The sequence below is a fragment of the Telmatherina bonti genome, assembly GCF_933228915.1.
Source record: "Telmatherina bonti genome assembly, chromosome: 10".
Taxonomy (NCBI): Eukaryota; Metazoa; Chordata; class Actinopteri; order Atheriniformes; family Telmatherinidae; genus Telmatherina; species Telmatherina bonti.
In genome coordinates this window covers 22,821,109-22,893,197 of record NC_136628.1, presented here as the reverse complement: position 1 = coordinate 22,893,197, position 72,089 = coordinate 22,821,109, and the positions used below count along the sequence as shown (strand labels likewise).

Here is a 72,089-nt window from a genome sequence, read left to right as displayed (position 1 = left end):
TCTGGCCTGTTTGGTATGTGTTCGCAGGACAGATTTGCAGTGATGACAACCAGATGGAAGATGTCTGTGTCAAATATCTGTGAGGAGTGTAAATGTTAAAAAAAAAAATGTGCCTCTTATGAGAGCACGAGGCACAATTAAAACTGAAGTGTATGCACTGTTTTGTGAGGAGCTAAAACGTGTTACTAAAAATAACGTGATCTGTCCCTTCCTTCATATCTGTAATTCATTACATCTTAAGATTTTGTGCTCATCTGTGCAAAATAGCCCCTAAAATAATGTAAATTTTTAATACCAATAGAAAACAATGTTCTTTTATCGCATGCTATTCCTAGATCTAAGGGGCAAACCATGAAAAATTCATTTTAAAATTACTAATTGAGGATAAAATGCAGCCTTAGCAGGACCAATTTTCACACTGAAATTTTATTAATAATTTTGCACTCAAATGGACTTAATAGGACAGAGTTTGATTAAGATACATGCGATTAAATTAGATTGGGTATTTTTTATGAGTTACATTATTAAAATTAGCTTAACTGAGTTATCTTTAGAATAATATAAATATACAATCTTGCAGTTAAATCCAATTGCACAGCAATCACTATATCATCACTGGTGAGCAAAAAGAGTGCCAGAGTCCCAAAAAATCAGACACAAAAAGAACATCCAAACTATCAGAGAGGCCTTTGCTGCCTAGCTGCTTCTAACTTCCTGCTCTCCTGAGTTTGAGCCATCTTATTAGATCAAATGCAAGTTTCACAGATTGCAGGACACTAACCATTTTTTTGTGCCACACAGTGGTGACATTTTAGAGTCCAGTTATCCTTCACAATGTCCAAGAAGCTCGGTTGTGAAAAATCAGGGTTTAAAGTCAATTCCTCTCTGGAACACTTAGTTTTGCATCTTGTATTGCAGTGTTTCTAAGTCCTGTTCTTCAGGCTTCACTGCCCCACATGTCTTAGAGGTAACTCTACTTTAACACACCTGAATGAAATGAATGTGTCGTTGACAGGATGCAAAGATCTTGATCAGGAAGTTCATTCATCCGAATTAGGTGTGTTGAAATACAAATGCATTTAAAATAAGCAAGGCGGTATATTTAGAAATTTGGTAATAATATTACAAATGTTTTAAAACTGAAAGCTGAAATGGATTTGCACTGTATAACATTGAACAAGAAATGCTTCTATGAGTTATTCGTAAGTTTGGTGCAAAAAATCCTCCCACGCATAGACAATTTTTAAACTCATATTTAAATCGTATAAGTTTTTTTTTTAAAGTTCCTGACCTTGCCAGGTTTGCAAGATCATGCATGGATTGCTGTGGGTGTGTATAGCAGGCTGAATAGATTTTATTTGTAGCATCTGCCAAGTCCATTACACCCAGACAGATTGCTTAGTTTGACACTGTGTTGTTCAACACAGGAAAATCCAAAAGAGTTAAGAGGGTGTTGAGTTGTCTTTTTTAGCTCCTCAGATAAGTCTTATGGCACTTCTTGGGATTTGTTTGTGTTCATCATTAACATTTTAACACATTCGGCTTATTCCCTCTAATTGCCCTGTGAAAACTCGGTGAAGACAGAAAGAAGCAGTAGCAAACCCTGTTGGCCGAAATAAGACTGGCCAAAAAGGAAGAGTTGAAAATAGTGAAAGAAACATGTTTGACTTTTGGGATTTAAATAAGTCAGATGAGGTGCCTTAAAATAGAAATCCCTTCTTACAATCCTCAAAAATCAACTTTTTACTTCAAACTGTGACATGAATAATTGCGAGGCTCTTCAGACCAACAGAATTAAAATAGTTATGTGGCTTACTGCAATGGTAACTCCAAACGTGGCACATGCACTGGCTCCAAAGACCAATTATTCCGCACTAACAAAACAGACCATCACCATATTCAGTAGAGAGAACATTAGAGGGCTAATGCAGCTCTCAGATGGTCATGTTTTTAATGAGAAACTAAAAGATAAAACAAAAAGGACACTCATTGCACAAAACGATGACTGTTAGAATTGCTGATGTAGCAGCACAGCCGTGCTTCAAAGCACAAAGTAGCAGAGGATGGATTTATTCCGCAACCAGATGGGGTTTGGAAGCTGATGCGTTTTGATAATACATCAGTCAAGCAATGGGCACAGCAAGCTGGAGTCCAAGATTAAATCTGAACACAAACTCCAATGATTATTTTGCTTAATTCTGTGTGTGAATTCAATGAGCATAATATCTGAGTATCACTTCAAATGTCAGGTACAGATTTGTTGACGTACACGTCTTTCACCATTATTAAATGTCTGAAATAGACCGGCATTTTAAATGCGATCTCTTCTTCTCACAGTTGTACTGCTGATGGTGCGAAGCTTCCAGTAATAATTTATTTGCACAAGCAGCTCATTCTAGACTAAACGCTTGCCTTTGATCATTTGGAGAAAGTGTAACAGATCAAGAAATGAGCACTTAGAACATGTTGGGTTTTTTATGTGTCATTTCCATCAAGCAATCTCCTAAAATAAAGGGACTGAATCTCCCCACAATCGCTCACATTTCAACATGCCATATATACTTACTATGTAATGAAAATACTTTTTACTTCATTTCTGTGGGGGAATAAAGAGAAAGAAAGACAGAAAGTCTAAAAAGAAAAACAAAAAAAGCCTAAAAGGGAGACATATTAAGTGAAAAGTTGAGTCAAGCCAGACAGAACAGAGAAAGACAGCTGGCTGGTGACAAACAGAGACAGACAGATATGCTGGCCGTCTTGAAAGAATCATGATCCGTCCAATTTATGCTCTGGTTAAAAATGTATCACTCTGCAATGATGTCTCATCACAGAAGATTTGTCAGTGTGAAAATCCTCAAGGGTGACTTTTTTTTTCTTTCTTTCTTTTTAAAATGATCAAAGATAAATCCTTATAATCATAGTGCATCCTTATAATAATCAGTCCTCCTCCCCGAAAGTAGATTACAGTTGAGTAGAGTTCACATAGAAACTAACACTGAAAACTCGGGGGTATTTCATCTGAGCTGTCAGAACAGTTATGTGTGAAACTTTGGTTTATTTTCATTCGCTTTTATACTCAAACATAAGCATTGGTTCAAGATTCCTGCAAGCAGGAGCAGCACTCTTAGCAGACTGTAGTGTCCATGGATATTTCAGTTGCTATCCACATGACAAGGCGGGGTCTGACCTGAGGTCACTCCACCCGTAGCTGCCTAATGACTGCTTCATTTGAACAGTAATTAAACCATAGAAAGCTGACTAGCCCACCACGAAGCCCACATAGCACAGATAGAGATGTAAAAAAGAAAAAAAAAAAAAAAAAGCACAACTCGCAACTCAATAGATATTATATGGCTGACTAATTGTGAGTCTGAAAATGTGATAATAAGGTTTCTGAAGATGTTTTTGCAGCACACGCACCTTCGGTATCACTTCACAAACCTACTCAATCCCTTAAACACTGACTTTAATTAGCTGACAGCTTCATAGAAGGTAACTGTAAGTGGATAGATATTCAACTAAATGGTTGTTTTTTGTGCCTGAAAACTCATTTTAAGCTTCTGTGATTGCCTCTTTGTGTTTTCATGGCAGCTTTGAGGTGATTCAGGTATAAGACTGACGAACCAATTGGGCTTTTAAAGTCTTTTTTTCAGGCTTAGTATTTATATTACTGATGGGTCATTTGGGTTTTCAGATGACACTGGGCCGTTCAGCACTTAATGTCAGCTCTATCAGCATGAGTAATTGTTTGAATTCAAAAGGGGTTTTAAAATGATTTTACATGTAATTAGGGAGTAAATGCAACGCACAGAGATAAGGCGTGCATTAAACAATAGCAGCTATCATCAGAAAACCAATACTGGTGGTAAGGGAGGGTGGGAACAAGCAGTAAAAGGAAATGGTGCATGTCAAGGAGCCCAGTTATACCAGTAAGGTCAAGCCCAGCATTAAAGATATTCACTTGCTGCCTGTAAGGCCAGTCAACACGGTGCACATGTGCCATGGAAGACCAGCAGTTTGCAGCATAAAAAACACAACACCAGCTAATTTCACTGTTTATTTACGCTCCACTCTCATTTTAAGCTGCGTTACAATAAAACCAGCAGCTGAACTGGAGCGTGTTTAAATAAGAACCTGCAGACTCTTTGTTCCTGACGGTATGCAGCTGAGACACAAATGATAGGTAGCAGGCAGTTTATGCATAATCTTCTTCTCTTAAATGACATAAAAAGACCATCTGTAAAATGGGATTACAAGTGTCCTACTTTGGACCTTTATTACAAACTTTTAATGTTATTTGTGTTTCTTGATTTTTGTAGAATTATTGCATTCCAGCTACCGAGATGAAATGCTCATGTTGGTGTACGTGCTGTTTTCTACAATGTCTCTGAAAAATATTTGAATGTGTGTTACATTTAGAGGGAATGCGAGTGTGCAAAGCCAGACAGCAACAGAGACCGCACACAGGTTATTTCCAATGTTTCTTATTAGTGCCACCCAAAGGCTAGCTTGAGAAGCAGCTTTGACCTTTCTGGGAGCTTGGTTGGTTGCTGTAGAGGGAGGCTGAAAAGGAGAGAAGTTGGTCAACCAAAAGAAACAGCAGGATTCTGTCAAGTGTTATCAAAATCAGGAAACCTGAGCAGACTGTTGAAGGGAACTTGCACTGAACCTTAAAAGGATTTTAACATTTTGCAGAGGGGGGATAGCCCCCCAATGCAACGGGTTTACTCACACCTTTTTTCTTTTTTTTTTTTTAATATCTCTTATTCATTGCTTGTTTTTCACCTGCAGGATCAAGGAAAGATTGGTGTTATCTTCAATGTAGGAACAGACGACATCACCATTGATGAGCCTGCTGTCATTGTAAATGATGGCAAGTACCATGTTGTGCGCTTCACACGCAGTGGTGGCAATGCCACTCTCCAGGTGGACAATCATCCTGTCATAGAGCGTTACCCACCAGGTAAGACTAATGAGACGAACTAGCTGATTTTCTGATGCATAGGCAGACAGCATGGACCATCTTAGCTTTCGAGGATTGCAAGGGTCCGTCCATTAGTAGCAAATCTCTTTAACAGTCGTGTGTTTGAATTCATTTAGTAAGTCCATGATTTATTCAATTACCACAGTACAGCTGAAGACGGTGTACTGTATAAAAATTTAATGAAGGGAAATGAGTACAATTTTCAAAAGTAAAGCTGCTTTTCCAAGTGTGTCTGGCAAGGAGAGAGTTTTCCTCAGCTGTAGTTGCATTTACAGCCAGTTTGGCAGAAAGGTGGTGAGAAAGCACATTTGTGGCCCAGTTGGAATTTCTTGACATTTCCAAAATGTGTAATGTCTCAATAATACTTTGGTTTATGTGTAATACGGCATATATTTATTCTTAATCTGAGAACCCATGGGCACAAATCAAAAGTCAATCCTGTCTGATTGAGACTGCAGAAGTTGCTGTTAAATCAGCCAACAAATTCTTGTTGACATTAACAGTTTCTGATCATGCTACGTCCGTTCACATTTGCCGTCACATCTGGGTCTTTGTTTTTTTAAGAAAATTACATTAGTTCAGTGCTGCTGAATATGGAGTATTGACAAGACCTTCATAAGCACAAATAACCGTAATCGGATAACTCACTATACACTTACTCAAAATGTACATGGATCTTAAAAACAGGAAATAAAAAGAAAAACGTACATAATATGATCATAACCAGCTGTGCTTTTACCTGCTCTGAACCAATTAACTCCAATTCAGAACAGGTGCACCAGCTGGCATTGCGAGAGGAACCATAGTCCCCTCTCTGCCTCTAGCTGGTGCTCAGTGCACAAACACACACCCCACCGTTGTACAAAAAAGTTGTATAATATAAACAGCCACGCGTGTACCTTAGCTTCCACTTAGTAATCAGTGATTTTGAAACCTACCAAATGGCAAATGATTGAAGTGTCAGGGAGCAATCTTAAATAAGGGCTCTATTTCTTGAAAGGGAGTGCACATTGTGAACGGCAAGGGACTATTACAGGTATAATAACAATCGCCATTTTTGACTTGAAATTTATATCAAACAGCATGAAGTAGTTATGATATAATATTGAAGAGCAATTATGCAGGCACACGTACAGCAGCTCTGACAAGGCTTGATGCATGTTCAGCTTCACGTATTTTAAAAGCTGTTTTAAATGAAATCTCAGTATAAAACCACAGTGACACTGTCAGGTGCTCTACACTTTTTTACATGTGGCTCTGCAGTGTAATCCTTTATATTCTGTCACGCATATCAGGTTGAGTTTTAACGGCTATTTATGGCATGTGTTGTAGATTATAGATTATATTATACAGCTATAGTTATCATGAATAATGTCAACAAGAATTTACTAGTTGTAAATGTGCAAAGCTTTGTTTGGTTGATGTTTGAAAGTGGTCAGTACAGGACTGAACATTCAGAAATATTTCATTCTAATATTGTACCTTTCTTGTGTTTGTTTTTACTTCATTCTCTGCTTTTTTTGTGTTTGCATGTGTTTGAGTAGAAAGCTGAAGTCTAATCTCACTTCTGTCATGTTAGCTCCGATTCCATGACTGAAAAGTGGATTTGGAGTCAGAGCCAACTTTTCACTCTTGAAAATTGAAGAAAAACACTTTTTCTCTCCATCAACTCGTTTGATTGTTTTTCTCAGATTGTAACTGTACTTCTTTGACTTGATGATATCTTAATAGAGTTACAGTAAAAACACTGCCTTTACAGAATGTTGTGCATTGCATCATACATACAGTGTGTGCAGTCATTGATCAGGTAAAAATTCTGACTTTATCATAATTTTAATTCATGTTTTCCAACCCAAAAACAAAATTTAGTGCTCACTTAGTTTAATCATTTTCTGGGATGATGTGGTCTAAAGTGATTTACACTTGGTATTAGTGTGTGCGAAGTTATTAGAAGCATAATTATCTCAGGGAACATGGTCCAAAAGAAGAGATTTAAGAGAGACTAAAACGTCAGAAGCTGAACGATGCCCTTCAGACAGATAGGAACGCTCAATAGAGATGTTTTAAAAAAAACTGAGGGTGGTACTTAACTTCAAGAGATTTGATTAAAATTAAACATGAAGCCACCAAATTCCAGAAACTCAGATTACCAGGGGTGTCAAGAGCAGCACAAACTGTCAAGTGCTCACATAAATGGTGAAGCTAAGAGGTGCTGAAATCCAACCAGCACTCAATAAGATTCACAGGGTGACATGAGACATCAGACCAAGAGATAGCCAAAGACTGATTTTTGAAGGATTTTACAGACAATTGAAATTAAAATAACTCTTAATGGAAAAATGGATGTACCTGCAGCGTGTCTTTCAGCCAAAGACCACAAATCAAGTTATAAAGTACCTGTTAGTTACTGAAAGATATTTTCCCTGCAGTGGTACAGGTAGAAGGCTGCAGCATCAGAGAGAGCCATTGTCTTTATGTAAGACCATGCTGCATCACGTGCATCTAAGTACTCCATATTTTAGCTGATGAATAATTAAAAGGGGCTTGCTTCCTTCCTATTCAGACTCGCATCCTGTTGAAGAGAGATGGGCACGCCTTAAACATGGCAGCACTGAACAGTGTTTGCTCCTGTGGCTGCTGCTTCAATTAATGTTTTGCAGAAATCGACTCCAAGGAGGGAAAGTTTATGCCAGTTATTTAAAAGAAAGGTTTTATTAGCTGCAGTTAAGTGACAGAAAATGGAAATTAACCAATTAAATTATGTTGAGAAGAAAACTGTGCCAAACTAGCGGTTCTGGAGGCCTAATTTTATTTTTATTCTGCTTTACATTATCAGATTTGTCCTTTGCAGAGACAATATTCACAGATTTTACTGTGATTTTCACAGTTAGAGCTGCATCATTCCTGAAAGATAATCATATTCATCCTGAAAATGTTTAGTTTTGTTTTAGGCAAGTCGGAAATGTTTTAAATATACAGATGTTAACAAAATCTCATATGTGTTTCCTTCACTAGACTCCAAATCTGTTCCAAACAACCTTGTGTCTGTAGAGATACACTCATTTATTTGTATGTCATTTTTAACCAGAAGTCTAATAGCAGATGCTGAATAACATTTTTTTGTATCTTAAAAGAGCTCTGTTTAATAGCCATTTTGTGTTGCTTCTCTGCTAAACTAAACAGATAAGAAATGTGTAAATAAAGAAGGAGGATAAAGTCTGCCAGTAATTTCATTTCTTAGTCTTTATAATTGCCTAATAACTTTGTATACTTACACATTCCTCTGAGAAGAACTCACATTTACTTTGTTCAACATTCCCGTTTGAGGTTAATAACGTTTTTTTGAATAGACTGAGAGCATTGTGTTTGTTCAACAGTTAGATTAATCCTGAGGATCATGATTTGCATAATAATTGTTCATGCAGTGTTGCTGTGTGGTTGAACTAAAATGGGGTGAGACTTCAGCTTTCTACAATCATTTAAGTCAGATCTGCTTCTGCAGTTTGCTGCCTCGAAAGATACAAGCTTTTTTTTCTTTTTTTTCCTTTTTTTTTTTACAAGCTGATTGTTTCTGTAGAAGCGACTGACTTTTCCTTCTAACCTGTATTAACCCCCTTTTTTTTACACAGTACTTTAAAATAATTTTGCTGTCATTGAGATTTACTGAATGCTTTGCTTAAATAAATAGCTAATTAAGACTAACTAGAGTAGCACATTATAAATAGCCTAAACATCACTCTAACTAGTTTTAACACTGTCACTTCTAATAACTAGATAACACTAAGTAAAGTTTCTTTTAACTCACAGCTTTGTAAAAAAATTGCTAACTTGTTAACCTTGTTAGCCCTCATAACATTGTTTGTAACCATGTGATCTTTCAGCTTGCAGACTTTAACCTTTAATCTGTCTCTCCAAATTCTTTGAAGGACACTATGATAATGAACGACTGGCTATTGCTAGGCAAAGAATCCCATACAGACTTGGTCGGGTAGTTGACGAGTGGCTACTCGATAAAGGTAAAAAATGAATTGATTAATTAATTAATCCTTGAAAGAACCACTAAATAACCTTTCCCCCCCATGAGAGGTGCAGTGCCAGAAGGCAAGGGTGACAAGGGTCAAGCTACCCCGATAATCATTTCCATTTGAATTGGAACGTCTACTGGCTGTGAATTTCGATGGCCATGGTCTAGCTTCTAATCTAGTGAAAAGTGAGTGTGAAAGCAGACTTGCATTTTTATTTTGTCATCCTTGCACCTTGTGGAGATGCTGCACCTTAAAGATTTTAAACCAAATTAACTAAAAGCACATAACCTTTGTCTAACCCCCTTTATCCTTCCTAACCTGTGTGTAAATAGATTCTCTGTAATTATTCAACATAATAATTAAAATGTTGTGTAACTATTTTAATAACACCAGTGAAACTAACTTGTGATATAAGTTGATTCAGTCTCATTCCAAATAACTGAACTTCTTAAACTCTAACTCTTTGATGTGACCTGAAATTGTGAGATTTGCCTCCTCTTTTTCCCTGTAACCCTCTATATCCTCATGTTGCACTGCAGCCATAATGTCTGCAACCTTTAGCTTGGTTAATTAGTTATCTCCTGAGTTGGGCCCGTCATTTTTGTCTCTGTCCTGTGATGTATAGTCACACTGCTTATCAGTGAAGCCACTGACAGTTTGTGCTGTTGGTTATCATCGCTCGTTTCAGCTGGCGAAAGAAGTGGGACAGAACAAAGCATGTTTTATTGGCCTAATGACAGACCAAGCAAGTAGGAGGAGTGTCATTTAGCTCTACACAGCATAGCAGAGGGACGATTTTAATAAGTCTCCATTAAAACTATAAGATACGCATCATCTTACCATCTATAGATAAATAAATTTCCTGGAACGCTATCTGGACGGATAGTTTGCTAATTCATTCAGCCATATTTCAAAATTACTTTTTAAAAAAAACATAAATAGAGAGCTAAATAGACTTTGAGCCTCTTGTTGCATGTGTAGTCAACGTAATAAACTTAATGCTAACTAATGTTCCCCCTCTAAAGCTAACATCTAAATCAGCTTTTAAACAAATGACTCCTAATGTGTGTAATCCCTCAAGCCTCTCTGGTTCAAATGAGCGTTTTCACGAAAAAAATCTCTCATTTTGACTTCTCCGTGTCTGCTCTGCTATCTTTTTTCCTTTTTTCGTCTTTTCTTTGTCTGTGTGTCTGTCTAAATTCAGGGAGACAGTTGACCATCTTTAACAGCCAAGCAGCCATTAAAATTGGCGGTAATGACAAGGGGCGACCTTTCCAGGGTCAGATTTCAGGGCTGTACTACAATGGTCTCCAGGTGCTCAAACTGGCAGCAGAAAATGATCCCAGTGTTCAGGTGGAAGGGAACTTGCGTCTGGTCGGAGACTCGCACTCCGTTTTGACCACTGACACAACTTCTGCCACACCGCTGGCTGTGTCTGATATGTCAACCACGATCATGGAAACCACCACCACGATGGCTACTACCACCACCCGCAGGCAGCGGTCACCCAGCTTGAGGGAGAGCATCTCAAAGGTGAGAGAGTTTAGAGGAAGATCGGAGAAGAACCAGGTCCTAATTTGCTGTGAGTTAATGGGTTTATATCGCAGATAAATGTTGTTATCTAATATTAGGGGCTCAGACATAATCTATAAGGCAGATACAGAGACAGAATGTAGTTTTATTTGTGTAGGAAGAAGGTTAGGGAAGGTGTGTGGGTGTGCACGTGAGATATTGTTTTTATTTTGTAAATCACTTTGCAATGCAACTCTACAAAAAGCGCTATAAATAAAACTTGATTGAATAGAGGTAAGTTTTCATATAAACACAGCGTTTACAAGCCTAAACATTTGTTATAATGATGGCAATATAATGCAATGACTTTGAAGCTATCCTTATTTGTTAAACTAATAAACATTATGTAGTTTATTTTGTGACACTTGTACATATTTAAAATCAGTGTGCTGCTATTTATCAGCTTATCTTTCAAATAAATTAGTCGCATCCTCAAAAGTACAAAATTATGATTGGTGCAAAACTAATTTTTTTTTTCTAATCACTGATATGTAGCATGCCAGAACAAATTCAGTCATTAGAAGAAGAAGGGTTAAAGTTTGTATAAATAAACATCATGTGTGCTGTGTTACAAGGCCTTCGCATCTTTTATTCTTACTCAGTTCTCTCATCATTCTCAGAAAAATCCGTTAGATTTATTTATTTACTACTCATGATTTATTAATTTGCACATTAAGCTTTAATGTAAATTCTTGTCCTTGCAAACAGAAGAACATCATTTGTAAAAGAAAATAAAAAGGAAAAACGTGAAAACAAGAAAAAGGGTTTGAGGATCCATTTAGTTCCAAAAGAAGACAAAACAAAAAACACACAACAAAGAAAGTGATGTGGAGGATATACATTTGGCTTCACGTTTTTTGTTGTTTTTATTTTCACTTGACATGGTCATCACACTTTATGAGCCCGGGTTCTTTCATCAACAGTAATCATAATAACACTAAAACATTTTGACCTTATTACTGTAAAAGCTGTGGTTCAGAGTAGGTTGTCTTTTTAAACATAAACACTGTTTTGGGGGAAGGGGAAATTTTTTTGTTTTTTTTTCATTTGTTTCTTTTTTCATTTGGTGATCAAGATATTGCTTTTATAGCCAGAGTCCAACGCCCTACATTAACATGTATAAAACATCAACTGTTGATATTTCTAATTGCAACATCTCCCGCCATTTTGGACTCCAAGACATTTTAATGACCAAATGTTTGATGTTAGACTCACCTCCTGATCCACATCCACAAATTTAGGTGAATGTGCTCCTCACTTCTCCCCCATGTTTAATCTGTCGAGGATGAACAGACAACGAAGGAAACATCAAATAATGCAATAATTCCATGTGATAAAGTTTGGGCCTACAAATTTTAGCAAAAATTAATGATAATAATGATAGACAGTCAGACAAACAGACAAACAGGCAGACAGAAAGATCTTTATTCATCCCCAAAGGGAAATTCTAATTGTTTGTAACTCTCAGCTTTATTATATTGATGCCCCAGTGCAGTTATTTTGCACATAAAAGCAGATTTTTATAACACATTTGATACATATCTTTATGCATTCAGCAACTATAATATTAAATCCAGATGATGAGCATCAATATTTCAGATTAGCCGCTTTAAATTTCAAAAACTGAATTCTGGAAATGTAGGATTTACATTTCTCTGTTGAAGGTCTTAAAGAAACCCAAATCCTGCACCATCTACCCTGTTATTGCTTTTTTCATAGGCTTCTTTTGACCATCAGTTTCCTTTTTTCTGTGCAATGCATCCCACACTTTGTTAGTCATATCTTTGTTTTCTGTTGTCATTGACAACTAATATAAAATAACTGTTTCAAAAGCAAATCATATAGTAACAAGTGGAAACACTAAGATGACGCTTTAGCCTACAGGGAATCTATCAGTAATGTTTATTTGTTGTCTGTACATACAGGGCATAAAAACAGCCACGGGGTTAAAGGATAAAAAGCAGCTGCATATGTGCTCATTTTGAACATGAAGTCTTATTAGAGTTGCTCAGAGCAAAGACACCACAGTGCTATTGTGCTGCGTTCTGCAGATTTTCCTTAAATAGAACCGTCAGCTAGAAAACAAGCTTCTAAAAAAGTAACTGCAAATTTAGATGATGGAAATGTGTTAAAAACACATTTTCTCAATTTTCTTTCAGCCCCAGAGCTCTGATGATATTTTGGTGGCATCAGCTGAGTGTCCAAGTGATGATGAGGACCTGCAAGAGTGTGAACCGGGAACAGGTGGGTTGCCTATGGCAAAAAAACACAGGAGCAAACTGCTTATAAACACAAACAGCCTTTTAAATAAAATGTATGGATGCAAAAAAAAAAACACCATTGTTTTTGTTTTTTTGTTTTTTTTAATTAAAAAGTCTTTTCCTGCTTTCTGAAATAGTCTTAACCCGTTCTGCCCAACAGACGTCCTTATTTGGACATCTAGTACTGCCTTGTCTAGCGTTAACTCATCGCAAATGTGTGTGTGTGTGCTTGCAAATCACTCAATTATATTATTTAAGGATATCTCTGTAGATTGTGCTACAGCCATTAAAACAGGATAACAGTGCATCAGGCTTGAGACAGAAGCCGACTGTGGAACTTAGGAATTAGTCTGCCCTTATTACGAATGCCTCCATTATTAATATGACCTTATCAGAACTGTTTGTTGTTGACTGGCCCCGCAGTGTGTGACTCAAATAATAATGAAAGAAAACCTGGCAGCCGGAAATATCTGCATAACTCCAATATAAAATGTCCCCCTGTAGGGAATATCCAGATCAGCACAGCAGTACAAAAGGAAGTATGAACATCAAAGAATTTTTCAAAATTCTGAAAAATCGTGGAAACAATATGAAAATAGGTCTGCTTAAATGTTCATTGACAAAATACTGTTTGAATTTGTACATTTGCTGTATCAATAATTATTGCAGTTTCGTTGTAAGTTGGTGATGTATTGACTATATACAGGAGACTAAATTGTATATGCAAAAAAATATATAATGTAAATTCATATATGCAACCTCTATTTCCCAGATGTAGTTAAAATTACAAATATAACACTGTTTTGTTTTTTTTTTAGTAAATTTACAATTTTTGTGTAGGATTCCCCCAGTTTATAGCCTGTTTGTTCTCTTGTCATCCATAAACCTCTGCCTACAGATGTGCATATGGCATGACAGCTTAATTTACTGCTCTGTTATCTAATATGTGTTTCTCATTCAGCTGCAGCCTTTCCTGGGTCCTTGTATATTTGTGTCTGCATTGTGAGCTCTTTCATGTTTCTGATCTTTTTTTTTTTTTAATTTTGTTCTTTTTACATTTTTATTTAAATAAATATTCTTATTCTGGACAACGGTATATGTAAGAAGTAAGATCTGCATACCTTTAATATAATAATGATAGACAACTGATGTTAGTCTGATTCTGCATAATTAGCAGATTGCACCACGACCTTAATGAGCAGAAATGTTTGGACAGAATTTCAGCTCTTCTAATTTAGGATCCCCTACCTTTCTGTTTTCTTTCTAGGAGGTGAATTAGTGTTGCCTATAATAACAGTGGATTCCCTTGAGCCCCCATCCATCGCCACCCGTTACCCCGTCATCCCTCCTCCTCCTACCCTCCTTTCCCCTCTTGAAACCACCAAAGAGTCTTTGATTCTCCCTCCTCACCCGTCCTGCCCTCCAGACCAGGAGGACTGTGGAGACCCTGTGGAGGTCTCGGCCTTCGGCTCCGGGGAGATGACAGAATCTGATGACGAGGACTTTTACAATAAAAATTCCCCCATGGTCACTGACAGGACAGTCCTTCCTCCACCTCCCGCTGCTGGTGAGGGTGGAGTCCAGAAACCCCGTCCCTTACCTCCTTTTGTTCCCACCACCAATCCCGACCAGCTCCACATTCCTGCAGGCAAAATGAACACCCGTGACCAGGTGCTTCTGCCCCCTGCTCCTCCATCTTCTCGAAACACGCCAGGACTAACTTACCCACCCAATTTTCCCCATGTGCCCACAGCCAATCCCACAGCATCTGATGAAAAGAGCCAGCCTGGTGCCGTGGAGGTGATCAGGGAGTCCAGTAGCACCACGGGGATGGTGGTTGGTATCGTGGCTGCTGCTGCACTCTGCATTCTTATCCTCCTCTATGCCATGTACAAGTACCGGAACCGCGATGAGGGCTCCTACCCAACAGACCAGAGCCACAGTTTTGCCAACAATTCCACTGTGGAGGGCAACGGAGCAGTGGTTAAAGACAAAAACACAGCTACAGCGTCTGTGGCAAAGGCCATCACAAAGGGCAAAAAGAATAAAGATAAAGAATACTATGTCTGAAATCAGAGAAGGAAAGTAGGCACGCGTGGACTGAGACAAAAGGATGAGAGAGGATGCTGTTGTTTTCCTACCCTCATTTGTCACGTTGACTATCGGAAAAAAAAATTCACCGGCCACAAATAAAGTACAAAAATAAAAAATAAATAAATAAAAAACTGCACAAAGCAAATATATATTGGTTTTACATGTTTCCAAAAGTGAAAAGTGCCCAGCTCCCACTACTGATAAATTCTTCTCTACAACACAAGAACTGACTCTGTGTCAAAACGTGCACTCAGTCGGCATTCACCAGTTCTTTGTTAGTGTATCCTTTTTTTATGTTTCTAACTAGCTGGGAAAGGGAATGTCCAGCTTGGCTTTGTATATAGCATGGATATGGTCCTGTGAAGAAAGTGCTGAGAACATCCAGTTTCTTTGAACTTCTTTGTAATGCTCTATCCTGAGTCTCAATGTTCCCATTATGATACATGAGGCAGAACAGGGCCAGTTATTGATTTTTTATGGCAGATGAGCAGAGAGAGCACCCCAGCAGTCATCTTGAGCACAGTCAAAGAGAAGGCCTTTACTAGGATAAGACATCACCTCAGCAGCCTCCATGCTATGTTATGTGGTTTTGAAACTCCCACATCACTCTGCGTCTGTCCACAGGGGATGGTATTATGTTTCAGATGGAGCATTGTACTGTAAATGAATCAAGCTATCTATTGCTCCTGGTGAAAAAATTTGAGCATTTTAAAGTGATAATAAAATCACTGTCCGTACTGCGGTCAGAGAGTCTGCCAGTATGATGGATCGGAAACATTATTTATGTGAGATATCGCAGTAAGTGTGCCATGCCGTATCAAGTAGGGATATATGTGAGCCAGTGAACACCAGTGAAGGTACTTCTCTAAATACTGCTTGTATGTACTGTACATATAGGTTAGCAGATTTACAAAGCATCCTGTAAGCAGGGAAGGTGTGGGGACGAATGAACAACCAACATGTTCGCCCCCTCCAATTCTACAGCTTTCATGACAGCATCAAAACTGTTGCAGCCCGAGGAGCTTCGAGGAGCGCAAAATCCCATTTAAGAAGGATTTTCTGAAGGCTCCTTGGAAACGCAGCTCACCTGAGGCTCAATCTTTCTTTTTCTCTAAACTGTCATTGGATAATTCAGAAGCACACAGAAAATAAAAACATATCTTTGAGAAATAGATATTCCTTGTAAAGCAACCAGACATGTATTGTTTTTTTTGTTTTTTTTTCTATCAGTTATCAAAAAATTATTCTATGAAATGAACAATGGAAGATTTGTGAATTGTATTGATATTTCTCTGCTATTTCGATGTATCTTGTTACCACTCTTCTTAACACGTTACATTTTAGATTGCCTTCTATTTCAATCTGGACAAAATGCACACTATCCTCCGATAGCTGCAAAGATCGTCTGTTTTTTGGGTTATTTACCATTCAAATTATGCAGAGAAAAACAAGGATGGAGCAAACCAATGTTTTGTTTTGTTGCATTGTGCATTTTACATGTGCTGAATCTGTTACTCAATGGATCTGATGATATAAAGCCATTTCCTCTGTTGAGTTATTTATTCATGCTCTGTGATTTCCTGTTATCTTTTTTTATGAAAGTGCCATTCAACATGAGCTGCTCTGCGCTCAGAAAATATACCATTCCTCACTCATTGCTATTGTATAGTGTTCCTGTGAAATGGATCTTAATATGTGTACAGAACGTGGATAAAGATGAAAATACACTTGATTATATACTTTGTAAACGCCTGTGTCATGTGTTGCTTCTTATAGAACACTAAAAAAATGAGTGTTATTTGTAATCTGTTATTGGACACAAACACTGCAGATATAAACAGTGAAAATGAATTCTGAGGCGATCTAAGTGAGGGCATTTTGAAACAAACTGAGGGCCAACAAGATAAGGATTTATGGTTTAGCTTTTTGTACATCAGGACATCTTATGCAAGCACAAGAAATGCTTCTTCTTTTTTATTAAGGTAATGTATTTTATTTTCTCATTCTCTCTCTCGTTTATCAACCTTTGGGAATCAGTTGAGGAAGAAAAAAGAAAATGTTCCACGCTGTATAATAATTCTACAAATACCACACTTTGCCTGTAAGTTAGCGTGTTTAACATGAAGAAACAGCATTTCACACAAATTGCAGATTATAAAGTGTTAAAAATGCGTCTTACACTTGAGTTTCATCATCATTTACTCTAGTCCCTCTCTCGCTCCGTATCTGTTTTGTAGGCTGTGAACTTTTGGTGTGCTAGTAATGTCTAGATGTCTAATATTTATCATAAAAGAAAGAGGAGTCCCTTTTCCTCCAAGTTTCATTTGAAATAAAATGCTTTGACTTTAGTTTACCCAAGTTACACCTATAACGCATAAATACTGCGAGACATTAAAGGGGTGCTATTATGGTATTTCAAGTTTTCTACAGTGTTACAATGTTGAATCCTCATCAGACATGTGAACGGCACTGTTTTTTATCCCCTAAACGCATGTTTGAGTTTGAGTTTGAGTTTGAGTTCCAGCACGCTCTCCGTTTGGTTTCCATGGCGACGTAAAACGCGTCGTTTTAGAGAGTTTTTTCTACTTGGAAATCCTTGTGACGTCCCGGGGGATAAGGTTCGGTGATTGGTTACCTTCTACTGGTTAACAAGGGCATGTACAAATACATCAGGCGGGTGGAAAACGTTGTATAAAGTTATTTCGAACGATGGCGGGTGTGTTTACCAAAGAGAAACATCTTGCTGCATTCGTTGCTGTGGGTTGCTGTTTTCCACTTCGTTTTCAGGGTCTGATTCAGGTTCCACCATGTAGGGCTGTATGCTATGTGTTGACACTGTATTTTGTTTTGTTTTGTTTCTTTGTTCATATTAGCCTAATCCTTCTGTTTATGAGACGTTACACTGACGGCGAAAGCAGGTGCGGTGCGCGCTCCCGATGTAGTGCAGTGGCGGGAGGCGGGGCTTAATGCAGAAGAGTCTCAATCCACTCGTTTTGCCCACAGGCTGATCTGACAGCCTACGGAGAGGGTCGGTCTGAAGTAAATAAAGCGATTTGTGACAATAACTCGATCAATCTCAGCCTTTCTGGTCTCAGAAATAAAAATAAATTAGCCTGAAATGCACATAATAGTTCCACTTTAAGCTAGTTGAGCTCCTGTAGGCAGATTCAGCTTCTATTTTTTTTTCTTTCAGAATTCTTGAAACTCAGACTCTTTTTAGCAAGAGAGGAGTTGGTGAATATTAATAGTTAAAAGTCCAGATCTTTCTTCCTCCTTATTGTTTAAATTTCTTTTATTTTGTTTAATGAAAACAGCTCCCTCGGATTAAACTTCACTGCTTCCAAGCAGAGGGAGCAGCAAACTCAAAATGCCTTTTTCCAGCATAATAACAGGCTTTTATGATGCTTAAAAGAAGAATGTCTTATAGGTATAACTTTTCCTAACGCTTTAGAGTGATGTATAGTCCAGGAGGTGTAATGGAAGCTCTGCAAGATTAGCCTTGTATTTTAAAATATAAAAAAGTTTTCATCTCAGATCGTCAAACCTGAGCATACAATGACGATTTAAAGCCTTGGGATGAACCTATATGCAACATGGAATCTAGCAGGGTATATCTACTTATATTTCAGTCTGCACTCAATGTTACAAATATAAATCCTTCTGATCTGCAGTAGAATCCTCTAAGTCAAATATTTCTATTCTGCAACAGTAAACTCCTGTTGGCACTAGCTAGATAATCACAGTTGCTTTCACCAGATAAGTTAATTAGGTTAAGGTATGGGGTTTACGCTATAATTTCATACTTGTGCCGATGCCTTGAAGGTCACACTGTAATCAGTAGAATGCAGATTACAGTGTGAGACTACTGCTGACCCATTTTATTTATTTATTTATTTTTACTCAAGTGCAGTAAAAAATGGGACAACAGAGCATTCATTGTTAGATGAATGGGCTGCTGAAAAATCACAAATATTACTTTCAAAAGAAGATCTCTAATTTCTGTTGGGGCGGCTGTGATTTAGCAAAAACACATCAGAAACAGTGGTTCATTCCTCAGCTCCTTTGTTGTTTAAGGCAGAGGTGTCAAACTTAAATATACATTGGGTCAAAATTTAAAATTTGAAAAACTTGCAGGCCAATATTTATATTTATTGAAAAAAATCTTCCAGATATGACAATGAACATCAGTGGCAAGATCATATGTGCATTCAGCTACTGTGTTTCCGCTCAGGCTCTCATTTAAAAATGATTGTTTTGTTTTTTTCACTGGCCTCACGTGCTCACAAACTTTCATCTTGCACTTTTTCATAAACACTCCCTCATTGAAGGGCTGGGCCTATTTTGCCATCTTTGCTGCTGTAGCTTGAAGTTGTTATGACAACTTCTACAGAGGAGGAGGTCCTGTCCTGATTGACGTACCAAACCAGTATCGAAGGGTTCTGGGGTTTGTAATATTGGAAGTACATGTGTTTTGTAATACCGGCGGGCCAACTCTAGTAGTCATTTGGTATTGCCTTGTGGGCCAAGTATGATTGGGCCACGGGCAAGAGTTTGACACTAATGTGATAAGGTGTCCTTGTTTCCTCATTAAGGCACCGAGTCCTGCATTTCCTCAAACATCAGTAGGTCATTTTACAGGAAAAAACACTGAATATTGCAAATACATTTACAATGATATGAATTTAGTATCTGTATGAATGAGAAACACACTGTGCTTTGCTTCATAATGTAAACCATTTGGACCATTTGTCCAAACCTCCAAATGGACTGTCAACCCCCAGCTCTTGCCCTGTGGCAGCTTGGAAAGATACAACCAGAAAAAGGTAAAGTGTGGCTGTAAAGAATGAATGCAGGTGATTGTCATTCATCACAGACCACTGACATAGTCTTTGGTGGTTGTTTCCTTTGGCTTGTTTGGTCTTTGTTTTTCATTTTCAAGCTTTTTTTTTTTTTTTTCGGTATCCTCATTGGTTTGTCATGTTGTGTTTTCTGGTCTGTTCTTCCGTTAATTGTCTTTGTCTTCATGCGTTAACTGACCTTCTTTCTTCAGATAGCCCTGCTACAATCTGTTCTTTATTCCTTTTATTCATCTCCATTCTCCCATCTAGTCATTCCTCACTATATGCGCTTGTTGGTTTTCATTGTTCAGTACCATGCCCACAACATTGCTTCCCATCACACCTAGTTGTGTGTCTTCTCTTGACCTTTGTTTCATGTTAGCTTTGAGTTTGCTTCTTTGATTTCCTTCCCTGTCGAAGCCTTACTGGGTAAGACTTTCTGATTCAAATATGAGCTATAAGTGACTTGAAAATGGAAAAAGTGATCCAGATTAGACTTAAATGTGTCTGCTATATGAGTGATTTAGTAAAGTCATTTTAATTTTCACCTGTTACTTATGAATTTTGGTTTTACTCCTCTTGCTAAGGACATGATAGTTACAGTTTCCTTCACTTATCCAAGATGTTGGTAGGTTTGACACCAGGGTTGTGGAAAAAAATTAAAGTTGTGGAAAAAATGAAAATAAGTAGATTTAATTGCAGATCATTATCAATTTAAATGTTAAAGATTAGTAATGTTAGGCATTGACTTAGGAGACTTAGGACGCAGATTCTGTGCTTTCAGCTGCAACTAATTGAGTTGGATACTAATGTAGATAAAAATGGTTTAAAATGATTTGCAAATCTCACGAACCCATATTTTTATTTCGGGGGACTTGTTCCTGGTGTGGATGGATCCCTAGGTATTGTTTCCTCACATCAGCACAATGTCAGAATTTTTATCACTTAATTAATGTTTTTAGTTGTTTTATTAACCTGCATTCAGTTAAAGAGACAGTATTCAGGAAATTATGATTTTTTGGAGAATGTGGGTGGGTGTGGGGGGTTCTTTGCTCTATGTCCTTGTGTGTGTGTGTGTGTGTGTGTGTGTGTGTGTGTGTGTGTGTGTGTGTGAGTGTGTGGAAAGAGCTTGTGTCTATTATTTTTAAATGCCTTTTTATTCACTGTTTGTTTTAATCCTTATGACTTGATTTTATCTTGTAAAGCACTTTGTGTTGCTCGTGGCATGAAAAGTGCTCAAGAAATAAAGTTTGATTTGATTTGATTTATTTCCAATGCAACATAAAGCAGATTAGATGTTAAAACAAAAAACATTTTTATATTTTGTGGGACGTTTTAAATTTTATTGGTGTAATACTTCTTAAAATCATTGGAAAAAGCCATAATAGTGTGGCTTTACAGGAGAGGAATGTGGGGACGGAATTGGCCTGCCTGCAGTCCAGACCTGTGAACAACAGAATACATTTAGCACAACATGAGATTAAAATCCATTGACACAGAACTATTGAGAAGCTCAACTCCTGCATCACACAAGAATGACAAAACAGTCCTCTTCTAAAAGTCCAGCAATAGTTTTCCTTACCTAAAAGGAAAGGGAATACTGCACAATGGTTAAAAAAAAAAAAAAAAGAAAGAAAAAAGAAAAGACTAAGATTCAACTTTATAAAACTGTGTTGCTGCCATCTAACTGAAGTAAGCTAATATTTTAAAATAGTAAAATATTTAGGTTTTGACATCTGATACTTTTATGTTTGAAGAATATAAGATTAGCAAATCATAGCATAATGTTTCCTGTTTACATTTCACAAAGAAACCCAATTAGTTGGAAATCACAATTTTATTTTGTAAGGAGGAAATATTATACAATATTACTATTCATAAAATCCAAAATAATAATACAGTTCTATCAGTCCCATTTTGCTCCATAAAAACAACAAGAAATTGTTAAAATAACAATAAAAATAATAATAATAACAATTATCTGCTGTATGCTTGACCCCTCGGCTGAGATCATGAGAAACTGCAAGATGTAGCTCATAACACTGAGATGGTCAGACATAAAAATAAATTATATAATTTTATGGAGGTTAATTTTAATGAATTTAGACTGACTGCCGGCATGTCATCTGGTTTACCTGTCTTGTCTGTCTCCTTGAGCTCAGACAACAGTCCTGTGAGACATGAAAGTCTTGTGTTAGTGCAGGTGAAGTCTGATCCATACTGACAAAGGGTATCAGGTAAGGCTTCTGCAAAATACAACATGCTACTCCTGAGAATTGCTGAGATGTCAGTAAGTTAATTCAACAAAAAAGCCAGAATAAAAGATCAGCAGTTATCATCTACCAATCACTGGTCACATAAGACACATTTTAATAATTCTGAAGGTAATTTTATCCTTATTTTTATTCTGCTAGACATGTCACAGTCTGTACATAGTTCATCCAGGCCAAAGACATTTATAAATATGTAAATCTTTAAAAAATGTTTTCTGTACATTCAAAATACACTTAAAATTCCTGTACATTTAATAACAACTTCACATAACCACATAGGTATTTTATTCAACAGAAGTGTAATCAGCTGTTAACCTGATGTGCAAAACAATACCAGACATGCAACATTTATATCAAGAAAAAATTAAACAAATAAAAAAATAAAAGCTTTTAAAAACACCATAACTGATTCCAACATGTTAGTCTTATGCATCTCCTCAAAAATGTCCTCAATCTGCATAAAAAATCAATATGTATGCAGACTTGCAGATTTCCTGAATTATCATTCCTGTCAGTGTGCAAAACGCTCTCAACTTGCTGTTGTATTCTTCAGATTTTGTTCTTGTCAATTTGGGACATCTTTCTGCTTTTTTAAATAGTACTTAAATTCATTTTTGGTATCTTCAAATTTCTCTTCTCAGACGAAGAACAGAACATTAGATAGCAATGTGTGATGACTGCACACTTCAAATGAACATGTTCAGGAATTAGACCGACAAAATGGAGATGGCCAACCAGCCGGACATTGTGATCATGGATAAGCAGCAGAGGAAGGCCGCAGTGATTGACATATCCATCCTCATTGATGGAAATATCAGAAAGTACCAAGGTCTCAAGGAAGAACTGGAGAAGGTCATGATCACAAAAATATTTAAGTCACTTTGTCTGGCACAAACCTGACAGCACTTGCATCTCAAAACAAGACTAAAAGCCGACAGAAGAATGTTACAGAGGATTTTGACACTTTTATTTTTTTTGGTAACCATGTTCGGCTGTGCTGCTTTTTCCCCCAAATGAATACTATTCTCATCATATTACAGCATTTGTAAAGGTGACTAACTGGGCTTTTCAATGAGGTATAAGTAGCATTTGTATCATAAAGGGAATGCATAACTAAACAAACAGAAACACTCTTTCATTTTGAGTTCTTAAGCAATGAATATTGTGTATTTGAAGCAACAAATTATGATGTAATTAAAAATCCAATGTCTCAGAACAATGAAATGCCACAAAAAAAAAAAAAAATATATATATATATATATACATATATTCATTCATTCATTCATTCATTTTCCGAACCGCTAATTCCAATTCAGGGTCGCGGGGAAGCTGGAGCCTATCCCAGCTGGCTTTGGGCGACAGGCAGGGTACACCCTGGACAGCTCGCCAGTCCATCGCAGGGACACACAGAGAGACGAACAACCACACTCACGCTCACACTCACTCCTAGGGACAATTTGGAGTAACCAATTAACCTATCATGCATGTCTTTGGATGGTGGGAGGAAGCCGGAGTACCCGGAGAGAACCCACGCATACACGGGGAGAACATGCAAATTCCACACAGAAAGGCCACTGACCAAACCAGCCAAGGATTGAACCAGCAACCTTCTTGCTGTGAGGCCACAGTGCTAACCACTGCGCCACCGTGCAGCATATACATATATATATATATATATATATATATATATATATATATATATATATATATATATATATATATATATATATATATATATATATATATACATATATATATATATATATATATATATATATATATATATATATATATATATATATATATATATATATATATATATAAATATTACCTAAAAATTGTGGTCTCTGAAACATGTTTTTCTTTTTTTTTTTTTTACTCCTTGAATTTAGAGAAATGCTTAAAGTTTCTCAGTTCAGTTCTTGTGTATTGTACAAAGCTATCTTCATTTTGAAGCGGTACTGCCAGTAGTACCACCGCTTCGTTTGTTAAAAAAGACGTTGTCAGATGACCATTTAGAAACAAAAATGAGAAGAAAAAGTCATGTCCGTGATGTCCGCTCTAACAGCCAATCAGAGCCATGGGAATCTCTCTCTTCCCTTGCTTGGCCGCGTACGTACGTGCGTGCTTGTGTCAAATAGTTAAACGCTAGTGCTAGCAACTCAGTGAGCTATCTCGTGAAATATTTTCCACACAGGTTCCGTTTATGCCAAGAAACAGTTCCACATGAAAGGAGTTCGCCGCTGCTATAAGTTGTCACCATGTAATGCCAAAGAGGATTAACGGACTTTGGGAAAACAACGATAAGTCAACCCCGGTGACAACCAGCATCGAAGCTACAGTTGAACAGCCGATTGCCTTTCTCGTTAGCATCCTGAAAAGGAAAGCTCTGAGATTTTGCTAGGACTGGATGCGGAAGGAGGATATGGGGCAAGCTGGACAGCTAATGCTAACTGTAAGCTATGTTGGGATCCAGAATCGGGAAGCAAGTCACTGTGAGCACCATTATTACTTCTGTCAACCCAAGCTGAGCAAACATTTGCTAAAAGCATTAATCAAACAATCAGTAGTTAGCGTGAAGTTGTATCATTTCATATAAGATGTTACATTTACTTCGCTAATGGCAGGGAAATTACCCTGGTTAGGATGCTAATATATGCGGCCTAGCATTAGCCGGTTACTAGCGTTCACAACTACTATAATGTTTAACGTTTATCATTCTCGCTGAAACTGTTTATTTATCGTGCCGTTTATACTTTAGCGTTTGCCGTGGCTAATGGAGACATTGGTGGTTGAATACGTCGAAGTGTACCTTTGATACACTATAGAGATTTTCATGGGAAACGCTAAATTGTTTGTTAGCTTGCTAATGTCAATATGAAAACTTAATCTAGTTCACTCAACATTAGTTGAACGTAAAAATAAGGAGTTTCAAGCTCTGTCGTGTTGCCAGAAATCTGATATGGGTATCAGAACGATTATGGTGTGTTTTCTTCAGATGTGAAGATGACAACTTGCACACTTATTTAGTGATTGCCTGTTTTAGCTTTGTGTCATTGTGATGGTGCTGCTTTAATGTAATATTTTGCAGTTAATTAATTGGCTTAATGAGTTACTTTTTGATTTATTGTCGATTAAATAAAAGAAGGCATGCACATGATTTTAAGTTAAACTTCGAGAGATCTTCGAGTCATCTCAAACACTAAACTACATAGTCATTAACATTTCTTGTATAGCTATTGTTTTTAAAAAAAATAACTTTTGGATGATATCTTAGTGTTTCTCTGTTTGTCACTGAATATAAAATTTATTTTCTGATATTTCTTGCAGATGAGTATTTTGTCATACATTAAGTGGGATACCAATGTGCCAAAAAGTCATACTCCTAATTACCCTCCAAGGATGAGGCTAGAGGATAGCCATATCGGTGCAGGAAGGGTACACATACTGGCACAGGAATATGCAAGGACTCTCAACCTCAACTGAAATACATTGATATCCACGGCGCAGAACTGTTGTCCTTGATGAAACAGTCTTGGTCATTATGCCATCCTCAATGGAAGTGCCATCATAGACACACAATACTGTGGCTCAAACTGCCTGTTTTTGGAGCTACAATCTTGGAGGAAGCTTTGCAGCATTTGGTTGAACCTAAAGGTGGAAATGGGTTCCCAAGCTCTTCAGATATTGCGGCAAGGGGTGTGGGCTTCACTCACAGGTGGCTGGTATGTGGACCCCCATCAGAGCACATTCTCCAACTGCTTCCACCTCTACCTTTGGATATTTCTCCTGGCTTTTCCGTTTCTTTTGTACATGGTAAGGATATTTTTTACATCAGCAGTTTAATTTAGCCTATTTTTGTGTGTTTGTGTGTGTCCCAAAATTCCTCACTGAAAATGTCAATTTGAATTTGATAGCCATTTTTAAATTATTACAGATTTTATTCTTCAAATTATTTTTTGTATTTAGTCTCATAATTGTCTTTCCCTCAGGCTCTTCCATCTAGTTTGGTGGTGGCAGGTGTGTACTCTGCTGTGGTAGCAGTCTTTTTCACTGCCATTAAGGTGGTGAACTACCGGCTTCATGCTATGTTTGACCTTGGTGAGATTTTTGAGAAGAAGCAGGCCTCACTTTCAGCTGATGCCCCCAGGACAGAAGAAGGGGATGACGGTTCAGGAGCTCATGATGGTAACCAGCACAGGTATGAAGATGTTTATTGACTAATTTCAAAGAAATGTTATTAATTTTACTGTGCATTGGAATGCCAAATCTTTTTTTTAAATTTATTTTTTTATTTATTTTAAGGGATAGTCATGTTGGTGTTGAGATGACTGTGTTTCGGAAGGTTAACTCAACACCCCCTGTGCGCTGTAGCTCCCAGCACTCTCTGTTTGGGTTGAACCAGGTGTCGGTGAGAATTGGTGTCTCTTTTTTTTTGTTGTTTTTTAAATAATTGCATGTTGTCTTCATTCTTCCTCCTTTTTTGTTCCTCAGGTTTTACTTTTTAGAGGAAATAATAAAAAAAATAAAAAAAAATAATAATAAAAATTCATATTATTATATATGCTTTCAACAGTAGTTTAGCATTGCTTTGGAGTTCTCTGCTAATCTGCCAGATCAGAGTTTTAATTTTATTCCACTTTTTTGTCATGGCCAAGTTAACGAGTATTAATGAATTAACTGATTTATCTTTTTCTACTCTTATTATTCAGGAGTTCTTACCCCAGATGGAGGATGCAGGAGGTAAACAAGGTGTGCATCTGAATTCTGTGTTGTCAGTCAGCATACTAGCTCATTATATTTTTATACATACTTGATTTTCACATTTGTTCGCTTTTTGTGTGATCTTCCTTTCATCACAGACATCAAGGAGTTGATGAGGGAGCAAGGAAGCAATAATGTTATTGTGACGTCAGCCCACCGTGACGTTCTGCGGCAGAGTTCCCAGGACACCCTAAGTGAGTCTGACATTATTCAATAATCAATAATGAGCTTCACTACACATTAATCAATGTCTTACCCCTCCTCATAGGCCCTCATTGGATCAAACTGAGTAGCCCTGATCTAAGCAAACAAACTAGCACATAAACGAGCATTTTTGTTCTTTAGTTAGCCATTAGCTTTCATTGCTGTCTTCTTCACTCATTTGCTGACTTGATCAACTAAGCAGTTTGAGCACTTTCACTAGTGGATGGGACATTTATTTTAAAGGCCAAATCAAATCAAGAGAAAAAAATTGGAGGTAGACAGTCCCAGCAGTGGCGTTGGCAGGCTTACACCAAAAATATTAGAGAAACAGGCATTCGCCAATGGTCCAGTGGTCATTTGTCAGTTTGGAGTATAGGGGGCCTTTAAGAGTTCTGTGGTCTTTGAAGTAGAATTTGGTGTCACTGTTTTTCAAAGTGAATTTTAACCAATTTTTTTCCCCCACACTATCACACAGGGACTACCAGTGGGGTCCAGTCCTGTCATGCGGGGTCACTGGGAGGAGATTTTCCTGCTCTCATGGGAGTATCTGGAGTGTCAGCTGGACTTGAAGAGCCTGGAACCTGCTTGTCTATCCCCCCTTCACCTTCGAGTCAAGAAGATGGAGGCGAGAAGGAACCGTTTGAGGAGTTACCGGAACAGTTGTCTCATCAGAGTCCTGAGAATAATGGGATGGGAGCTTATTCTCCACTTGGTCCCTCTGCTGAATCCGAGAGCCTTGGAGATACTCCCCTTAGCCCTCTTATTAAGAGCAGCTTAAGTGAGGAGCTGAGTGAAAATCTCCTGGGTTTAGGTCTTGACCCAGGGGCATTTGCGCCAGGAACAGAGCACCCAGGCAGCCGTAGTGGGGTAGCACTTGCAGCTGGATCCACAGATAGCTGTTTTAGTGCAGGTGGGGCTACAACAGACCGTGAGACGCTAAGTACTGTAAGCAGCTACCGTAGTGAAAAAACTGATTCCACTCAGCTGGAAAGTCCTTCGTTCAGCCAGCCACAACCTGCAGATGGACAGATATCTGCATCAGCACCAGCAATCAGTTCAAATGTTCTCAACAACACAAATGATACAACAGGACAGGGTGGCAGCGATACTGACAATCTGTCAGACAGTGTGTTACTACGCTCCCCTTCCAAAGACTTCTCTGTCAGTCAGGGGTTAGATCGGACACTAGTTGAAGGAGACGATTTGCTCCCCTCTGATATTGCACAGCCCCCTCCTCTACAGAACTCTTCCCCTTCAAGTAGTGGCTGCTCAGAAGTTTGTGATTTAGACCGAAATGTCCCAGTTCCTCCTCTGCCCCCACCTCGGCAGGCCAATTCAGTGCCTTCAGGGCTGGCCCTGGGTCTAGTGTGTTCTGAGCCTGCTCTGCCTATATCCTCTACCCCATTCTTATTGTCTGACCAACCTGTCCTCCAAGCTCAACAGGTTGTACGCCCTAAAGACTTAAAGCTGCTGCGGGCCAGTGGCAGTAGGATGGGCCGCAGGCCAGGCCGAAGGAAAGCTCCAAGGAGAAGAGCAGGAGCAGGCAGCAGTAGTTTTGACTGTGGCTCTTACAGGCGTCACCACAATCATAGACAACATAGAGATTACATCCCAGTACGCAACCGATTGGGTGCCAAAGCTTACAGTGAAAGTTTGTTTGAGGATTCCAGCGATGAGGATGACGGCAGTGATATGAGTGCTGGTTCTAGCCTGGGCTCTCAGCGTCGATACAGCTCAGATGATGATGACGATGATGATGACGACTCAAGTTCCTCTACCTCCTGCTACTCTCCAGACCTTGCTAACACTGGCATTACATCCCCTCTCTCTACAGCTGCTCAACTGCCCACTCCAAGGGAGGGGGATTTACCTGAAACTGCTGGCCCCTCTCATCCTCGTGCTGCTCAGCGATCCTCTAGCACGGCTAGTGCTAAGACTCATGCAAGAGTGCTAAGCATGGACGGGGCAGGTGGAGGCCAGAGCAATACAGTAGCTGTGCCCTCCACTCTTCTGTCAATGCCCTCAACCTCCACCCCAGCACCCCGCACTCTTACTATCTCTAAGTCTGATTTGGAAGCCCGCACTGGACATACTGATGGCTTCCCTGGAACTCATCATCATCATCGACTTGATTCTCTTGGAGGATCTTGGACTGGCAACCAGATGGGTTGGAGAGCAGGAGAACAGGTTGAAGAAGGAGCTGTAGGAGGAGGTAAGTTGGTTTAATAATCAGAGGTTAAAAATGGGTCATATAGACAATCTCTTCCCGGGATAAAGCTTTGGTTTTTTTGTCAGATTTTGAAAATCCATCTCATAAAAAAAAATTTCATTCATGATATAAATAGTTTAAATAATTGATCATTGCCACTGAAGCTTTTATGTGAGCACTCTTTGTGGTTTGCTTGGAAGATTTTTTCATATCTTTATAGAATAAATTTCAATAATGCGGTCTTTATGGTTATTCTAAAACAAGAAAAGGTTAGTGACCATATAACCATTTGAAAGCGTTATTGTTTTTTCCTTAACACGTCTGCCCTTATTGTCTTTAACATGTTCCTATTCAAACAGATTTGAACCAGATTATTGACCTGTGTTGTGTTGTATGCATGAAGAATAGATAGATGTTGCCCATGTTTGTATGCACATTATAGCCTCTCCTACCTGACCACCAATCACCAATCAGAACGTTTTTCCAAGAAGTTAACAAATTGGAGTCCAAAAAAACTGTAGGTAACTGATACAAAAGACTGTTGTCACTAGAAAAAAATGTTGATCCTGTTCTCCAATGGCTGAAGGAGGCAGAAACTTTATGCTCTCAGCTTCCAACTGGTAGCAAGAAGACTAGATGCTGGTTTGTACTCGCACGGCTTCTGCATCAGGTCAGGCCCATGTAGCTAATGCAGATGAAGTCTGTGTTTGTAGTTGACGATAGGGCATTAGGACTGTTATCAGCCGGTAAACTCCACAGGGAGTTGTTTGAATTCAATTTGCTTCAATTCCAGCAAGCATTACTTTTTTGAGGCCAGTAGCATTCTTTTAGCAATAGAAACTATTAATGTTTAAGGAAATGAAGACAGAGCTAACTAGGCCTGAAAGGAAAGATTAAGCTAATTCACATCACCAAGAAACACCAACCATCTTCTCTGCATTTATGAGAGGGAATCGCTCGTCAGAATAGGTTCAATTTGGATCTGCAACAAACCCCTTTTCAACCCGTTAACGGGATTGATCCAGAACTCACAGGCGAGTGACAGCTGATGGATTGTCTGCTGTGGTGCCTGAGAAACCGTAAAGGTTTGTCCATCAATCTCAGTTCATCAGCTTGAACTGAAGAAGGGGGGGCCGATGGACAAAACTTTAAAAAATAAAAACTTAGTGAGTTTGCTCTGACTATTACTAAAAGGAATTACTAATTACTTGTGCTGTGGAGGGCAGGAGTAGTGCTTAGCATGAAGGAAAAATTAAATGTCACATCAGGGGAGGAAAACAGAATACTTTGTGGTATCCTTTCAATCCATATCTGATCATTTCTCTTGATCAGACCTGTCCTTCATTCTCCACAGCTGGAAGTCTGAGGCCTTCTCAGAGCCTTTAAACTACCTTTGTCTTATTTCCATTCTCTTCAACTCTTCTACAAACTCTTCTTTTTAGTTAATATTATTTTCTTTATTTCTGCTCTGATCTCACCTCTGACAGCTTCATCTTCAGTTTGGAAACACATACCCAAAAGAGGCAGGATTTACATATGGTCCAAGTTTCTCGAGCTTCGCTGAAGCTCTCATTCCTAATTTGCATATAAGAAGTCTGTCTAGTTATTCCTGGTTAGTAAGTAATGGCCTCTTTGTCAGAATATCAGACTTAAACAGTTGCAAAAACATCTGTGTAAGTTTAACATTAAACCCTTAAAATGTTGCATATATAAAAAAATGATCAATCATTCAAACAAGATCATTAAATGCACAATCAGTAATTGCTAAAAGACTGCTATAATGTTCTTTTGGAAGAACAAATGTTTGAAATAAACCAACTAAATTGACTAAAGTTTTAACTAAACAAGTCTTGATTTCTACTGTCTGTTGATCCAGCAGTCATAAAAGAGAAATGTGGTTTAAATATTTGATAAAAATAATCAAACATGTAAACACTCCTTGGAGAATGCACTGTATGAGGATATGAAATTAGTCCTGGTTTTTAAAATGAAAATAAGCTCACGTTTGTAAGAATATAACCTGTATATGAAGGTTCATCGGGAATGCATTTAAACCAAGTCTTTATCTGCAAGGTATGTCAGGGAAAAGAAGTTGTCTGTTGAGTATCTCTTCTCTCCTCTATGTAGGGGGTTTGAGACCTGAAAGTGGATCAGTTTGTTTAGTTTAGAAGTGGGGTAAGATCTAGTTCAGTCTCCTTCCCTGGGGGGGATGCGGCTACCTTGAATAAATATATTTGTTAGTTTAATAATTAAAACATTTTGCAATGAAAGATTTTATATTCAGAAATGAGGTTCTTTCAGATCAGCTTAAATCTTTAAAATTTCCAAATCCAAACTTGGGCTGGGCGATATATCAAATATACTCGATATATCGTTGCTAGTCCCCTGTGCGAATATAGAAAATGCCTATATTCGTCATATTCGAGTATCCTGTTGTCACGCAGTTGTTTTTAGCTGTGGGCGGGGTTTTCTCACTCCTCCTCGACTCTGCACCGCTTTGCACAGAGAGTTAAAGTAAGCGCACCTAGTTACATACATAACGTGAGCTATGTGCTACGTCATAAGAGGCAGCGTGGAGCCACTTTCTCGCCAAATTTGGCGACATTTTGTGAAAAGTGACTAGCGACAAATCTAGCAACTTTTACAGGAGTTATTGGAGACTTTCCTGGTGTTTTGGCGACTGACTTTAAAGCGCATATTGTAAAGTTATTGTCAGGAACGAGAGTCTCTCCCCGTCCTAAAGCACTCAGTCGCTCCGGCTGCAGCTGCAGCCAGTCAGAGGAGCAGAGAGGAAACCTGCACGACTCCACCTACAGTCACAATGAACAGCCAAATCCGCCACTGACCCCGCTCTGGATTACAGAGTGGGATGTAAATTGCAAAGTTTTTCATGTCACGCAAAAATAATTAATTATATTTGATTACATTCACAGCCTCTGTCACTTACTCACCTCATCCACTGTGTGTGTGTGTGTGACACAGCTAGTCATGTCTCTATAAAGTACAGAAAGCAGTGGGAATCAAATCCTGAATTAAAAGCTGGCTGAAGCCGTTTATTGGAGACGATACGAGGACATTCTACCTGTATTATAAGACTGATGTCTACGCTAAACTCTGCGATTAAAAAAATACACGAAAACTCAAAAACGTATCCATAAAGCAAAGCCTTATAATAGTTCATCATTTGAAAAGTCCCCCCCTAGAGCACATATTTTCATACGTTGCATTTATTACATCATGCAAAGGCACTTTATTTTGGTTTAAAATGATATGTTTCTGCCACTGCTTTAACTGTTCAATAAATACGGTTTTGATCAGTTTGCTTCGTTACAATTTCATCCTTTTGGCATGAATGTTTAAAATCAGCATATCTTAATGCAGTATGAGCAGTTATGTTTTAATGGAGACACAAAATCATCTTACTGATGTGATTGTATGCACCAAAGCATTAATTCAAGGCTAAGGTAAATCGAGATATATATTGTATATCGTGACATGGCATAAAAATATCGGGATATTACTAAAAGGTCATATCGCCCAGCCCTAATCCAAACCATAATTTATATGTCCAAAGAGTGTTTCTTTTTGGAAGGGTTGATCTCGTAAGCACATCTTCCAGAGCTGACCCTACATAATCCAAAGATGCTGATTATATTATCCTAGTGCCTTTTATTTTATCTGTTAATTAAATCCATGGGATGGCCAATATCCAATACAGGCGGTCTTTGGTTTACAAACAAGTTCCGTTCCTATGCTACTGCGTAACCCGAAATTCTGGTTAAGATGGATTTTTACCCCCAAATACTCCCTTAATCACTAAATAACTATCTAAATACGTGTATTATAGATCGTATTAATGGGAAAACTATACAGGCAATTAAAATAGACATTTCAGTTAAAATGAAATAAATTTCCACGCACTGAGGTGTCGTCTCAGTCTCCACGCGCCGTGAGAGGCGATATGGAACCTCATAACTTGGAAACTTGCTTTAATTTTTTTAATTTACATTTATTTAATGAGTTTCGTAAAGTCAAAACAACGTAAGTTGAGAACCGCTTAACTTAAGGACCGCCTGTATTTTATTTTGAAGTTGATATCAGCCAATACAACACTGACATTGATAATATTGTGCATCTCTATTAATCAGTGAAGTTACATGGAGAAAAAGGCTTTAATTTGCTAGGAAGCATAAAGATCTGACCTTGGAGCATTGAAGGGCGGTCATATGGTCTAATGAGTCCAGTTTACCCTGTTCCAGAGTCATGCACACATTAGGGTAGGAAGAGAAGTAAATGAAGTGATGGACCATCATGTCTAGTGCCTATTGCACAAGTCTTTAGAGGTGTTGCTATGATCTGGTTTACAATATAATGTTAATATAATATTTTTATCCTTCTTGCATTACTACTATTCACTCCAAAAAAGTTTGTATCTTTCAACATGTGAACGTAAGTTAGTAGCTTTTATTAATGGGGGTCATCATGTTTCAGTGTAAACATTTCATTTAGGCAGCTCATAACAGCTGGAATCTATTTGTCTGACTCAGCCTTGAAGTTTACAAACTAAAATATAAATGACTGGCAGATAGAGAGGTGAAAAAAAAAAAGCTCCCTTGCTACTTTAAAATGCACCTCATATTTTTTTGTGGATTTGCAACAAGGTAATTATTTCTGTACTGTTGGGAGGGTTCTGGATCAGTAGAAACCAATCAACAATCATCTTCAGGTTTGGCTATAATGCAAATCAGAAAACCTAACAAGACATATGTTTTTGGAATCTCAGCCATAAAACACAGGTCATATTATTTCTGATCTTGGCAGCCTTTGAGAACTAATCATCCAGGCTGTTGAGGATCTTGTAGTAATGTGTGATTTTTTTTAGCCATACTTTTGCTGTTAAAGTCAAAGCCATTGTGCCTTAAAACCTAAGGATGTCATGTGTATTAAAATATTCTAAATGACTCAATCAGTGATGCAGGCTTTGGAACCGAGCAATTACGATGGGCTGCATGATCCAGCTAGTCTTGTTTTCCAGAGGGCATGGTTTCCATGATTCGAAAAAAAAACTTTGTCAGTCTATAACTTTCCTTGACAAACTTTGAATTGCCAACATATGACTTTTTCTTCGCATGATCAAGCTTTAACTTGGATTTGCAGATGGCAAGATGAGCTATGTTCACATAATATGGTTTCTGGAAGTGTTCCAGAGCCAGTACAGTGATCGCTATGATGGAATCATGCCTCTTAATTTTGTTTCCTAAAAAGTTTAAAGATTTAGTTTTCATCACTTTTTTTCACATGTACCTTGTGCACAGAGTCTTAGAATCTAAAGATACAATGCCCTGTAGATGTTAAAAAAGTCCAAATCTACCTATTAATGAATTTTGATAGGCAGGAGCTTGAAAATGAATCCATGGTTTATACCAGGGGTGTCAAACTCCAGTCCTTGATGGCCAGTATCCAGCAGGTTTTTGTTGTTTCCCTCTACCAACGCAGCTGATTCAAATCAAATGCATCCAGCAGCTTCTTGTCAACCTATTTTTAAGTTTTGGTCAGGTGATTGATGAACTGTTTGCTCCTCTTAACTTCGGAGATCTCTGCCTCTCAGGTGGATTTTTGGTCCAAGCAATGGACCTGTTGCCAGTTAACCAAAGTAGTTCAACATGTTGTCCCAGTTATTTCATTTTAGTACAACTTGTATTTCCAGGATTTTTTTGTGTTACTGACATCAAATTCAAGTTGAGCTTAAGTTTCTTATTAACCTAGTAAAGGAAATATCTCTTTTTACATTTTTTTCTGTTTTTGTTATTTAATTAAATGTAACTGATAGTTTTTTTTTCTTTCATTTATATTTAACACAACACTCAAACTTTTTGGGAAATGGGTGCATTTAAACTATTTAAAGTACACACTGCATTGGTTGCCAGTGCTTGGTTTACACAATGAAGAGAGTATTTTGTCACAGGCTATTGTACTATAGGTTTGTCCAGTTTTGTTGCAGCTATGCCTTGCATCGTGTTTACTGGCACTGTAATGTGAACCATTGCACTGATGTAACCGATAACCCTTCTTCAGCCTTAGTTCCAGAGGATGGGAGCAAACAAGAATCAGTCAGCAGTGTTAAGAGGACCCAGGCCATACGTAGGAGACACAATGCAGGGAGCAACCCAACACCGCCTCCATCAACCATGGGATCTCCACCCAGGTTAGTCAGCTAAGCAGACATGAATATTGGTTTAAGCTGACACTTTCCATAAGGTGCTTTAAAAAATGGACAGGGCTGTAATAAAGCATGTTGTCTGCAAATTTTCAAAAATAGGCATAAATGTACCAAACACACTGCACCTGGAGCATACAGGATTCAGCAATACATTGTGTAGGCTAGATGTTTGCATTTCAAAGTAAATATGGATTTTATTTTTTGTATTTCATTTGTAGCCTTCAAGATCTCCAGCGTGTTCGAACCTCCTCTCATTCACGCACCCGCACACTTCCCTCAGCATTACAGTTTGCGTCTTCACTCCTGCTGCCCCGCAGTGGCATCCATGAGGCCTCTACATTTGACGACACATCAGAAGGGGCAGTGCACTATTTTTATGATGAGAGTGGTGAGTCAACAGCTTTGAAAACTGTGACATTGTGGTAAATATGAATATTGCAGTTCTTGTCCAAATTTATTGATGAGGTTGATTGAGCTTTTTTGATATGTTGGAAAAAAGAGTTCATTGCCAGGGCATGAACATTAACCCCTGAACTTTATAGCGTTTTAAAACATTGTTTTTAAATGAATTACATCCAATTATGACCATTAAGTCCACCAAAGAAAAAAAAAAAAGAAATATGTTAATTACAACTTCATTTACTATTCAGTCACTGGCCAGGACCATGTTGGACCCTCTTATACCTTCACAGGTGCCCTAATCTTTTATGGCACAAATTTAACAAGGTATTAAAACATTTGGGTCATCCACAATATAAATCTCCCATTCCACCACATCCCCAAGGTGCACCATTAGATTGGGATCTGGGGACTGTGGGGACCATTGGGGTACCATAAACTCATTTACAGGTATTCTATTCTAGTCATTTAGCAGATGTTTTTATCCAAAGCGACTAACAAATGAGTGAGAACACCACAAGCATTAAATCAAACAGTTGAGGACATCATTGGAAGGCTAGTGGACTACTGCGTGTCCAGTTGGACGCAGGGGTTGACATGTAGTGCTACAGGCTTTTTTTTCTCACCCCATAATATTCCCCATGTTAATTTACAAAGAATGAATTCCACAATATTTGTTGCAAAGAGCTGGACTAGATACTCCAACTCCTACAAATATAGCTAAACTAAGTGTGGAAGTACTCCTTGAAGAGTTAAGTCTTCAGCTTGCTCTTAAAAGTAGACAAGGACTCTGCAGATTGGACAGAGTTTGGGAGGTCATTCCACCATCATGGAACAACAGAGGAAAAGAGTCTGGCTATTGATTTAGTCCCACGTAGTAGTGGTAACACAAGGCGTCTTTCATTGGTAGAGAGGGAGTGCAGCTCTGGATTAAGGAGTGAAGGTAGCCAGGAGCCGTTTGAGTTATTGTTTTGTAAGCTAGAAGCATAGCTTTGAAATTGATGCGTGTTGTGACTAGAAGCCAGGGAAGTGTGTTTAGCAGCATGAGTCACATGAGCCCGTTTGAGTTGGTTGAAAACCAGATATCCTGCAGCATTCTGAATCATCTGCAGAGGTGTGACCAAGCATGCAGGCAGACCTGCCAGTAGGGAATTCCAGTAATCAATGTACAAAAAAAAAAAAGCAGTTTGAGATGATTTTAGCTATGTGGTGTGGAGTTATTTGACTGGAAGTAGCCATCGAAAGATTACAGTAGTATATTCTAGCCATAAAGGTATTGACATGGTCAGCAACTCAGATTGGCTGTGGCGTTTAATGATGCTCAGTTGGTACTAAGGGCCAAAGTGCATCAAGAAAATATCCCCCAAACCATTATACCAGGATTATACCATAGGCAGGATGGATTCACGCTTTCATGTTGTTTAAGCCAAATTCTGACTCTACCATCTAAATGTTGCTGCTGAAAGTGAGACTCATTAAACCAGGCAACATTTTTCCAATCTTTTGTTGACTAATTGTGGTGAGTCTTTATGAATTGTGGCCTCATTTTCCTGTTCTTACCTGACAGGAAGGGCACCCATTGTTTCTTAATTCAAAGTTCAACATGTTGTGCCTTCAGAGTTGGTTTTGTGCACAACTTGGTTGTAATTAGTGGTTATTTGAGTTGATTTTGCCTATCCGTAATCTATCTATTCAGTCCAGTCTCTGACATCAATAAGACATTATTGTCTGGAAAACTGTTGCTCACTAAATTTTTTTTCTTTTCATTTTTAATCCATTCTTTGTGAACTCTTGAGATGGTTGTGTGTATTTTTTTTTAAAAAATCAGGGATTTCTGAAAAATCCCATTTCTTCTATATTTTGATGCTCAGTTAAGAGCTTCATAAATTGTCTGTCTACATGCCTGTAATAAATTGAACCATGTGTTCATTTTGGATGTAAAGCTTCTATTATTGCACACTTTCAGAAGAGTGTTTTGTTTTTTTGGCAAGCTTGTTTCAAGCTTTATTTTATACCAAACACCATGACTGCTTCACACTAAAACACTGATGAGAAAACAACTGAATACAATACAAGCACATGATTTCACACAGACTGGAAAATGGAACCCATGGAATGTTGCTCAACAAGGTTTTGCCAGACCAAACGTTGTTTTTAGTTTTATTTTCACTTCCCCAAACAAGGTAAGATTATGTGTAAAGCACATTTCATGTACAAGACATTTTAAAGTGCTTTACATAAAAAAAAAAAAGCATTAAAGATGGCAAAATAGCGACAGGATCACCATACAAGATTACCTTTCATTTTATTTTCTGTTCAGCCGTCAACCTTTGGATGGGAAATGCTCAAATTTGCCATTTTTACTTATTGTTCCCAGTGAAAAGTATTGTGATTTAGTTTTCTTAACGTTTCAACAGGGGTGAAGAGGTCTTATACATTTGGACCTGCTGGAGGTGGCTATGAAGATCCAGTTCAGTAAGTCAAAATAATTTAAAGAAAATAGTTCAGTTTTTATCAAGACTACACAAGTTAATTTCCCAATAAAGATTCAAATCAGCAGCAAGGCCATAATATTTTACTGTTGCAGGGAAAGAGAGAGGCAATCCCAATCCTCAAGCTTCACCTCCACTGAGGTCCAGGAAGGGGCACCGGTCCTGTCCATACTCCAGCCCAGACCAGTGGTTTTACAGGGTATGCAGGTGCGCAGGGTGCCTCTGGAAATGCCTGAGGTTAGTAATGTGGCAGATTATTCCAAGTATAGTGCCATAGTGGTAATTAATACCATTAGAATTAATCACAAGTTTCTCAACTTCCCTTTAGTTTGATCTTGATCATGAATCCCTGCAAGAGTCCCATGAAAATACACTAATGATTGAAGAGAAGGCCAAACCGAAGCAGTACTATCGCTTTTGGGTGTTACCTGGGAAATGGCTGAGGGTCCGATACGATCGACTGGCTCTTCTGGCTTTACTGGACAGGTAAAATGAGATATACAAAACTAGTACTAACTTGCGTTGATCAGTTCATGTTATAGTTAAATGAGTTGAACATGGAGCAAGCGGATGCACAAACATGGCAGCTGGTACTGGAAGTTTCCACTTCGTACTCTCATCTTGCTTCCACTTGCTGGTTAATATTGTCGCTACATTCAAATGCATGTTTCACTGAAACGACTACAAAGATTCATTACGGTTCAACTCTTGCTTTTACTAACGATTGAAAGTCAGTAGTCTACCCCTTTCAGTAGGTCTGATGCCCATAAGGTCAAAGACTTTTGTCCAGGTTTTGTTGCAAATACTTCGACAAATAACATTTTAATATTGACCGTAATGAGACAATGGAGATGAAGCCTTACTATTGCAGGGATATTGATTGCTCTGCTTTTTGTTTCCAGGAACCGCCGTGTGGGAGAGAACGTGTTTGCTGTTGTTCTGGCCAGTCTTGTGGCCTTCCTGGGGTTCCTACTGCTACTCCAGGGCTTTTTCAGGGACATCTGGGTCTTCCAGTTCTGCCTGGTCATTGCTAGCTGCCAGTACTCTTTACTGAAGGTACCTTTCCTCTGGATCTCTTCTATATTGAACAAAGTCTTGCATGTTAGGTTAACTGGTCACTCTAAATTCTCCCAAGGAGTAAATGGGAGCACGAGTGGCTGTTTGTCTCTCTGTGTTGGCCCGAACAATCGACTGGCGATCCATCTAGGACAGGGGTGTCAAACTCCAGTAATATCTGGGATAGGCTTTAGGTTCCCCACAACCCTGAATTGGACGATGAATGAATATTTAATGTTGTTTGTCATAATTGTCTTCATTAGATCAAAGTATTGGAATCAAAGTGGACTCAGGACAAATTTTTTTTTTTTTTAAAGTCAAAATTATTAGACAGCTATTTGTCTGTTCGACAGTAATGTTTAACTATTGTATGTTCAAATGATGAAACAGACACTTTTGTTGCGTCTGTAACAAAATTACAGATTCATCAAATTAATCTCAGGTTTTCATTACTAGAAATCAGGCTTCATCATACAACTTCTTTCTCCTTCAGCTTATATGTGACAGTGCTCTCCTCATGTTTGCAAAACATGTATCAGCTTGCTGTATTATTATTATTATTATTGGTATTATTATTATTGGTATTATTATTATTATTGGTATTATTGTTTTTATTATTATAAATATTATTTAAAACTATATTTATTTTCTCTTTGTTTTAGAGTGTGCAGCCAGATGCAGCCTCTCCCATGCATGTAAGTACTCACTTCATCTACTATATTTTCAAATATATTCACAAGACAAACTAAAACAAAACATTTCACCTTGTGGCCGAACCATAAATGGCTTTGTCTCATTTACAGGGCCATAACTGGATCATTGTGTACAGTCGGCCGGTCTACTTCTGCTTGTGCTGTGTGATGATCTGGATTTTCGACCTATCCGGGCGCTCTGGAAGTCTGCAGCCTTTCTCCCTATATGGTGTCACCTTCTTCTCTGCACACTTTATGCTCTGTGTCAGGGATATGCTGATTGGTTAGTTTTACTAGTTTTTACTATTTTTTTTCTTAGGCGTTGTATAAGGCCCCAGCCATCAGATAATTAACATTCCTGACAAATACCTGCTTTTAACTCTGCAGTGGCAACACAGAACCCTAAATTGTACAGATATGTTCATTAAACTACTGCAGTATGTTTGAGAATCATTCTGAGACTTTTTTCCCCTCCATCCCTCTTTTGTCCAACAGTTTTTGCCTTGTGTTTCCCGGTCATTTTCCTGTTTGGGTTGCTACCTCAGGTTAATACTTTTGTGATGTGTCTGCTGGAGCAGATCGACATGCACATTTTTGGTGGAACTGGTAAGATTATAACTACAAACAGACATGATCATGTTTATTACTTTGTCAAGAAGTCGAATTAGGTTTCTCAGAATTTTTAAGATCTTACTTTAGAAGCTGCACACACACTTAAAATCTCATGTGTTTATTGCATCATTCGTTGTGTGCTGTATAGATAGGAGAGGATAAACACATGACCATAACATGTTTAATGACCCGTTTTGTAGGATGGTAAAATTATTGTAGTTTATGCTTGTTTCAAGAAATCTCAGAAATGGAGTAAGGAACAAATGTCTTTGGCTGATCTGGATCATTGCCTTGATCTAGGAAAGTTTTTTTTTTTTTTTTTTTTTTAAGGATTTTATATTGTTTTAAGATGGTGATAATTTTGCCATTAGAGCTTCTGACTCAAAAATAATGCCCACAGTCAGGGGGAAAAAAAATTAAAATGACTTGGCCGAGGTCTTCATTCTCAGAGTGCTTCTTTTTACTCGTGTTGTGATGTAGTGCTGTGTGTGTATATATATATATATATATATAGAAAATTAAATAAAATTGGAGATTGCCCTACATGATGGTTAGTGTATACACTGTCTAGATAATCTTGAGTAATCCCCACCTCTCCTCTCCTCAGCTACTACTAGCCCCCTGTCATCTCTGTTCAGCCTCTTGCGCAGCATCTTGGTGGCTGCTCTGCTGTATGGATTTTGTCTTGGTGCAATTAATGTAAGTTTGAAATATGATATTCCAGTTTTATAAATGTTTTAGTTGAAATTGACGCTCATTGGTTTAATTTTTATATATCTTCATATAAGGCCCCGTGGGGGGATGCCCATGTTCCAGTGCTGTTCTCTGTGTTTTGTGGCCTACTCTTGGCCTTATCCTACCACCTCAGCCGACAAAGCAGTGATCCTACAATCCTCTGGTCAGTGTTTACTGTCAGGTTGTCAGTAGCATATTCAGATTTTATTAACCATATTTAAACTATGAATTTTATTGTGTGAGCTTTTTTTTAATACAATTTTCAGAAAGGTCAAGGTTAAGAGCTTTAAAGTCTAATATTTGATTTAAAACATTTTGATTACCTTTTTTTTTTTTTTTTTTTTTTTTTTATTGTTAAATGTCACTTGATTGGTGTGTAAAGATGCTGCTGCTGATGTGTTTTTTACAACACTGCCTGTGAAGTAGGCCTTTGCTGTACTTGTGTTAATTACTTTTGTATGCATCGTACCTTTTTATCAGGTCACTGGTCCGGTCTAAATTATTTCCAGAACTGGAAAACAGAACACCAGAAGAACCCCCTGTTGAGATCAAAGACCCTCTCCCAGAGAAACTGCGTAACTCCGTGGTAAAGATTGCCGCTCACTTACCTGCATTGACTCCAAAAGTTTCAGGATGCCTTTAATTTTTAAAACTAAACTCACACTGTCTGTTTGCAGAGGGAGATTCTTCATTCAGACCTTGTAATGTGTCCCCTCATGGCTGTGATTACCTTCGCCATTAGTGCCAGCACAGTTTTCATTGCTCTTCAAGTTAGTTGGATTCTCTCTCATCTATCTAATAGATTATCTAATTCTATCTAATATATTTAATCTGTCTGTAATGCAAATGTTCCTTTTTTTTCTGCTTTACCCACAGCCTGCTCTTAGCTTTGTCTTGTATATCCTGGCTGGAGTTGTAGGCTTCATTACACACTATCTCCTGCCTCAACTTCGAAAACAGCTGCCATGGTTCTGCCTGGCTCACCCTGTGTTGCGCTCCAAAGAGTACAGTCAGTTTGAGGTCCGAGGTGAGTGTCTGATTGGGTTTCATCATCACTTGAAAGACAAAGTGGATGTTAAAGTATAAAATGGAAAATCAGTGTGAGCAACTGTAATGTTTAGATAATTGATCCCAGGATAAGTTGCAGAAAGTAAATAAAATGTGGTGAGATCCCTGGGACAAGTTCTGTTGTGAACTGTTTATATTTCTGTCACCAACAACTGTCTGGTTGTAAGCATCATTTAATTTAATTATGTTAAAAATAAACGCATAAAAAAATGAACGAATTAGCTCAGTTTTGTGAAATAACTGCAAAAAATACAGTCTCTTACTGTACGTTTTTCTTCCAATCATAATGCAGTTTCCTGAGTATACCCCTGATTCATTATTGATGACCAGAGTTTCCGGAAATCACACATTGATTTGCATTGCATGAAATACTTTTTTCTTTCTGAAATACTATAATCATTTTAGAGAAAAGGACAGACTTAATTATGGATGTTCTCAAAAGTTGTTCATGATCTTTTTTTCCCCACTTTGTTTCAGATGCTGCTCAGCTGATGTGGTTTGAGAAGCTGTATGCATGGCTTCAGTGTGTGGAGAAATATTTTATCTACCCAGCTGTGGTGCTGAATTCCCTAACAACCGAAGCTCGGACAGTGGGCCAGAACCATAAAGAGCTTGACATCTAGTAAGGCTTTCTTCATCCTCTTAGTCTCTTTATCACATCTATACATATTTCTGTTGTTAATCTTCCACCCTGTGATTGTTTGTCAGCTATATGCAGATTTGTGCAACCTAACATTAATATATGTTGAACATCCTGCCAGGCTTTAAGCTGTGTTTAGTAGCACTTGATGGATTTAATATGTCAAATCAGATTCCTTTTTTTTTCTTTACCTACAACATCCAGTCTGTAAGATATCAGTGAAGGTGGATATATTTGTCTAAATAATTCATGTAAATATCATGAAAAATCATGACATTTCCTTCAACCATCATTTATTTGCTATAATTTATGCATTTTAGTTCTGTTTGTTTATTTATCAAATGGTATTTTTTAAAGTACACTGGACCTGTGATCTGTGATTTTTTTTTTTTTTTTTTTTAATTGGAGGACTGGAAGGCTACTGAATTTATATTTCCCTTTCTTTTATTTATTTTTTACCACAAGTTTCAAATTAAATTGAAAGCAGATCATTGGCGAAAGATCTTTTTGGTTTTTGTTGATGTGCAGCTTTTGTTTCATTAAAGCAAACTGTAGATGCCTGGTTCATATGCTGTAGTAACAAGTTGAACATACATTCACCTGATGCTGTTGAGTTTGTGTGTTGTATTTCAGCATGTGGCTCTAATTTTCTCGTCTCATTTTCCATCTGTGTACCCTCAGCAGCCGAGCTCTCTTCATCTCAGTAGCAGGCATGAAGTTGCTGCGTTCGTCCTTCTGCACCCCGTCACAGCAGTACGTCACGCTGTGCTTCACAACACTTTTCTTTCACTGTGACTATCCACACTTCTCAGAGACCTTCCTGATCGACTACTACTTCATGTCCATTCTCTTCAGCAAGGTTAGAGTGCATAGTCATTCATTTTGGTGGAAAATATTTTATCTACTTGACAAACTTGTTGTCAGTAATGTCTGTATTTTTTCATGTTCTGATGACACATGAACTCTTGTTCTTTGGCTTACTATGTGGGTCAGACATTGATTTATCATTTTTCTTTCTAGATGTGGGACCTGCTGTACAAGCTGCGATTTGTGTTGACTTACATAGCCCCTTGGCAGATCACCTGGGGATCAGCCTTTCATGCCTTTGCTCAGCCCTTTGCTGTGCCCCGTATCCTTTAATTTGTGTGGATATGTGACTGTTAAAAAAAAACCAAAAAAAAACGCTTCCACCTTTTGGTATAATAATCACAAAATTTTCAAATTCTTTGTTTGTAGACCAGATGTAAGATTGACTTCATCTGAAACGAAAAGCCACTTTTCTCACAGTTCTTGAATTAAACAGTATTTTGATTGAATTAAAGACATTAAACATGATGTGTCCTTAACCAGTGTTGCTTCAGACTCTGCTGTACTTTTTGTACAAGCCATCTTTTCTGCCATTTTTTCCACTCCTCTCAACCCAGTTCTAGGCAGCGCTGTCTTTGTGACGTCGTATACAAGACCTGTAAAATTCTGGGAACGAGACTACAAGTAAGTGTTTAGTTAAAACTACACATTGAGGACCACTGCTCATCCCCATCAGGATACATAAAATATAACGCTCATGTTATGTTTGCAGCACAAAGCGGGTTGATCATTCTAACACCAGACTTGCCACTCAGTTAGACCGCAACCCAGGTTTGCTGTGGTTTTTTCCTTTGTCACTCTTAATCATCTCTGTTTGAGGCCTGTTTATTCTTTTTGCTTCAATGCTGACCATCTTTGTTTCTTTTTCCCCAAAGGTGCTGATGACAACAATTTGAACTCTATTTTCTATGAGCACCTGACACGGTCTCTGCAGCACAGCCTCTGTGGAGACCTGCTGCTTGGACGCTGGGGGAACTACAGCACAGGCGACTGTTTCATCCTTGCGTCCGACTACCTCAACGCTCTTGTGCACATTATTGAGATTGGCAACGGTCTGGTCACCTTCCAGCTGAGGGGTCTAGAGTTCAGAGGTCAGCCACAGGTTACACTTGGAGAAGAACTCGTCCTTATTTAGACTTGTTGAATTGATGCACTATATCTTGCTTACACCTCACTTGGGTTTCTCGGAAACATCACAGAATAATAGTCGCATCAGGGGCTGTACCACAGTTAGGACTCATTTAAAAAATGTCATCTGAAGGTCAAACTTCTTGGAAAAAAAATTAAATTGGCTTCATCCAGTACCATTATAGATAATAGGAATGTGTCAGTTCTTGTCGTACATTTTAATTCTTGAAAAGAGAAATGTCTAAAGAGGATGCCATTCAGCTGAAACTAAAATTCGTAGTTGTCTTTTTATTATACAAATGTCTTTGTGTACACAAATAATGCTTAGTCCTGCCTTTATTTTGTATCACAAAATTATTAGTAAGCATTGATACTTTGCATAACAACAATAAAATCTCACTTTGCTTAATTTTACTGATCCTTTTGTTTCACATCTGTCCAGGTACCTATTGTCAGCAGAGGGAGGTAGAGGCAATCACAGAGGGGGTGGAGGAGGATGAAGGCTGCTGCTGCTGTGAACCAGGTCATCTGCCCCACGTCTTGTCTTTCAATGCTGCTTTTGGACAGCGGTGGCTGGCCTGGGAGGTGGCTGCCACCAAATATGTACTAGAGGGATACAGCATCAGTGACAACAATGCAGCCTCCATGTTACAAGTATTTGACCTTCGTAAGATCCTCATCACATATTATGTCAAGGTATGCCTTTGTGTGAACTCTTTTCTGGTGTTGTGCTTTTTAATATATGTGCACTTGACTTTCTAACCTTCTGATGAATGTATTTACTGACTGCAGAGTGGCAGACATTTGCTTTATTTTTGCATTGTTCTCCTGTCAGTCTTTGTCCGTCTCTATCTCATGAAGAGACACCTCTTGAACATCAGGACAAAATTCTTAGAAAACTGGCACAAATTTATTATAAAGACAAAGGGGTGTGACATATGAGTAAAAAAAACTAAGCAGTTTTTAATTTGGAAAGTAAATTAACAATGTGAAATAGGTGCACATCTTTCTTCTAATCCTCAGTCTTAGTAAAACAGTTTTGTTTTTGTTTTTGTTTTTTATTTGGATTTATTTACACCAACAGAGCATCATCTACTATGTGAGTCGATCCTTGAAGCTTGAAGAGTGGCTCACTAATGAGACCGTTCAGGAGGCTCTACGACCTTGTCTTGAGCCTAACTACGTAGACAGTGACCCCACATTCAACTTGAACATTGATGAAGACTATGATCACAGAGCGTCCGGCATTACCCTTTCCTCATTCTGTCTGGTTTACCTGGACTGGATTCAGTATTGCAACAGCAGGCGTCAAACGGTGAGACTCTGCAACATCTGAAATCTCTCATGGGCCATGTTAGCAGTTGGCTTTTTCTTTTACCTCTGATCTGATTATTGGCTGAGCTCTGAATAATAGTTATGGTTTTAGTTTATTTTAAATGAATGTTGCTGCATATTAATCCACTCCAGATTAGTTTGGATCATCTAAATGAAAAAAAAAAAAAAAATTGAAACTGAACAGAGATGTGATTGTATCTGCTTATCTTTGAATGAACCTTTTTTATACAATGACAAGACAGCTGTCACACACAGGTTTCATTCTTTAGGCTGAATGATGAGATTTTAAAATTTTGTCTTAGTCTGGGCTTTTTTTTTTCTTTGTCATTATTTACTAATGAAGTACATGACAATTGAAATATTTGATTTATTTTACTGTGTTTTGTTTAGCCGGTGACTTGTGAAAGAGACTCCCCACTTGTCAACCTCTGTTTTGGCCTGTGTATTTTGGGAAGGAGAGCTCTGGGCACAGCTTCCCACAGTATGTCTGCAAGGTAAGACCATCTGGTTATACCTGCGGTGTAACTGTACAGAACCGAGGCGTACCAAACGTTTCCTTACAGAAAAGTAACGGCTTTGTACTTTCTTTCTCTAAACAACAACAGAATTCAGCCCAGCTTATGATTAGCAGACATTAGGGCTAGTGACAAAACAGTGTTTGGGTCGTTGCTCAAAAAGTCATTACTTACTTCACTCGTTATTTGGTAAATTGTCACGCATTTACTTTACTCGTTACTGCATTTGAAAAGTAACATCACTCCTCATTACGGTACTTTACGTTTCTTAACATACTAAATCAGGGGTCAGTAACTAGAGCTAAATCTAAATATTTGCCTCATCTGAAAACTCTGATAGACCAGCTGTTAAACTTCTGCCTCCAAACCAGCTCAGGAGGCTGAAAGGAGAAGCTGCAGCCAGCTTCAGGGTGAACTCCCTTCACTTCACCCAGCAGTGGTTAAGCAGACACAGGACTCTGATGGAACTACCGTAGCTCTGTGGTGTTTGTTACTAAAGTTTGTAGCAAAACATTCACCGCTCAGCACACAGTGTCTCACAGCAAAATTCCTCTGCTGCCAACGCAGCTGACATGCTGTGCATCACTTTTTTTTTTTTTTTTTTTTTTTTTTTTTTTTTTTTTTTTTTTTGTTCTGCTCAGGTTTCTGTGGTTTTCACTGAGCACACTGCTTGTATTTGTGATACAATGTCTTGTTGCCATCAGCGTCCTGAGAGATCTACAGTAGTGGAATGATTACACTCAGTAGCTGATCGATTAGAAGGATCAGCTGTTACAACAGAGAAGTTTCTTTCCACTGATCTGTGAAGTCAAATAACAAAACTTAAGTAGAATGAAAACTCCAGTGAGTTATAAACCATTTTGTTTTATTATATGAAGTCCAGAAGTGAAGACATGAGCACTTACCTCACTCACCTCCATCTCTATGGCAACATGCCACGACACAGACACACACACACACAGGCAGCGCATGCATGCAGCACTTGAACTGATCAGAACAGCAGACACGGCAAATACAACGTGCGTAATGCAGGAACAAGCGTAACTACAGTTTAGTAACATGATTTTGTTACTGATGTTTTAAGTGTTACTTTACTTTGTTCCCTTAAAAAGTAATTTTGTTGAAATATTTGTTACTCCCCAACACTGGTCACTGGTTTAAGGAGAAACCAGAACTTGAAGACCCTTTTCTGTTGTTGGAATCTCCTTTTTGGGAGCACTTTGGCTTCCCAGTGAAGTTTTTATTGGACAAAGAGATGTAGATAAGACTGGGCAATGTGCTGGTCTTGTTGAGCTGTGTTTAAGAACCCTTCCCCCTATCACCCTGGCCACTCCCACATGCGCATGGTAGTGCACGGTCACTGAAAACTCCTTCTGGATGAACTGTGCTCATTCCCGAAATCAAAATGGGACACATGAAGCCTTTTTCTCCCAAAGGCATACGACTATCTGAAATTATGCCTATTAAACAATGTTTTATTGTTTTAACCAATTAGGTCATAGTCTTGCAACTACTATGTTTATCTTTTATAGCATACAATTAACAATTTACTTTTAATAGAAAACATTAAACTGTGGATTATAATAATATTTGGACAAGTTGGAATGAATTATCTTTATTTTTTTTGTAGAAACAGCCCTCCCTCCCTTTGTTACAATATATATTTGAGATAGTGGCTATTTAAAGAAGAGGCATATGTCTATGCCATATACGATTATTTATTTAAGAATATTATATTGGATTATTTATTGCAAGCAGATTTCTTTTTTGTTTTTCATTTTAAATTAAACATGTTCCTGTTTGCATCAAAGTTAAGTTATTTGTTCCTTTTCTGCACAAATAAACTACAGAACCTGACTTTAAAACCAAAGTACATACTGAAACATGATTTTGGCATACTTTTACACCCCGAGGTTAAACACATCTGTCAGTACAGCTAATACTAACATCATGTGCAAGCATTATTAAAAGGATTTTTCTTTGTTTTACAGCTTGGAGCCATTTCTTTATGGACTCCATGCACTCTTTAAAGGAGACTTCCGCATCACATCTCCCAGGGATGAATGGGTGTTTGCAGATATGGACCTTTTGAATCGGGTTGTGGCACCAGGAGTACGAATGTCCCTCAAACTGCATCAGGTAGGGTCCCAAAGTAAATGGAAAAAAAAACAAGCTAAAACTTCTGATATAATTCTTGCAATGGAGAAAATGGATAAAATCTGTTTCTTCTAGGACCACTTTACATCTCCAGATGAGTATGAGGATCCAATGGTCCTCTATGACGCCATCACCGCCAACGAAGAGAAGATGTTGATATCACATGAAGGTGACCCGGTGTGGCGCAGTGCTATTCTAGCAAACATGCCTTCACTGCTTGCACTGCGTCACATCATGGATGACGGCAGTGATGAATATAAGATCATCATGCTCAACAAGAGGTTCCTCAGCTTCAGAGTCATCAAGGTCTTTGTTTTATTATTTGTAGTGTTGAACTGACTTATGTTTTTCTTTGTTACTGATTTAATATATACTTTAGATTAAACTCAGCATTTTGTATTGAAAGTGTTTTTTCTTCACTGTGCTAGATGGTTAGTTGTCTAATATCGTAGTTTGTCCTTTTCCGGCCCTAACTTAGCTCTGTGCTGCCCCCTACAGGTGAACAGAGAATGTGTGCGTGGGCTTTGGGCAGGACAACAGCAGGAGCTGGTTTTCCTACGCAACCGTAACCCAGAACGGGGGAGCATTCAGAACGCCAAACAGGCCTTGAGGAATATGATTAACTCGTCATGCGACCAGCCCATTGGCTATCCTATTTACGTGTCCCCCCTCACAACCTCATACGCTGGGGGGCACAGCCAGCTGCGGTCCGTGTGGGGAGGGCCGGTCAGCCCACACAACATTTACACCTGGCTCATCAGTAGTTGGGACAGGTACACGTTCATCCCTTGATGCAGTAAAAAAACATACACACACACAAATCTGTCAGCAACTGTAGGTCTAACAAATGTGTGTTTAGGTTGCAGAAAGGGTGTGGCGCTGGTTGCAACAGTGGAGGAAACATTGAGGACTCAGACTGTGGAGGTGGCTCCACTTCCATCTCCACTAACCCAGCCATACACACCACTCAAAGCACGCCAGCCTCTAGCCTTCCCCAGCCACCCATCACAACTATCCAGCCCTCCATGGGTAAGATCTCAACAGGAATGGATTGTCAGGGCAAGTGATATCCAAGGTCTATTTTCAAAGCAGCTTTGCATTATGTGTATGGTCTGTTCCTTCTACAAGTTTAAAGCTGGACATTTGAAACATGTACAAAGTACAATGTTTGTACTGCAAGTCCCAAGCAAATTGAATATTATGTACCCTTCTTAACAAGTTAAGAATTAATAAATTAACTTTTTTTTTTTTCTTTGTTTTCCCACTTTAGGTACAGACAACCCTGTTGGCCCAACCCAGAGCTGGCATCACCACCCTCAACCTCTCCCTTTGGCTCTGCTTAGTCAGTCAGAAGGCAGAATGGAAGCAAGCCTGCTCACATCCCTACAGCGAACATCCTCCATCCAGGGGCTGCTGGGTCAGCAGCTCTCCAGCTCCCAGCTCTCCTTCAGCAGCTCTGTGGCTCCTCCATCTCTGTCAGGCCCAGAGCGCTTCTGCCCAGCAAGTCTCTTGGAGAACTCTGGGCACAGAGTAGGCCAGCGGGCTGGCCTTAGTCAGGGCAGTGGACTACTCTATGAGAGCCACTTTGGCAAGTGGAGTTTTTCAGGCAGAAAGGGTTTTAATGGACCGGCTGCTGTGGAGGGGGAGGGAGGACCAGTACAGACAATACGCACACAGGTGAGGACACTGCTGATTTGTTTTGTTTTTGTGTAAATGAAGCTTGAAATCATAGTCATGTACTGAGCTTTTAAAAACTGCACTTTGTTGCATGGGTAAAAAAGTACATCCATCAATTTTCTTGTTGCTTACATGGGGTTGGGACGAAGGGCAGCTGCTGAAGCAGAGAAGCCCAGACTTTCCTTTTCTCGGTCCCATTTGTCAGCTTGTCCCACAGGAACCTGAGGCACTCCCCAGCCAGCTGTGAAATGTAGTCCCTCCTGCTTGTACTGGGTCTTTCCCGGGGTCTCCTCCCAGTGGGACATGACTGGAACACCTCAGCAGAGAGGTCCAGGAGGCATCCTAACCAAATGCCCGAGCCACCTCATGTTGCTCCTCTTCATGCAGAAGAGCAGTAAATCTACTCTGAGCCTCTCTTTCATGAATAAGCTTCTCACTCTATAAGTAAGAGCCCAGCCTGCCTGCAGAGGAAACGTATATCAGCTGCTTGTAATCGCAGTGTTGTCCTTTCAATTACTACCCACAGCTCATGACCATAGCTGAGGGTAGGAATGAAGATGGAGTGATAAACTGAGAGCTTTGCCTTTTGACAAATTGTAGTCCTACAGATCTCACTGTCATTGCCCATGTGAGCATTGAACCACCAAAAGAGAACAAGAGATTCCCAGGAAGTCCTCTCCAACACTCCATCTTAGGCCTCCAAAAATAGTGCGAACTCTGATCTTCTGTTTGGTGCATATGCATACAGTCTGGAGGAATTCCCACATCCAAACGTCAATGGAAACTATCCTTTCTGGATAGAATCGAATGTACAGGCACCAAATTAAGAAGGCAATAAGCCAAGGACAATATACTTGGGTCCAAGTATATCTAGACGGTTCCACTCAACCTGGCCAGTGCACGTTCCTTTGCATCCTGCCAGAGAGGTGACATTCCAAGTCCCTGGTTTTTGCAGCTAAGGATCTGACCACCGTGGTCCCCTATTTGGCCGCTGCCCAGCTCACACTGCACCTGAACGGTACGGCCTGAGTCCACAGAAGGGGAGCCCCATGTCACCCTTTTGGGCCAAGTTTGACCAGGCCCCAGGTCTGGATCTGCAGGGAGGCCCTGGTAAGCCACATCTGGGCAAGGAAAACCTTGATCCAATATTGTTTTTCATCACATGGGTCACTGAGCTGCACTTGATCAAAAAGTATAGCCATTCAGTTTAGGTTGAGCGCAGTCATGCCTCAAAGTTCATCTCACCATTTCATCTATAAGACCGCAAAGCCAGCAGATACTAATTTCTTTTTCCCAAGATTTTATATCAACAAGATATATAAGAAATGGATAACCATGTTTTTCAGAAAGAAATTCCCACCACTGTGTGGGAGAGGGTGGGTCAGAGTGAGGACTTTGAAAGCATTCCTTGTTGATTTTATGGATTCCATGAGAGTCAAAGCTGAATGTATGCCTTCAAAATGTACATATTTAGCTTTTTTTTTTATCTTGTATTCCTTTTGAATAACATACTGTGGATTGAGGTGCACTACCTTGAACTACTACACTATATTTTTCTATAGATTTCAGGTAATAGTTTGGTCCCATACTTCTGTAGTTTAATCAGATTCACACTACTGACACTAGAGCTAATGGGAAGGAAAGATACAGATGGGTTACAGAAGACACTGCAGCTCCAATCGTTTGCCCATATGTGACTTACTGGGTTAATCTGTCTGGCATAAATACAAATACAAATATTTTTCCTTTTTTTTTCTTTTTTTTTTTTTTTCTTTTTCTGTCAAAACCGTGTGATCTTAAATGACGTGAAAAGAAAAGACTAATGTGTCGAAGCAACCTCGGTCTGAACAGTAATACCACATGTAATACCCCTTCACAAAAGTGAGAAAGATGTTAGATTCCTGCACGGTGGAAGGGGAATGTGGCAGTATCGAATTATCAATACGTTGCATTAATCAATTGAACATAATTTTGCCAGTTCCAAATGTGCCAGTGGTCCCAATTCCATATTTACTTCTGCACACTGCGTGACATTGTTTTTTCTCCTCTGCTCATGCATGTCATATACCATTCACACAAAGGTGTGATGAAGGTCGCATTGAAATGATAATGTGAACAACCACGCAAAAACAATTGGATTTCTCTTTTAAAAAATGCATTTGAGCATCAAAACCTGTAGTGTGAACGTAGCTTCAGACTGACAATCAGAGCGTGGAATATCCCGTAGAGAGATAGGGGACTACAAAGGGAACTGCTGTGCTGCAGTGTGTTTAATAGTCAAAACAATTTTACTAGGACACAAACAGGAGGTGGGCCAGGCAAATGTGCAATGCATACTAAATGTATTAGGTAGGAAGATGGGTCATGCCTGTACTTGTATTAATGTGCTGCATGTAAAGGTATGTTGTTGACTCTTGATAACCAGAAGTGGGTCAATTTTCCTTGGCTTGATTGGTGGATGGAGACAAGTTAATGATTAACACTCAAATTACCAATTTAGAACCAATTGTAATCTGTTTTTTGTTTTTTTTGTTTTTTTTAAAATATGTCTTAACAGCCCACTCCCCCAATGCCACTGCAAGAGGCCAGTCCAACACAAGATCCTCTGGGAGCCACTCAGGCTCTGGATCAAACCTTGTTGTCTTCAGGAGACCCCCCCACCCTAAGAGAAGAATCCACAGAGCTGCCTTTACTTGATCACCTTCGCTGAGTCTGCTGTGGTGACATTTTCTACAGTGAAAGCACACAATGGACCAGACCTGGCCCACCCAGACTGGACCCCTTCCAGCCTTTCGGAACTCATTCCATCAACTTTCATGAAACAACTTCAGTGCTACTATGAGTTGCTAATTCCTTCATGGCCGACTGCAATACTGGCTGGATCTGAGTATGAAACCTCGCCCCTCGACGAGCCAACAGTTCACCCTCTGATAGCATGCTGAGTTGATGCATGACAGACCGTGAGATGATTTTAGCCAACCTGTTGATTCCAGAGTCGGGTTTCATCAAAAGGTTTGATGTATTCACTCTTTCATTTTTTTTACATTTTCTGTCAAAAAGGCCCCCCCCCCCCGTGTCTCTATGGACAATCTTTTGGTTCTAACAGTAGTGAAAGGCCAGTGCAATTATAAGGGATATTTTGCTTGAGGATTGTCTATTTTTCTATACGGGAGAGTAGTGGATTGCCTCTTACTCCCACGTGACATCTGCAACTGCAGCATTTCTTTTGCATAAATCAAAAAAGGATTGTTGTGTTACTGTACAAGCAATTGAAGGACATGTGGAAACTGTGATAAGCCTTTTGTTTTTCTCCCACATTAAACCATCCTCTCTGGACATACAGCTTAGTGTCCATATGTAACAGGACATATGGACAAATTTCAGAAGTCTCCACTTATGACCATGTTTAAAGGAGAACAACAACGACATGCTCGGCCCATCCTTGTTCTCTGGCCCTTTTCCTGCAGAGGTGCCTGACAACATCAACACATTACAGCTCGTCCTGGAGAAAGTTTCCAGGAACAAAGTAATTCCCCTCCATCCGAGCCAACAAGTGGTGCTTTAATGGCTGGCACGTGTTTAGGCGTTCAAGTAGGACTTGAACCTGACGACCAACTTGGAGATGTGGAACGACCTCGGACAGAGCTGGTAGCTGGTTCCTATCGATCAGGATGGCACTGAGGCTGATACGTGAAAATTGTGTTGATCACAAACCTACATGCTGGGGGGAGGGAGGGGGGTGAAATGTTAAGCCTTTTTGTTTGAGTGGAATGTCTTTTTTTTTTTTTGTTTTGTTTTTTTTTTGTTTTTTTTTTTTTTGTTTTACTTGAACTCTCCCCCCAGGTCCCTCAGTGTTCAAGATGCGCTGAGCTGTTTTTCTTTGGATAAATGATCAATAACACCGTCTAGTCAGATGCAGTCAGCTCACAGGTTTCCAGCTAGCAGGGGGCCAGGCTGCTTTGTGTCGGGAGCTGTTTTTCCTCTGCTGGCTGTGTGGCCTCTCCCTTTACTATACTACTGCTTCTGCATCTCTTGCTACTACTACTAACCCACTACTACTGCTGTTTCTACAACAGTAAAATCCAACGTTTTAGTTGGAAATAAAGAAAGCTGAATAGATACCGAGAGCAAAGGTGGAATATTTATTTAATATTGTCTTACAGATATCTTTATCGGGGTTTATCTACATGGTGTATTGATATGTTGAATTGGAAATCTGCCTTCTGTCAGCTGTATTCCCTCCCTTTCCTCAGTGTATCATTCATCACATTTGCATCATCTCGCCAGTGGCTGTCTTTTTTTTCTTTTCTTTTTTGTTTCAAGCTTAAATAACTGGAAGTTTTTCTGGAAAGTCACTTTAGGTTGGTTTCTTTCCACTGTTGTACTATTTTGACCACTGTGAAAAGCAAAAAAAAAAAAACACTGAGCATTTCAGAGGGTTGCAGTCACACATTAAAAACACAAAAGAAGCTGGCAATCCTGCTGAAATTAGAACTACTTCAGAAATTTTTGACTGGGTCTGGCGGCTTTTTAAATCCTTGCACCCAGTTGTCTGCAGTGGATGCTACTTTGTGCCATAGCATTAATCGCCAGATCCTGCTCTCTTCAAGTCATTTCTCAGAAGTTGCGTTCCCCGGTTGGAAACTTGAAAACAGTCCAGCATGCTTGGGGTCTGTAATGACCAAGAGAACAATTTATTCTGCAGGAAAACTTTGTCCAAAGGGAAAAGGGAAACAATTGTCACATTTTTGTGGCAGGTTGAATACACTGGCATTACAAAAGATGCCCCCCAACCCCCCCCCCCCCCCGTTTATTTTATTTCCTTTTCTTTTTAATTATTTTCTTTTAATGGTCTGGGTTACAAAATGTCCCACATGCTGTCAAAGCCACATCTTAAAAAAAAAAAAAAAAAAAAAATCTAACAGCCACAACTCAGGAAGAACTGAGACTTGTCGATCAGTGATGATTTTCTTTTCTCCTCCTACATTTTATATCCAAAGCAACAGGGAATTGACTTTTTTCTCTTTTTTTTCTTTTTTTTTTTTTTTTCTTTGCTTGGAGTCAGGAAAGCACAAGCTTCCAGACAGACCTGAGTGTCAAAAAAGGGATTCCTCAATCTCTGAACTATGTATAGCATGTTAACTATAAAATATATATATTTAAAATATAAATCTATTTTATTATTGGAAATTGTATTTTTTTGGGGGGGGGGGGTTTCTCTTTTTTTTTTTTTTTTTTTTTTTTTTTTTTTTTTTTTTTTTCTTCTTCTTTTTTTCCGTTTAAGACACTATACTGAGGATTAGGGGAGGGATGTGTTTTTTAGTTTACCCATCCAGGGAGAGGCTGAGTGGAGAGGAGCGCTCTTCACACTGAAACTGCAGTCTGGAAAGAATCAATTAAAACTTCTTTTGCACAAGATGTATCATACACCATCCTACTTTGTTTTATTTTAGTTATTTTCTGAGGGAGGTCCTTTATTTAAGTCTGTGTTCTATGTTATGTACAGTTTTTTAATGTGGTTTTTCTTTTCTCCCCCCTTCTATTTAAATTAAAGTTTTTGTGTCTTTGTTTGCAAATCACTTGTTGTGAGTCTTTTTTTGTGGTGGGGAATTTGGTTATTCTGGGCGCCTAGTTGTCTCAAAGTTCATATAAAAATGAGAAATTATTTCCAGGTCATTTCAAGGCTTCAAATCACAGTTATACTTTATAGAAGACTAAATAAAAAATGTTGAGGTGTGAGGCATAAAATACCTGTCAAACTTTTACTTTATGGAATAAAATCTCTGTGGCCATAAACTTGATGCCGTTAGCATTTTGAACAGTAATCTTTGCATTCTTATATTTGCTTCATTTAGACCACCGACAGCAGTCATAAAGCAAGTTTAAAAAAAAAAAAAGCAACTTATTGCTTACTTTTAGAAAACTTAGATAACCTTTTAAAGACTAGAAATAAAACTACTTTGCTAATGTATGAATTTCTCTGCATACAGATGACAGCTGTAGTTATGGGAGAATGGCTTATTTAGACATCTTTCTTTTTGTCCAGCACAAAAGCAGGCAAGCTATTGAAAAATCTCCCAGCCTTTCAGGTGTGCACTTCTGCTAAACATTTACTGCACAGCATATCAGTTATTTATCAATGTTGTGCGTCCGTGAACACTACACATGCATTATTTTTAATTGGGATAGTTTAACTCAACATTCCTGGCAGATTGGCACTTCTAAGGTAATGACTGATGTTAGATGCTGTTTTCTGGATGTCTGGTGGCAACATTCATGTGAAAGTTGTATGTGGAGAGTTATCCAGGACTGTTTCATGTTCTGCTTTAGGAGTGCTTAGCTGATAATTTACACATTTGATGGACAGTATATCCTAATTAGATCCTAGTATGTGTGCTGTTTGTGGTCTGGACATGTGGCGGCTGCTAAGTTTGCAGATACTTTAAAAAGAAATACAACCAGTGTGAGAATTTGGACATTTATTTCAAACCGTATGTTGCTGTAGAACTATCCTGGCAGCTGTGGACCAGCTGCACAAATTCATTATGTAGTTAAATTTAACAAGTCCTTTAAGTCTTTTAGTTTTTTTTGTTACATACAAGGTTTTTCTTTATAAAACTTAACCCTGATGGTGAGAAATCAGACAAAAGAGCGCTTCATCAGAGAGGGGGTGTACCGTATCTCATTGTAACACTCTTCCTCTTCTGGCTTCTTCTCCTTCCACCTCCCGTCCTGCCCTGTGCGATGCAGCCACAGGATGAGCACCAGTAAAGCCAGCAGGACCAAGCTCATGAACAAAGTCAGCAACACACCCTGCAGTAAGCCTGAGGGACTGTCTGGGGCTGCAGAGGCATCCAGAGTAACTCTTATAACAAGCTGCTGAAATTTTAAAGGAAAAAAAGAAAAAGAAACACCAGAAAAGTACAAACAGGCACTCACTGCTGTAACTGGCCAAGTTGACGTAGCAGTTCTCTGTTCCCAGTACATTAGAGGCAGAGCAGCGATACAGGCCTGATGTCTGAGTCGACACATTGACTATTTGGACCGGGCTTGACAGGTCCCCTGAGAGAAAAGAGACATGTTCACTTTAGAAAATGCTGTGCTAATGAGAGAAAAGCGTCTAAAGAAGAGCGGGATTTTATAGATGTTTTGTGGCAAAGCACATGCATTTAGGAGCACCTCACTGATTTTAAACTTGTCACTCTGCTACCGTTCAGATTATGCAAACAGCTGCGTGGTGTCTTCTGTACGTCCGCCTTCTGACACATTTTACATTTAAGTCAATCTAAGGTGCAGATTATATTTACCATTTTCTGTAAGCAGACTGTAAGCACATTGACTGGATGATTTCTTGCAAAAATGCACCGGGAGGTTTAAGTTAACTTTTCTTCTGAAAATTGGATGTAGGCAAGCTGGTACCTTTGACTTTTTCAAATATTACTGTCGCACATTTGAGCTGTTGAGTGAGCAACTGGTGTCACACTGATACATACACGCTATAAAAGTGCTCCAACTATGAGTCACATAACCTTTTCTGGGAGAAAAATGAATACTTGCAGAATCAGAGGTGACAGAATATGCCTCTTAATGTGCCTGTGGTGTTTCATAAATCTGTGGAAAATGAAAGTATTCCTTTCTTGGCTTGTGCTACTTCAACTATTCTTTTTCATTCAAGTGGCTGCATTTGCACAATCCTATCATTAAACACCACTTATTGCCTGTTTTTTGTACTCATTCACTAACACACATGTTAACACAGGGTTCTGTCGATTTGATCCCCAGTAGCTCCAGTTAGATTTTTATTTACTTGCTGTTGGCTTTGCTGTTCATATTTGTCTCCTTTTAGCCGCTCCTGGTGAATCTCTGTGTACTGTGTGTGTATGCAAGTGTGCACAAATGATGGTGGAAACACAGTTACTTTTATTTGCTAAACAGGTAGCTTTCAGTCATAGATAATTATTTTATTCAACACAATATTATTTACTATTAAATAAACAAAAAGTAATAAATGTGATATTCCTGCAGACAATGTCAATAGTATAGCAGCTATTTAGGAGTAGTTTTTTTGGATCTATGGCTCATGTTTTGGTATTTATAGCCAACAGAAGTGACTGTTTTAGTTTATTCTCAACGCTCCACAATTTCTTTAACTTGCCCTGCACAATATTTCATGATCAAGTAGATTTAATTTCTTATCTTTTCATAATAAATCGTGAATTTGCATAAAGATTTTTTTTTATCTGTAGACAAATACATAGAGTGCAGGTGTACTGAGAGCGTGTGTGTGTTACACTGACCTTCCATGTTGATGGGAAGTAATATTTCCTCTGGATTCACTTTCTGCCAGCGGATATCTGGAGTAGGGACGCCCTTTGCCACCAAGCATGACAGTATGACACTTCCTCCCATATCAATATTTCCATCCCACTGGCACACAGGCAAAGAAGGTGGCTCTGCAAAGATAAACCATATGCTAAGATTCCTTCATATCTTCATCGATAGCATCGTTCTTTGTAAGCCCTGCACCTGGAAGCAAAGCTTATCCAGGTAAAGTGACATATTGTCTGCAGATAATGAGACAAAGAGTATGGTCATACTTAAAGTGGATGTCCATTTATGCTTGCTGGGTTATGTTTTAGTCTAACCCAGATCATTTTCAGTCCCTGTTCACCTTCTTTCTGCACTGCTCTGCTCTTTTAGAGCCAAATCGCTACACGGGTGATTCGGGCGTTTCAGCTGTGAAATGTCTGTCACGTTTACAGAGGGAGAAGGATGAACATGCTCTTTCATATTTTACATGCACAGACACAAATTTTTATTAAGGAATTTAATACTGAACATATATACTGATCCAGAGTTCATCGATGGAGGCTATGATCTTTACTGACACTGTTTCACAAGTTCATTTCAAACGTTGGTCCCATTTCTAAGAGCCACACATGAGTGCTTGGAAACAGACAAATATGCTGGCAGTTTCCATCACATCATATTAGGCAAATACAGAGCTGGAGGACATGTTTTTCAGAATCCATTAAGTGCTATAGGGCTGAGCAACGCAGAACCTTTCTGTTATGTTCCCATCATCTGCCAACGTGAGAATGATTCTATAGAAAATGTGACGGTTCATCATGTAGTGCTTTATGGGGGATGGAAGCACCATGATGTAAAGAATGCATTCACATTACCTGCACTTACAACCCAGTTTTATCTAGTTTGATTTTATTTATTTATTTTGGTTGGTTTTCTCAAAATGGACAAACGTAGGAGAAAAGAAAATAGATGAAGGCAAGAAAAAAGGAAAAGAATCCTGCTGCTTTAATGTCTAAGTACCCTTCTCTTAATGCCAGTTTATGAAATTAATCTTAATATATTACATCCAAATACATTCAGGGGGTTTGTAAGTTACGAATAGTAAAAATGTATTTTATTAAAAAAAAAAAAAAATTAATAATAAAAAACATCGCTGGTTTGAGACTTGATTTGGTGGGGAGTTGAACGAGGCCTGTGTATATTAAGTATACTTACATATATATATATCTATATATATATATATATAGAGATATAGATAGATATAGATATAGATAGATATAGATATAGATATAGATATAGATATAGATATACATATACATATAGATATAGATATAGATATACATATACATATATATATTAACAAATTGCAAAGAATTTCATGAAAGCAACTGATCTATGTCCAGGAGCAATACAAATTGATCCATAAAATGAGAAAATCTGATGTGCAGACGGGACTATATGTTGTGGAATTTGAACTTATAGTTATGAGATTCTTAGCAAAAGTGTAAAGAAAGTCAATGAGGCATTTTGACCAAAAAGTGATCCAGAGGAAATATACATATACAATATACTATCTAAAACAATGCAAATGTCATTAAATCACTTTTGTTGCTTTCATATATCCAAGACTCCAGTCACCACCAAAGCCCACTTCTTTAGAAAACAATTTGTTTCTATTCTTTGTTATGATTGAATTATTTTAATGAATAAAGCAGCATTTTAAGAGTCAAAATCTGAAAAACAGTTGTGGTTAATGATGAATTTGTTTGTATTCATGAAGATTAGCAGAAGAAATATTGCTGTTTGATCAGCAAGGTGTTTAGGGTCTGAAGTGGATTGACAAATCATAAAAGACATATAAGTGACATATAAACTGGATTTATAAAAAAAAAAAAAAAGAAAATAACTTAAAAGAAGAATTCTTGCAAAAGTTCATCTGACATGCTGTGATGTTGCCAGCAAATAACAAAAAAATGTCAGAAGAGATGATAAGATACACCTGGGTTTTATGAAGGTAGAGAAAAGATTTTGTAGTGTTTCATTTTTAAAAAAAAAAAATCTCCAAACCTGAAAGTTTTAAAACAAAATACATCTCTTCTAGTAAGTAAATCAGTTATACAGTTGCTTCAAACATTAAAATACTTTTACTGATACTTAAAAACAGGCAGTATGTGATGCACTAACCCAGAACACTTAGTATGAGCTCCCCTATGCCAGGATCTGCAGACTCAGGTGGGTTGTTGACCATGCAGCGGTAAATCCCAGCATCTGATACTCGTGTGTCATTCAGGATGATGTCAGCACTGAAGGGAAGACCTGCAGGTTGTGTCATGGAAACAGCCCAGTAGGTTTTATCTGTCCTTATATTCTAATTACAACCCTTATTCCAAAATACTTGACATACTTTGTAAACACAATTTCTTAACCACAATAAAACACAGAAAACGGAGTGAATGTGAAAAACAAGACATTTTTATAATATCACATTAGTTGGGAAAAATTAATGTTTACAACTAGATAACATCTCCTCTTCTTTAAACAGCAGAGGAATGTTGTCTAGTTCTTGTCTGATTGCAGATTCTAGCAGCGTAACAATCCTGGATGCTCTCATGAGCTAAACACATTCAGTTAGTGAAGGATGTGTACAAGAGACAGGCTAGTCTAGAGCTATGCTGTTGTCACACATATTGTATCTGCTTTAACATCATTATTATTATTATCATTGTCTTTGGATGAAAGCACATGTTTCTCTGAAACCTGCAATTACCTTTCAGCGTTGATGGTGCTTTTCCACATGCGCAAGCTAATGCTATAATCACCAATACAACCCTGTATCATCAGAGATAGAGGCTGAGCTGAGAGCTGATGGCATGTTTGATGGTTTTCCTCCCTTTTAGTCTTGATGACATGATGTCCAATATTTCCAAAAAAGAATTAAATAATTTTATTCATCAGATTTCACTTTGCTTGAGTCCATTTTAGATGAGCTTTGACCAAAACAAAAGTACATATGATTTATGTTTTACATGATGGAGCTTGTAAATTGCCTAAATTGTAGATTCAACTTCTCACATAACAAAGCAGTATATATATATATATATATATATATATATATATATATATATATATATATATATATATATATATATATATATATATATATATATGTATAGTTGTTTTAATTAGTTTAACACAGTAGTAAATGTATTAGCATGTACCTGTAAAACCCACTCTGCCTGTGAGGGAGGGGTCTTCTATCACCTGTCCATGGTCATACACAATCACCTGGAGGTTATTTAGGGAAAAAAAACCACACAAACAAAGAAAAAGGCAGCTTTCAGAGAAAAAAAAAACCATATTTATCAATTATGTCATCTTCCTACACACACTAACACTGCCATTCATGTGTCTGCTATAGCTTTACAGATGCACCTTTGGGAAAACACACCTGTATCGGGGTCTCTGGACTGGAGAAGGGCGCCAGAGTCCAGATAATGTTGAGTCTGGAGAGGCGAGAGAAGGTGATGAAAGAACAGGGCAGGACAACGAAATCCCCCCGAAGCACTTCCTTAACGGATTCACTCATGGTTACACTGAGTGCAGCTATGTCAGAAGGAAGGAGAAGACAAGTCACATCTGTTGCACGCATCCATCCTATTAAATGACAAGTTATTTTCTAAGTTTTCCTCATCTTTCATTGCCATTATTCTGCTTTGAACATCTCTAGTTGGCATGTTGATGCACAGGCTGCAGCAATCCTCCCTTTTCCCTCCTTCATTACTGCAGTAATGAGCCCTCTCCTCCTCCTCTCTGTCATCCCCAGGCCTTTTGTGTTAATGTGGAGGGGGCGGGGGTAGGTGGGGGATTCAGAGCGCATATTAGTTGTTAATTACACTTGACAGCTTTGAGGGTGAGCCAAACTGATCACAGGCCGAGTGGAACAACAAGCCCACTTTACTGGGACGTGTTTGTGGAAACATTCTGTCGATCCACAGCACTCACCAGTTTAAAAATGTCTTCCACCCTACGCCTCAAGATATTCAGGATAAGCTGTACTGGTTTTAATATTAAGGTACTGCTCCTTAAATACTTGAAGGAAGAATGAGATTAAATTTAAAAATAAACCATGTTAGCAAATATGTTTGTTGAAGTTTTGCTCGCCTGATGAATTTTGCACTCAATCAAACAGTTCTGTCTTGAAGATTAAGCAGATTAAGTCTTTCAGTTGCCTGTGAGCGCCAGGAGACATCTCCACAAATACTTCGAAGGTTCAGTTCAAGTCATGACAGTCTCTTCCCATCATTACTTATCTCATTAGTGGTGGATTACACTAAAATGAACCGATTAGAAACACTTGAAGCTTTTGCAAGTGCACAAATTTACCAGTACATTTCATCTCTGTCTAAAGATAGCAGAAAGTCCCACTCACCACTCTTCCAAGCAGCAACACACACAAATAAGGTCCAGAGCATCCATCTTCCAGAAGAACCCATAGCTGACAAGGAAGACAGAGAAGCAGTCTCTTTCCCAGCTTGCAAACTAGTAGCCAAAAACCCAGGCATGCGTGGTTAATCTATTGAGCCATGCAACCAAGCCCACCCTCCCCTATCTTCACTCCCACTTTGTTTTCTCTTTGGAAATAGATGTGGAACTGCGTTGTCAGGTAAATGACTGCAGGACTGCTCGTATCAGCTGGTCATGACTGAAATTTGCTGCTGTTGCAGCCTTATGAAGTGACCTTGTTGTCTACTTAGTGGAGCATGAAGCGCTGCAGCTGCTTGGTGGAAAGCTTTTTTTTTTCTAGTAGCCTAAAACAAGAGATACAGGTTTTGCATCTTTTTCTGGAATCTTCTTCGTCCGATGCCTCATGTCTGGAAACTACCACACCACCAAAAATGAAGCCTCATTCTTGAAGTTTTTCAGGCTTTTACTGCTGTTGTTTGTTGCCTCTCTACTCTCTAAACTTCTTGGGTTGCTTTCATCACACATTTTGGGTCATTGTTTATCTGTGTAATTCGCCTTGCTGCACCCGACTGCCCCTGAGCGAACAGAATCTCCATGTACCATCCAGATTTATCAAGCTGCTTCCAGCTTGTGTCACATCTTTATAAACACCAGTGATCCAGATCAGAAAGCTATCTCTCCGATTGATTTGTTTTGGTTTTACAGCCTGTTTAATTTGCTCTTTGACTTCCTTGACTGCAGGTTGTTGGCTGAAACAAGAAAAACTGTGGTCATGGGAAAATAACAAATGGCCCAATCAGATTTATCATGAAGTACACGCATGATACCAAGCAAATCTTTAGTAGTGAGAAACAATACTTGATTTTTAACCTCCACCAGGGACGAGGCGGCAGTTATGTTTTTGCTGGTGTTGATCTGTCTGTTTGTTAGCAACCTTATGCAAATCTGGACAGATTTCCCTTATTTTATTTATTTATTTATCCTGAGAATGTTCTTTTGTTTTTGTTTTTTTTATTCTAACATAGATTCCATTAAAGTTTGGATTCTTTATCCTTGTGAGATCAGTCTATAACTCCATAATAAATTGTCAGACTGCCTAGTCCAAAGGTACTGGACAAGTTCCCAACAGGTTTTCCAAGGTATCAAAATTGATATAGATCGTGATAAAATTCTGGCCAAATACTATGATCCAGATCAGGAAAAATTAAGGGATCTTTTGTATTTTCATTCAAACATATTAATATATAACACAACAAACACCATGTATAGTCAAAACACTGTAGATTCATTATCAGTGTATCTTCTATGAACGTACACATTTAAAATAAATGTAGGACTATAACATAATCACAATGAAGGTGAAATGAGCTGCTTGGCTGATGTCTGTGTTTTCTGAGTGCTTTTATAGTTCTTAAAGAAGAGTGTTATATATTTGTTCCCCCTGTTTGATTTTGCTAACCTTGATCAGCTTCTAAAACATGAAAACTGGATGGATTAATCCGCTTCAGGTTACTGTAAATCATCCACATCAGATTTCATTCAACAGAAATGTCAAGTTAATCCATTTTAAATGACAGTGATCTCTGACGTTCTTCGGTTGTGTTGCAAACACCACTTGTTTGCCATTTTCATGTGAATTTCATCTTTCTTCACTAAAACCCCTGATATTTGATTAAATCATAAAAGACTGAAGTGGTCTCCTTAACTGATGGCAAACTACATCTGCAGTTTGCTTATCATGGAGGAAAAGGTGTGTATGTTGACAAAAAAAAAAACTTTATTTTGGAATATATAAATAAGCAGTGACAATTCAATGGTTGTCTGCTGATTTTCCTTCAGCTTTATATAAGATGCAGCCTCATATCTCTATTGATCTGCTGCCTCCTCGTTTCCTTGCCTGGATTCGTTTTTTTTCTGCTGTTTTAAACTTTGACATGATTGAATTCAGAAGGTTTATTATTATTATTATTATTATTATTACCACAGCCTAGGCAGAGGTCATGTATCCGGTGGCATTAGTCAGTTTGTCTGTTATCACCATGACTCGAAAGGTTATGGACAAATATTGATGAAATTTTGAGGAAACAGAGGGAAAAGTACTACATGCTGTGTATAAACTTTCTTTTTGTTTTAATAATCAGTCATAATGATCAGCACTGGAGGCTAATTGTGTTTACCAACATGCTGAAGGACCCTTCAGCGTGTGGAAGAATCAAAAGTGACCTTCCAGTTGGAGTAAAACCCATAGGCACTAAAACACAGCCGTACCACCCACCATACACTGATTATTTCACTCATCACCACTAAAACTGATAACTTGATTTACTTTATTTTATTACCTCCGAGAAGGAGGTTATGTTTGTGCCCATGAGTTTGTTTATCTGTTTGTTAGTAACTTCATGCAAATCTAAAAGGTGGATTTTTTGTGATTTTTTTTTTTATTTTTTAGACTAACTTGGATTGAATTCAATACTGGGAATGCTCTGGAAGGAATTGTGGACACAGGCATATTGCAAAGCTTTCTCCACATGACGGGTGGAAATGAGATTCATGGTTGAGGTCTGAGCTTGCTGAGCACTTTTCTAGTTACTTTTATTTATTTGTCTGTTTTGGAGCTTTTGCTATAAATGTTTATTTTTACACTTCTTTGCCTGTTCTTTATTTAAACCGGATGGCTGCTGCTGTAACAGGAAAATTCCCCTTACAGGAATTATTATAGTACTTATCCATCCATCTACTTTAACTTAGTCTAAAACCCAACTTGTCCATGCCAGCAGAGACTCAAATCGTAGTCATTTGTGGATTCAAGGCAATGATGAAAGATTTAAGTCTGGTGAAGAAATGTTCAAACAAGTTTTTGACACGAGCAGCAAGTCATGTAGTGATAAGAAGGTCCTCCAGTTATGATCTGTAGGCTAAACAAATTCCAGTCAGCCGCCTTTTGAGGGATTTACATAAATGTGTTTGTGACTCACTTAAGTTGATCTGCTTGCTAAGTTCTCTTGTGATAACTCCAGTATGTTGAGCTCGCTACAAAAAGTGACGTTCTGGCTCCCAGTTATGCCACAAGGGACTAAACTTAAGCCAGTCAACACGTCAGATTTAATGAATTTCAAACAGTAGTACAAGCAAACAGTTTCACACATGCAGGTGTAGCAAGTGCAGCCATAAAGTACGGCGATACCTGGAAAAACAAGTGGACTTCACAGCTGTGGTGCAGTCTGGCATCACATTAAAGAAAAAACGAGTTCCAAATGTAGATAAAGCCAGGTCAGAAAATCAGGATTCTCCAAGCGATGTGGCACAGCAACATGTGCCCTTTTCAAAGTTTTCGCACTTGACCTTTGTGTCAAGTCCCTGTCACCAATAGCAGCTGTTTCACTTTTCCTCCTGCAGTTTGTTTGGACTCCTGCCGTCTCTCTTCTCCGACTATCACGTTACTAAGGTGATGGCAGAGAGGGAGTTAGTCATTGCCCTTTCTGTCTCACTGTTGTGTACAGCCGCAGCTATGGATCGCCGCGGTTTTCTCTGAGTCAGTGTCACCAGGTGTTCTCACGGCAGCTTCCTCTCTGCTTTCTGTGAACGGTAGTCTGTGTTGTGCTTATCTGTTTACAGTGTGACAGGAGGAAATATATATTCACCCTGATGATGATGATGATGGCTTGTTTGTACCAGCCTACCACCAGGTGCCAGACTTACATTAAAGAGCTTTTTGAAGCCTGGGGGGGATAACTTTCTGCCACTCAACATCCAGAACCAGACATGACAATCAGCGCTTCATTAAAACTTACTTCTATAGAACTGGAGTAAACTGAACGGGAACTACTGACCAGATGATGGAAATGCTGAACAATAAATATAAGACCAGGATCTACAACAGCTGAAGCAGTAGTGTTTGTGCATCGTTTTGTTTTGTTTTTTTTAAAGGTCCAAACCAAAAGAAGAAAGGTAAACAATCTGAACCTTTACCTGAGTGTCACAGATTTGTTTTGTCTGGTTGTTTGGAAGGTCGAGTGAGGGCTGAAATCCAGTCCCAGCACAGATAAAAACTGGTGGAGGAACTAGCCAGTTCAGGCAAAGTTTGCTTAAAATACATCTTCCTTTTGCAATCCAAAACCAAGAAGCTTTTGAACACAAGGTCAAATCTCCCAATTTATTCAAACAACATAAACATCCAGCACCAGCCTTGTGCGTTTCAGTTGCGACATACAGAATATTTCTGAGACAAGAAAATGAAAAAGACAGAGGACAGAAAATTGGCTTAACCAATCAGTATTTGTTGGAAGAGTCTGTAATCATTCAGGACGATACAGTTTTTAACTGTATGGTGAGATCTTCACGGAGCTTGGTTTTTCCAACCAAACAGCTCACCACCATATACATAATATACAGCACTGTGTTCATCCACAGTGAAGAATATACACGCTGTAGCATTAACCCGCAGAAAATGCACCAAATATTTTAACTGTGTATGGCAGTCGAAAAGGGATAGGTGTGTGTGTGTGCATTTGTGTGGTTCTATACTGTGTTCAAGTCGGCATTAACTTACTTTAAGCTCCATCATCTTGCCTGGAAACAGACAAAATCGCAACAATTGACTCCAAACGACTGCGAAAAGCAGCACCTCCCATCGTGTCATCATGTTCACACTAAGTTACAGATTCAAGTGTGTAGAATTACACAAAAACACACACACACAACCAATAGGATAAATGTTCTTGCTGGGTGGACATGTAACACTTCCCTTTCTAAAACATTACCAATGTTGTAGAGACATATAGCCGGTTTCTATTCTAGGATAAATTATGTCTAATCTTGGTCTCTCATGAGACGGGGCCACAATAAATAGAATGAGTGAGACAGTGAGACAAGAGAAAGACTGAAGGGAGAGACAGAAAGAAGACAAGTAAGTGGAGTGAGTTCTGCCTTTTCCCCTTCAGGTTTCCTGGGATTGACCTGGTGGCAGATCAGCCAATCACAGGAAGATCCAGACACATCAGATCTCTTCAATGAGGGGCCTCTGCTTGTTGCTGCCGTTCCGTGGCTTTACAGTCTCATCACAACAACATGGTGACGGGTTTCTCTAAGAACTTGCGGAACTCTGCGAGCCATTGTGCGCCGACCGCCCCGTCCACTACCCGGTGGTCGCAGCTCAGGGTCACAGACATCATGCTGGCTACGTCGAACCTGCAAAACCCAAATACACATTACACATTTATAGATGTGCGTTTTGAACAGCGGCAAGCTTATTAAAACACTTCTGGTGTGAAACAGACCCTCTCTCGTTGTCAGCGGGCATCAGACGTTTCTCTGAGCCTCCCACAGCAAGGATGCAGGCCTGAGGAGGGTTGATGATCGCTGAGAAGTTCTTGATACCAAACATCCCTAAGTTTGAGATTGTGAACGTTCCTCCCTGGTGATGATAATAAAAAAGTATGAATACATTTAGTTTATATGAAGGCATTCCCATTTGCTGCTTGACTTCTTGTTCATTAAATGGATGGAAGGATGGATGGCTGGATGGATGATCAAGCAATCTAACTTGAAGATAAAATAGGAGGAGAGCTACAAACGGCAAGATAACGTGTTGTACCTGGAACTCGTGAGCCTGCAGTTTGCCGTCTCTGGCTTTGACGGCGAGAGTCGACACATCTGAGCTGATGGCAGCCAGGCCTTTGGTGTGGGCGTTAAACACTATAGGAGTGATGAGACCACTGGGTGTGCTCACAGCGACGCTCACATCCACCACATGGTTCCTGGAAAATGTTAAATGAGTCAATAAAGACCACAGCACAGTGATGTGGTTCAAACAATGTGGTTGTTATAGTTTGAGTAGAACTTGTGTGCTTTGAGTGCCCTCTGCTGTCTAAAATGTGAAACAACAATCAGAGACCAATATCACACAGACTTAGTTATGACTGGTAACAGCAGAGTTGTCCCTCTCTTTGGGTGGGCCTCTCTTTTATTAAATTACTTTATGAACTATGGAAGAAAGGTGTCTTTAAACTCCGGTCACACAAGCTTTAATAGAAGAAAAAAAAAAGTGACCATGGAAATCAGAAAGCACCTCATGAACTCCGTGTACAGAACTCTGGTCCTCATGGGCCGCAGTCTTCGCTGCTTCTACACATCTGGTTCATAGTCAGTGGTTCTGCACTGCGACTCATCAAAATCAAGAAGAGAAAAACTGAATAGTTGCATGACTGTGTCCCTCGAGGAAGGAGGAAGGAGATGGCTCCAAATAGTTGGAGGATCTCACACATGTACATCCATGTTCCATGGGGCAAATCTGAGGTTTTTACAGCTGACAACAGTATTTCAACCTGTAATGTCCAAACTTCTCTACACACACATCATAGTCCTTGCTCAGATGTCAAAAAGTTGCCAGTTTTCAGTGATCACCTACCCTAATTTTTGTAACCAAGACTCACATTTTAATGAGCAGACTGGTGTGTGCGGATCAAATCGCAACCTTTTCTTTTTTTTTTTCCATCTATTTCCATCTACATAATGGTTTAACTTGTGTTTCTTTATGTAGTACAGACAGATCACGTCATGAGACAGAACTCTTTGTCACGGCAAAAATTAGCCCACAACTTTGCACACATCCAAAGCAATACACACACACACACACACACACACACACACACACACACACACACACAAATGAGGAGTAAAAAGGAACATAGTGATGGGACTGCAGTGAAACTGAATCAGTGTGAAACAGAACTACAAGTATCTTCCAGGCGTGACAGAGTTTAACTCCAATCAGCAGAGAAAAATTAATTTCAGTGTTAAAGCTGATATTCATACTAAATAAAAACATTTATTTATTTATTATTTATGGGGTCAATGAAATGTGGAAACAATTTGAACTAAGAAGACATCTGTGATTTATGTTACAAACTGTACACAAGATTATTTTCAATGACCTTCTTTAAAAAACAACAAAAAAAACCAACAAAAAAAAAAAAAAGCCTGGCTGCAGAAAGAACATTTATGCCAAAATGCTTTCGGCCTCAGCTGGGGTAGTATCAGAAGACTTACACACAGTTTTATCTACAATGGAATGGTGTCAATTTAACCGTTTTCCTTTTGGTTCTTTGTCGTGTGAGTCCTTGTTTTGTTACAGTTGTTTTTAAAGATATAAAACATCCAATCTGTTTTCTATAAGATGCTAACTGGAACTTCATTTTCTGTTGTGTATTCAAGTTAGGATGAAAACGTTGAAATTTAGGCAAGAGAGAAAAAGTTAAAAAGACAGAAACACTGAACATGATCAATAACTCCCAAGACAGCTTGTTATTAGACCTGACTAGTTATTAGACCTGAACCACATATAGATGTGTTCATGTGTGTTTACTCACTGGCGAATGACTGTTTCCAACCAGGAGGAGTTGCACTCGGGAACCTTGAGGCAGGCCAAAGCGCTTGCTTTGATGATAAAGTCATTCACACTAAGCTTGATATTCTGGGCTTTAACCTCCTGCAGAGATGATAAGAGCTTGTTCATTAGTCACAGCAAATAATTATCTTCATTCAGCAATTTCAAAATGTGTCTGCTCTTTCAGTCCATTACACATCCTTTCACAAGCAAAACTCACCTCATTAAGCTCTTTTCGAAGCTCGAGCACTTGGTCCATGTTGACATCTACAGACAGATAATAGTGGGGGATGGTTTGCTTGGACTGCATCAGCCTCTGAGCAATAACCTGCAGGAGAGGCAAACATATGCACCTCAGCTTTGATCATAAGTGCATCGCAGAGAGGAATGAGGAGTGCTGGTCAAGTCTTGTCTGACAAATGGAGTACCATTCTGCGGGGCAGAATGCAGACGCACAAGTCAGACAAATTATGTTATGTTTGGATGGGTTAGGCTGGAATAATTTCATCATGCTGGGATGCTGGCTCAAAAGACAATAAAGAATGCGGACTGTGAAGAGTAGCAGCCCGTCTTGAACTTAGACCTGTCTGCGGGAAAAGGGGGGAAATTCATCAGGGACTGCAAAAAGTCAGGTGTGTATTTGCTCTCACCTTGCGGATGTTGCTGATAGGGATGTCTGTGAAGGTGCCAGCAGGAGCTGCAGCGGGTGTGGGAGCAGCTGGGGCAGCAGCTGGAGTGGGAGCTGCAGCTACAGCCTGCCAATGGAAGGGAGTTAATTGGCACAGAAAAGAACTGCAACACATATTTAGGTACATAAATATAAAATTATGTCCAATAAACAGCCATGAACCAAAATAGATTAAATATGCAGTTAATTATTCATAATAAAGAATGTTGTGGACTGTTGTTGTTAATGATTTTTATAAGACTGAATTTCCGTTATTGCTAGGTAACGGTGCGGGCGTCACTCACCGGTGCAGGCACAGCCTTTGGTGGAACAAAGCTATCTATGTCTTTCCGGGTGATGCGCCCATCAGGACCGGAACCTGACCATAAAAAACATTTTGACAAAATGATAATGCATTGTTGTCTTTCCAAACCCCTTCATCTAGTA

General features: G+C 38.8%; 4 protein-coding genes across 4 annotated transcripts in view; 2 read left to right on the top strand and 2 right to left on the bottom strand.

Annotated features, from left to right (window-relative positions):
- The window catches only part of nrxn2a (neurexin 2a), a gene marked incomplete at both ends in the record, with an annotated part of 106,316 nt that extends 91,404 nt beyond the window's left edge, over positions 1-14,912 (top strand). Inside the window, 5 exons of the mRNA XM_079247408.1 lie at positions 4,792-4,963; positions 8,911-9,000; positions 10,214-10,542; positions 12,741-12,825; positions 14,110-14,912. Coding sequence (XP_079103534.1) covers positions 4,792-4,963; positions 8,911-9,000; positions 10,214-10,542; positions 12,741-12,825; positions 14,110-14,912 — 1,479 coding nt within the window. The remainder of the gene's footprint in view (positions 1-4,791; positions 4,964-8,910; positions 9,001-10,213; positions 10,543-12,740; positions 12,826-14,109) is intronic.
- A 10,798-nt stretch (positions 14,913-25,710) lies between these two features.
- On the top strand, positions 25,711-53,527 carry LOC306761859 (pecanex-like protein 3; the record flags this gene model as incomplete). The annotated part of the gene is made up of 35 exons (XM_079248177.1): positions 25,711-25,863; positions 26,040-26,248; positions 26,353-26,458; positions 26,760-26,799; positions 26,910-27,005; positions 27,491-29,227; positions 35,306-35,429; positions 35,663-35,832; positions 38,261-38,318; positions 38,431-38,572; positions 38,664-38,821; positions 39,238-39,391; positions 40,054-40,086; positions 40,195-40,366; positions 40,579-40,689; positions 41,303-41,394; positions 41,484-41,593; positions 41,911-42,016; positions 42,108-42,200; positions 42,307-42,457; positions 42,976-43,120; positions 43,820-43,997; positions 44,159-44,267; positions 44,500-44,629; positions 44,718-44,776; positions 44,881-45,096; positions 45,576-45,829; positions 46,218-46,448; positions 46,859-46,962; positions 48,975-49,122; positions 49,216-49,446; positions 49,639-49,913; positions 50,000-50,169; positions 50,411-50,817; positions 53,375-53,527. The coding sequence occupies 35 exons, from the start codon at positions 25,711-25,713 to the stop codon at positions 53,525-53,527; spliced, it is 6,825 nt and encodes a 2,274-aa protein (XP_079104303.1).
- A 3,929-nt stretch (positions 53,528-57,456) lies between these two features.
- LOC306761282 (immunoglobulin superfamily member 11) lies at positions 57,457-63,689 on the bottom strand (the record flags this gene model as incomplete). The annotated part of the gene is made up of 7 exons (XM_079247407.1): positions 57,457-57,659; positions 57,757-57,879; positions 59,115-59,270; positions 61,312-61,443; positions 62,346-62,412; positions 62,576-62,730; positions 63,557-63,689. 7 exons carry the CDS (start codon positions 63,687-63,689, stop codon positions 57,457-57,459), a joined length of 969 nt encoding a protein of 322 aa, XP_079103533.1.
- A 4,041-nt stretch (positions 63,690-67,730) lies between these two features.
- The window catches only part of dlat (dihydrolipoamide S-acetyltransferase (E2 component of pyruvate dehydrogenase complex)), an 8,550-nt gene continuing 4,191 nt past the window's right edge, over positions 67,731-72,089 (bottom strand). The window contains exons 8-14 of the mRNA XM_079248258.1: positions 71,948-72,021; positions 71,626-71,730; positions 71,196-71,303; positions 70,959-71,077; positions 69,185-69,347; positions 68,868-69,004; positions 67,731-68,778 (exon numbers count right to left, since the gene is read on the bottom strand). Of these exons, the coding sequence (XP_079104384.1) occupies positions 68,649-68,778; positions 68,868-69,004; positions 69,185-69,347; positions 70,959-71,077; positions 71,196-71,303; positions 71,626-71,730; positions 71,948-72,021 (836 nt within the window). The 3' untranslated portion in view covers positions 67,731-68,648. The remainder of the gene's footprint in view (positions 68,779-68,867; positions 69,005-69,184; positions 69,348-70,958; positions 71,078-71,195; positions 71,304-71,625; positions 71,731-71,947; positions 72,022-72,089) is intronic.